Source organism: Pleurodeles waltl, chromosome 11 (genome assembly GCF_031143425.1).
Source record: "Pleurodeles waltl isolate 20211129_DDA chromosome 11, aPleWal1.hap1.20221129, whole genome shotgun sequence".
Taxonomy (NCBI): Eukaryota; Metazoa; Chordata; class Amphibia; order Caudata; family Salamandridae; genus Pleurodeles; species Pleurodeles waltl.
In genome coordinates this window covers 567,877,000-567,949,088 of record NC_090450.1, presented here as the reverse complement: position 1 = coordinate 567,949,088, position 72,089 = coordinate 567,877,000, and positions in this window count along the sequence as shown.

Genomic DNA, 72,089 nt, shown 5'->3' with positions numbered 1-72,089 from the left:
GTGTTTAAAATGAAATGATATATGACGTTTCCTTCCACAAGTAAATTTAAAGAGAACAGTAACAGACCAATGGGGCATTGGTAAAACTAGGACAAAGTGGGAAGAGCCCACTCTTCAATCAATTTTATTTCCCCCTACTTAGGTCTGATTGTTGATGCTGGACTTTATTACGACACCAGCTAGACAACCCAATGGACTACCTAGGAGCCTTCCCTTCCTTAAGATGTTCAAAAGCGGGTTATATGGATTTCGCTATTGTTTCCGCCCTCCCTCTGTCTTGGTTATTTCGAGAGGCTGTGGTTTTAAGAGTGAAAATTTCCAGAACTTTTACCAGCCTAATGTTCAATATTGTATTTTGAGGGTTAAAAGCTGCAATTAGTGCTTGTCTGCAGGATCTAATTCTTAAACCGTTAAATTCTTTTTTCAGTAAGAGTTTCCTTTCGGCCGCCAAGGCTGGATAAATGCAGACCACATGCATCAAGTTTTCTTCTGTTAGATGACAGAGACGGCACTCCTGGGAGCCTACTTGCCGCTCCTTCTTCCATTTTGGCATGAGGTCTAAAGTAGGGACTTCACCCAACCTTAGTCTGAGAAAGGATTGCTTGATTTTCCGTGAGTAGGAGCCAGCCATAAGTGGTGATTCTTTAAACGTTTTGTAGGAGTTAAGGATCAACCAACTATGCTCCCTTTTGGTCAATGAGATCTTATCTTCTAGCAAGCTCTGTAATTTACTCGCTTTATTCACTGCTTTATTGAAAATGGGAGTGGGAGTTCCATACCTCATCTAAGTTCAAAAGACTCTTACTTTCTTCTAGATATCTTATGTAGTTGGAGTTCCTTCTTTCTAGGATAATTTCCTGCCAGACTAGATTGGCTAAAGAACCTTTTGAAGCGCGGCTCAATTTGTAGCAGCATTTAATATATGCCACCGGTCGGGCTAACGACTGTTTGACCAGCATGAATTCCAGTCTGACCTGGGCTGGTGATGCACGCACAGGTAGCCGAAAAACTCGCTTATAGGTTTTTATCAGAAGCTTATCCAGAAGACCTACTTCCATCCCCCTCATTATTTCGGTCCCATAGGTGATAGTTGGAAGTAGCTTTGCTCTCATTACAGCTGTTAATGGGTTCAGAGCATGACCACAGATTGAATTCGCTAGCTTGCAAAAGGCGTAAGTAAGGGCCTGCGTCTTGTTTTTTATTGCTTCTTTTTGTGGCGTGTAATTACCTCTAGCATCCACCACCAATCCTAGGTATCTGTATGATGTTACTTCCTCTAGGGTTTTCCCATTCATATGCCATTTACATTGGGTGGTTGGCCTGCGGTTTAAGGTAATCATTTTAGATTTTTTATGATTAATTTCTAAATCATTAGAGCCTGAGTATTCTTCTAATGCCTTTAACAATTTCTGCATGCCTATTCTGGTATTACTGATTAGTAGTAGGTCGTCTGCATATAGTAGGTTGGAGACTTGTTGACCGCCCAGTGAGGGGGAATGGGATGAGTGACCATTTAACTTGGTGGGGAGATCTGCTATGTACATGTTGAAGAGTGTTGGTGCCAATACACAGCCTTGCTTCACCCACACTGTTGTTTTGACTGCCCTGGAAAGGTGAGAGCCTTCCCCCAGTTTCACCTTCACCCAGGTATCAGAGTATATTATTTTGATGGCATTAAAAATAGAATGCGGCAGCCCCCACTGTAGTAATTTGGCCCACATTTTGCCGCGGGAGACGCAGTCAAAAGCAGCTTTAAAGTCAACAAAACATAAATAGGTTGGAGTCCCCTTTGCTTTTGTTCTGTTTATGATATCAGGCCTGGCCCCATAAGATTTGTTAATGTTCCTTGGTGCTTGGTGAACCCGGTTTGATTAAAGGGTAGAATATTACTATCTGTAATCCAGGCTTCTAGATGTTGTAGCACACAGCAGGAAAAGTACTTGAGGTCAACATCCAAAAGAGCGATTAGTCTGTAGTTGCTTGGAGAAAGCACCCCCCCTTATATATGGGGTGGATTATTGAGCCTTTCCAGGATGCCGGGACGTTGCCTGTTGTGATCACGTCATTAAACATTGCTGCCAGAAAATTGGCCCATCTTTCCGTTTCTTGTTTGAATAGTGCTTGCGGTAAGCCATCGGGGCCAGGGGCGCAGTCCATTCGTGATTTTCCAATGATTTTTAATAGTTCTGGTGCCGTAAATTTCAAAGGTTCAGGGATGTTGGGATCCCCGCCAATCATATGCGACTGAATTCGAGGGCCTTCTTCGATAGTCAGTTCTTTTAGATGGGACTTTAAATGGGATACCCATACTGTTATGTTTGCGTTATTGCCTGCTTTTGCACCATTGTCTATAGTATTGATGATTTTCCAAAATCTTTTGGAGTCAGCTGTTTTGGTTGCAAAATGTAGTTTGGCCCACATGACCTCCTGCTGGCCTTTTTTAAAGGCCCATAGATCCCTTTTGTACAATTTCCTTTGTTCTCTCAGGGCGGTCAATATTGATCCATTATCTGGGCATTTATGCAATGACCTAAGTAATTTCCCTACTGCTGCTTTCCTTTTGCGCACTGGTAGCGGTAGAAGTGAACTTTAGCGGTGATTCAATTGCGCTCCCTTTCTCGTGTTACTTAAGGAATCTTTTTTTATGAGGTCGAGGGCAAAGTTCTCCCAGACTGTTGTCAGCTTTGCCCCACTTGTGGAAATTGATTCTAGCTTTCGGAGGGCCTCTTTTGCCTGACTTTCAATGGTGTCTGAGGACCATTTGAGTCGCTTTAGATTTTCGGAGGCTAGTGTCCCGTTTAGGGCTGCAACTTTCTCCAGTTTTTGCGGTGATGCACAAATCCCAAATACCTGTGGCTTATGGTCGCTTTCTGTGCGGTCCATGATGGTAAAGGTGTTTACTAACTTATATAAAGCAGGAGACACCAAAGTGTAGTCTAGATAGGAGACCGATTTCCCGGAGAATCTTGTCCATGCCGGTGGGATATCGGGGCACTTCCGTCCGTTTAGCGCGAAGAGGCCTACTAATTCACAGGTGGGTATGAAACTCTCCCCTATTTTGTCTTTCCTGAGTTTTTTTGGGAGGATTTGGCTGGGCATTCTTGCCACTGTTTGGATGTGGTCCTCACTGGGGTTGTGGAATAAGCCAAGATTGAAATCGCCCGATATTAACCAGAATGCTGATTTTACTGTACATTTTATTCTTAATAGGTGTGTTAAAAATTTGTTTGCTTCAATTTGTTTATTTTTAGGATTGATGTATGTGTTGACCAGAATCAATGGCTCCTGTGTGTTTCCCCCCCAATCGTCTAGCTGGAGAAATTGGAAAGGTTGGTCTTCCTCCTTATGCTCAGAGATTTTCACCAAATGGCTGGTGCTAACGTAAATGGCAAGGCCTCCCTTTGGCCTACCTGACCTATTTGGTTTCGTTGCTGGGTTAAGATATTCCATGAATCCGATTATCGGTATTGATTCCATTGCCCAGGATTCCTGTATGAGTAAGATGTCGAAGGTGCTGAAAATTTTTATTACTGCAGGATCCTCCAGTTTTGACCGTAGGCCACCGACGTTCCAGGAGCAAATGGATAATATGCTGTGTGCAGGTTGATCCTTGCCAATTCAATTGTTGCCCATTGGTCTTGGGGGTGAAACCGTCGCTACCCATTCCCTTTCTGAATACTTTTGTTGACCCAAGACCATTCTTTCCCTCCCTTCTTCTCTCCATACTTGGACTGTCAGCGGGTGCTTAGGTGGATTCTCCTCTCTGCACCTTTCTTGAATGGGTCTGCTGGCCTGATGTACTCCTTTCAGGACCGACCATGTGCCTTTGGGAGTTCCCAGGTGTTGTGAGGCTAGTAACGGGGTTGGATAGCGGTCTCCTTTGTAGGTGGCTACCTCAATGCCCCAGGCTTTCATAGGTCCTTTCTTTTCATGATCCGCTTTGGGATATCTGGTGCCGAGAAGATGGTGAGTGTTGGATCCGTGTGTTGGTTGCCTCTTGCTTGGATAAATGTTATAGCTGCGAGGTCCTACAAGGCTACAAACTGAAGATCTGGTAAGGCTTTTATGATTCTTAAGATAGAAGAGCGATTAAGAACATCTGTGGGGGACCTGGAGGTGAATTCTGGAATCCAGAGTAGCTGGAGGGTATTCATGTTTGTTATAAGTGACTGGTTTTGCTCTATGTGCCGGTCTTGCTCCTTATGGCCATCTTCACTCTGACTAATGGCAGACTTGCTGCCCACATTAACCAGTGTTAGTTAGGGGGGCAGCGCAGGCATAATGGGTTTTGGTTTTGTGCTCTGCTGGCCCCTTATGGGGTTAGGTCTTAAGTTTTTTAAAGTGCCAATTGCTACGGGTGGTCTCAGGGGGGACTTTGTTGAGTGGGTAATGTCTGCTGAGGCGAGGAGTGTTATTCCATCTACTATTGTGTTAGAGCTTGTACTTATGTGGGTAGTAATGTCTCTATTGTACCCTCCATTTGACGTCGCCTGGTCTTTAGGTGGATCCTTTGATGAGTTGAGTTGATGAGGTTGGGTGGACTTCCTTCCCTTTCTTGCCCGCTTTCGTTCTCTCTTTGAGAGGGTCCGGGTTGTGGGAAACTCAGGGTTCCCGAGCTTATTGATGTACTGTAGCGGTGGATGATTCACCATGGGTTCCATATGAGCAGTTGCTTGTTGGCGGCTGTCAGCCAGTGTTCTCTCCTCACTTATAATTGATGAAGCGGGCGCCGGGGAGGAAATGGGCTGCTGCTCTTTTTGTTTCTGCTCCTTCGGAGTAGATTTTAGCATGGTGGCGAGTGGTTTAGTACATGGATGTTCATCCTTCCGGGTGGAGCGGATTTCTTGAAGTATTCCCTCCCAGATTTGGGGCAGTTGAGATATCTTTTCTACTATCTCTTTACAGGAACAAATTGTATAGTCATTAGAGTGATTGACTTGCGCCCTTGTTATAAGCGTGTTTAATTTTTCCAACTTACTGTCAATCCCGGAGACAAATACTGCCAGGGTGTTTAGCAAGTCAACTTGAATGTCCATTTTATTTGAATGAAATTGCAGCGCAATGACCGTTGCTTGCATTGAATTTAGGATTGCAGCCCACATTTCTTCTGACCTGGCTTGTAACTTTAAGTCGGGTTCTTGGTTACCACTTGATACTACTTTGTTTATTGTTGTTTTATGAGGGACTTTCTGTGCGGCTGTCACTGTTTCTGTTTTTGCTGGTCCGTTTATGAAGGCCTGTTCTATACCCGAGAGGTCCTGTTCTTCTTTTTCACCGTTGTACATTGGGAATGAGTGAAGTTTTGGACTTTGACAAAAAGGGCCACCTTCCTGAGATTCTTGTTCTAGATGTTGTGCGATTGCTACCAGTTCTGAGTCCAGGATGGGTAGTTTTGCTGGACTTGATGTCCATTGATACTTAGTGGTGCCTAGGGAGTTACTGCATAGAGTTAAGTCTTGCCTAGGATTGTAGACGCATCCTGGTGTAGGAGTTGTTTGTACCGCCTTGTCCAGGACTATACTTGATGCGTCTACTTTCATAGGGTGATTTTTCCTGATCACTACTGTTGGCGATAGGGGGAGGGGAGGAGGTGAATTCATTCTGAGTTTCTTTTCGCTGCTTCCTAGCTGTTGCCGGTCTTGGCTGGGTGAGGTTATTTCCCCAAAACTTGTTTGGGTTGGAGCCAGGCAGTCGATCCTTTTCCTGGTGGCGTTGGTACCAGTAGTAGTAAAATAATTGGTTATCTTGTGATGCTTGGGAGAGGCTACGGACTCTGGAACCCCCTCCGGCGGGGTCGCCTCCTTCCAAAAGCTGGGTTTCCCCCCAGCTCGTTTCTTCCATGCTGGAATTTTGGTTGCCTCCCCCGCGTGTGCCATTTGTTAGGTTTTGCCTCCTGCATGGAAGGGGGAGGGGGAGATCCTGTTCGCTGCTTGCTCTCCTTTTTGGAGTTGCTTCATCCGGAGCCAGGTCTCCTTTCCTTTTTCTCTTTCCTTGTTTTGCTGGACGGTTAGTAATACTGCCTCATGCTTTGCCTGATCTCATGATCGGTAGGTTTTGCTGCCTTGGAGCGGGGTGATTTTGGGCGGGGTTTGGAGTGAGGGAGAGGGGCCTTGTTGAGCCTTTTTGTGCCTTTAAGTGTTTTAGTGTTTTGAGGCAGTGGTGCCGTCCTCCAAAAAGAAACTTTACCGGACGTTGATTTCTGTGTGTGATCACCCTCAAGGGAATTTGGAGCTTTTGAGGGCCTGGGTCTGGGTCCTGGGTCCTGGGGGGGTGCAGAGAGTCCAGAGTTGCTGGACGGTGCCAGTCCTTGTTGGGCCGTGTTGGTCCCTTCCGCTCCTGGTCCCAGCTACCCTGGGCAGGGTGCAATGGCGAGAGGGGGAGTAGGGCAAGGGGGGTTGAGGGCACGGACCGCCTGGTGGGGCTACCAGGGTGGGTCGGGTGGGGTGCTGCACGCCCTGGTGGTGGGACCAGCACCAGACCCTGTACCAGCTTCCCCCACCCTGTTGCCCTCCTTGCCGCCCCAGCCCCTTTACCCCTTTGCCCTCTGTTGCACACCTGTTCACTTGCCTCTTGCTGGGGGTCACGTCGCGGTCGGCACCCTGGGGCAGAGGGCCGGAGCTGATGTCTCGAAGCCTGGTGCCGTCCTTAAGGGGCCCCTCCTTTCTTGCCACCATAAAGTTTTGTAAAAGAAAATGGAGAAGAAAAATGGAAAAAATAAAATTGTTGTATCCCCTAAGCCCCCGCGCAAGCCGCACCCGCGATTGGGCCGCTTCCGCGGGGGTCCGCAGAGGGGGTGCGATCCTCTGTGCACTCTACGCTGTCAGGGTGCTACGAACTGGGCAGGGCTGCCCGTGCTGGGGGCTAGGAGCACTGGGAGCTCCGCTCCGCCCCGTGCCCTGCCGGTGTGGTTTTTGCAGGTGATTTCGCGGGTGGTTGCGGGCGACCTGCTCTCTGCTCCGGTCACGGTCCACGCTGACTCCGGTTTTTGGTATCTGTGAGAAGGTAGCCTCTTTCTAGCCTTGTTACCCCCACTTTTGGCCTGTTTGTGAGTGTATGTCAGGGTGTTTGTCACTGTTTTCACTGTCTCACTGGGATCCTGATAGCCAGGCCTCAGTGCTCATAGTGAAAACACCATGTTTTCAGTATGGTTGTTATGTGTCACTGGGATCCTGCTGGTCAGGACCCCAGTGCTCATAGGTTTGTGGCCTATATGTATGTGTCACTGGGACCCTGTCACACAGGGCCCCAGTGCTCATAGGTGTGCATGTGTATGTTCCCTGTGTGGTGCCTAACTGTCTCACTGAGGCTCTGCTAACCAGAACCTCAGTGGTTATGCTCTCTCATTACTTTTAAATTGTCACTAACAGGCTAGTGACCAATTTTTACCAATTTACATTGGCTTACTGGAACACCCTTATAATTCCCTAGTATATGGTACTGAGGTACCCAGGGTATTGGGGTTCCAGGAGATCCCTATGGGCTGCAGCATTTCTTTTGCCACCCATAGGGAGCTCTGACAATTCTTACACAGGCCTGCCACTGCAGCCTGAGTGAAATAACGTCCACGTTATTTCACAGCCATTTTACACTGCACTTAAGTAACTTATAAGTCACCTATATGTCTAACCTTTACCTGGTAAAGGTTAGGTGCAAAGTTACTTAGTGTGTGGGCACCCTGGCACTAGCCAAGGTGCCCCCACATTGTTCAGAGCCAATTCACTGAACTTTGTGAGTACGGGGACACCATTACACGCGTGCACTACATATAGGTCACTACCTATATGTAGCTTCACCATGGTAACTCCGAATATGGCCATGTAACATGTCTATGATCATGGAATTGCCCCCTCTATACCATCCTGGCATAGTTGGCACAATCCCATGATCCCAGTGGTCTGTAGCACAGACCCTGGTACTGCCAAACTGCCCTTCCTGGGGTTTCACTGCAGCTGCTGCTGCTGCCAACCCCTCAGACAGGCAGCTGCCCTCCTGGGGTTCAGCCAGGCCTGGCCCAGGATGGCAGAACAAAGAACTTCCTCTGAGAGAGGGTGTGACACCCTCTCCCTTTGGAAAATGGTGTGAAGGCAGGGGAGGAGTAGCCTCCCCCAGCCTCTGGAAATGCTTTGTTGGGCACAGAGGTGCCCAATTCTGCATAAGCCAGTCTACACCGGTTCAGGGACCCCTTAGCCCCTGCTCTGGCGTGAAACTGGACAAAGGAAAGGGGAGTGACCACTCCCCTGACCTGCACCTCCCCTGGGAGGTGTCCAGAGCTCCTCCAGTGTGCTCCAGACCTCTGCCATCTTGGAAACAGAGGTGCTGCTGGCACACTGGACTGCTCTGAGTGGCCAGTGCCACCAGGTGACGTCAGAGACTCCTGCTGATAGGCTCCTTCAGGTGTTAGTAGCCTTTCCTCTCTCCTAGGTAGCCAAACCCTCTTTTCTGGCTATTTAGGGTCTCTGTCTCTGGGGAAACTTTAGATAACGAATGCATGAGCTCAGCCGAGTTCCTCTGCATCTCCCTCTTCACCTTCTGATAAGGAATCGACCGCTGACCGCGCTGGAAGCCTGCAAACCTGCAACATAGTAGCAAAGACGACTACTGCAACTCTGTAACGCTGATCCTGACGCCTTCTCGACTGTTTTCCTGCTTGTGCATTCTGTGGGGGTAGTCTGCCTCCTCTCTGCACCAGAAGCTCCGAAGAAATCTCCCGTGGGTCGACGGAATCTTCCCCCTGCAACCGCAGGCACCAAAAAGCTGCATTACCGGTCCCTTGGGTCTCCTCTCAGCACAACGAGCGAGGTCCCTCGAATCCAGCGACACCGTCCAAGTGACCCCCACAGTCCAGTGACTCTTCAGCCCAAGTTTGGTGGAGGTAAGTCCTTGCCTCACCTCGCTGGGCTGCATTGCTGGGAACCGCGACTTTGCAGCTACTCCGGCCCCTGTGCACTTCCGGCGGAAATCCTTTGTGCACAGCCAAGCCTGGGTCCACGGCACTCTAACCTGCATTGCACGACTTTCTAAGTTGGTCTCCGGCGACGTGGGACTCCTTTGTGCAACTTCGGCGAGCACCGTTTCACGCATCCTCATAGTGCCTGTTTCTGGCACTTCTCCGGGTGCTACCTGCTTCAGTGAGGGCTCTTTGTCTTGCTCGACGTCCCGTCTCTCTGCAGGTCCAATTTGCGATCTCCTGGTCCCTCCTGGGCCCCAGCAGCGTCCAAAAACGCCAAACGCACGATTTGCGTGTAGCAAGGCTTGTTGGCGTCCTTCCGGCGGGAAAACACTTTTGCACGACTCTCCAAGGCGAGCGAGATCCGTCCACCAAAGGGGAAGTCTCTAGCCCTTTTTGTTCCTGCAGAAACCTCAGCTTCTTCTGTCCAGTCGAAGCTTCTTTGCACCCGCAGCTGGCATTTCCTGGGCATCTGCCCATCTCCGACTTGCTTGTGACTTTTGGACTTGGTCCCCTTGTTCCACAGGTACCCTAGATTGGAAATCCACAGTTGTTGCATTGCTGGTTTGTGTCTTTCCTGCATTATTCCTCTAACACGACTACTTTGTCCTTAGGGGAACTTTAGTGCACTTTGCACTCACTTTTCAGGGTCTTGGGGAGGGTTATTTTTCTAACTCTCACTATTTTCTAATAGTCCCAGCGACCCTCTACAAGGTCACATAGGTTTGGGGTCCATTCGTGGTTCGCATTCCACTTTTGGAGTATATGGTTTGTGTTGCCCCTATCCCTATGTTTCCCCATTGCATCCTATTGTAACTATACATTGTTTGCACTGTTTTCTAAGACTATACTGCATATTTTTGCTATTGTGTATATATATCTTGTGTATATTTCCTATCCTCTCACTGAGGGTACACTCTAAGATACTTTGGCATATTGTCATAAAAATAAAGTACCTTTATTTTTAGTAGAACTGTGTATTGTGTTTTCTTATGATATTGTGCATATGACACTAAGTGGTACTGTAGTAGCTTCACACGTCTCCTAGTTCAGCCTAAGCTGCTCTGCTAAGCTACCATTATCTATCAGCCTAAGCTGCTAGACACCCTATACACTAATAAGGGATAACTGGGCCTGGTGCAAGGTGCAAGTACCCCTTGGTACTCACTACAAGCCAGTCCAGCCTTCTACATTGGTTGTGCAGTGGTGGGATAAGTGCTTGAGACTACTTACCACTCTTGTCATTGTACTTTTCATAAGAGAAAAATATACAAAACAAGGTCAGTGTATATACACATAGCCAAAAAGTTTTGCATTTCCTCTTTTCACTCTTTTCTAAGTGCTGAAAAGTACTTCTAAACTTTCAAAAAGTTCTTAAAAGTTTAAAAAGTTTTTTCTGTCTTTCCAAAAAGTTCTGAAAACTTTTTTTTCTTTTTCTTTCACTTTAACTCTCTCTAAAAAATGTCTGGCACAGGAAAAAATGTTGAACTGTCCAAACTTGCATATGATCACCTTAGCTGGAAAGGAGCAAGGAGTCTCTGCATAGAGAGAGGTTTGAGTGTAGGGAAGAATCCTTCCTTAGAACTGTTAATTAATATGCTTAGAGTACAGGATAAGGCCATAAGTGCCCAATCTGTAGAAAAAGTAGCTAATGGTTCTCAATCTGATCCAGGGACTCCCCCAGGAAAAGGTTCAGGAAAGAAAATTCTCAGCCTGCCCATTACTAGACAGTCTAGCATAGTTGGTACAGAGGTTGAATCACATCATACTGATGATGTGCTCTCACATTATGCTGGTAGCCAAGCTGTTAGGGTGCCCCTTGTAAGGGACAGGTCTCCTTCTGTTCATTCCCATCATACCTCTGTATCTAGAAATGTCCCTCCCACCCACCCTGATGACAGATTGTTAGAAAGGGAGCTCAATAGATTGAGAGTGGAACAAACCAGACTGAAGCTCAAGAAGCAACAGCTGGATTTGGATAGACAGTCTTTAGAAATAGAGAGGGAAAGACAGAAGTTGGGTTTAGATACCCATGGTGGCAGCAGCAGTATTCCCCATAGTCATCCTGCAAAAGAGCATGATTCCAGGAATCTGCACAAGATAGTTCCCCCTTATAAGGAGGGGGATGACATTAACAAGTGGTTTGCTGCACTTGAGAGGGCCTGTGCTGTACAGGATGTCCCTCAAAAGCAGTGGGCTGCTATCCTATGGCTATCATTTAGTGGAAAGGGTAGGGATAGACTCCTTACTGTGAAAGAAAGTGATGCCAATAATTTTACAGTTCTTAAGAACGCACTCCTGGATGGTTATGGCTTAACCACTGAACAGTACAGGATAAAGTTCAGAGAGACCAAAAAGGAGTCTTCACAAGACTGGGTTGATTTCATTGACCAGGCAGTGAAGGCCTTGGAGGGGTGGTTACATGGCAGTAAAGTTACTGATTATGAAAGCCTGTATAACACAATCCTGAGAGAGCATATACTTAATAATTGTGTGTCTGATTTGTTGCACCAGTACCTGGTAGACTCTGATCTGACCTCTCCCCAAGAATTGGGAAAGAAGGCAGACAAATGGGTCAGAACAAGGGTGAACAGAAAAGTTCATACAGGGGGTGACAAAGATGGCAATAAGAAGAAAGATGGTGAAAAATCTCAAGATAAGCATGGGGATAAGGGTAAAACCAAAGATCCCACTTCAAATCTTAAACACTCTTCAGAGGGTGGGGATAAAACAAATTCTTCCTCTTCTTCCCAACCTGCACACGTTAAAAAGCCTTGGTGCTTTGTGTGTAAAAACAGAGGCCATAGGCCAGGGGATAAGTCCTGTCCAGGTAAACCCCCTGAGCCTACCACCACTAATACATCAAGCTCTAGTGCCCCTAGCAGTAGTGGTACTAGTGGTGGGACTGCTGGCAACAGTCAAGCAAAGGGTGTAGTTGGGTTCACTTATGGGTCCATAGTGGAAACTGATGTAATCAGTCCCAAGACAGTTTCTGTCACACCTAGTGGCATTGGCCTTGCCACACTGGCTGCTTGTCCCCTTACAATGGATAAGTACAGGCAGACAGTTTCAATAAATGGTGTTGAGGCCTTGGCCTACAGGGACACAGGTGCCAGTTTCACTTTGGTGACTGAAAACCTAGTGCCTCCTGAACAACACATCATTGGACAACAGTATAAGATTATTGATGTCCATAACTCAACTAAGTTTCTTCCCTTAGCTATAATTCAGTTTAGTTGGGGTGGAGTTACTGGCCCTAAGCAGGTGGTGGTATCACCTAGCTTACCTGTAGACTGTCTCTTAGGTAATGACCTAGAGGCCTCAGGTTGGGCTGATGTAGAGTTTTATGCCCATGCAGCCATGCTGGGCATCCCTGAGGAATTGTTCCCTCTCATTTCAAGTGAAATGAAAAAGCAAAGGAGAGAAGGCCTGAAAACTCAGGATCCCTCTCCATCAACCGGTAAAAAGGGTATCACAGTATCCCCTAACCACCCTACCATTCAGGATACTATTCCTGTGGTGGGAGAAACCTCTCCTGGGGTGGCACCTGTTCCAAGGGAATCATCAGCTGGCAAAGCTGGACTCCCTGAGGTGGAAGTACCTCTCTGTGGGATAACTAACATTGGTGAGAAAAACAGCACCATTTTAGTTAACATGGAGCATCCCTCCAACCCTCCCAGAGAAACTTTAGTGCAGAAACCCTGCACTACCTCACAACACTTAGGACAGCATCCCTGCCCTAGTGTGGAGCTCATAGGACAGCATCCCTGCCCTGCTCCAACTCAAGAGAAACAGCATCCCTGTTCTCTCTTCCAGCCAGATGGACAAAGTTTTTGCCCAGCTATGGCTTTATTGAGACAGCATCCCTGTCTGGCATTTCCATCACTACAAATAGGTTCAGTGGACAATTCCCACTGCTCTAAACTAAAACTTACTGATTGAAACTCTGAAAATACATCTTCACATTGTTGCTTAGCTAAAAAACTTCAAACAGGGTGGTTTACATCCCCACAGGGAAGTAACCATATAGTGGATGATAAAGGGAGTAACCAGTCTATTGCAGAGCTACTCTCTACTTATCACCACTTAGACAATAAAGTCTCAACTGGCCAAGGTTAGCCTTATTGTCCTTCGTTTGGGGGGGGGTTGTGTGAGAAGGTAGCCTCTTTCTAGCCTTGTTACCCCCACTTTTGGCCTGTTTGTGAGTGTATGTCAGGGTGTTTGTCACTGTTTTCACTGTCTCACTGGGATCCTGATAGCCAGGCCTCAGTGCTCATAGTGAAAACACCATGTTTTCAGTATGGTTGTTATGTGTCACTGGGATCCTGCTGGTCAGGACCCCAGTGCTCATAGGTTTGTGGCCTATATGTATGTGTCACTGGGACCCTGTCACACAGGGCCCCAGTGCTCATAGGTGTGCATGTGTATGTTCCCTGTGTGGTGCCTAACTGTCTCACTGAGGCTCTGCTAACCAGAACCTCAGTGGTTATGCTCTCTCATTACTTTTAAATTGTCACTAACAGGCTAGTGACCAATTTTTACCAATTTACATTGGCTTACTGGAACACCCTTATAATTCCCTAGTATATGGTACTGAGGTACCCAGGGTATTGGGGTTCCAGGAGATCCCTATGGGCTGCAGCATTTCTTTTGCCACCCATAGGGAGCTCTGACAATTCTTACACAGGCCTGCCACTGCAGCCTGAGTGAAATAACGTCCACGTTATTTCACAGCCATTTTACACTGCACTTAAGTAACTTATAAGTCACCTATATGTCTAACCTTTACCTGGTAAAGGTTAGGTGCAAAGTTACTTAGTGTGTGGGCACCCTGGCACTAGCCAAGGTGCCCCCACATTGTTCAGAGCCAATTCACTGAACTTTGTGAGTACGGGGACACCATTACACGCGTGCACTACATATAGGTCACTACCTATATGTAGCTTCACCATGGTAACTCCGAATATGGCCATGTAACATGTCTATGATCATGGAATTGCCCCCTCTATACCATCCTGGCATAGTTGGCACAATCCCATGATCCCAGTGGTCTGTAGCACAGACCCTGGTACTGCCAAACTGCCCTTCCTGGGGTTTCACTGCAGCTGCTGCTGCTGCCAACCCCTCAGACAGGCAGCTGCCCTCCTGGGGTCCAGCCAGGCCTGGCCCAGGATGGCAGAACAAAGAACTTCCTCTGAGAGAGGGTGTGACACCCTCTCCCTTTGGAAAATGGTGTGAAGGCAGGGGAGGAGTAGCCTCCCCCAGCCTCTGGAAATGCTTTGTTGGGCACAGAGGTGCCCAATTCTGCATAAGCCAGTCTACACCGGTTCAGGGACCCCTTAGCCCCTGCTCTGGCGCGAAACTGGACAAAGGAAAGGGGAGTGACCACTCCCCTGACCTGCACCTCCCCTGGGAGGTGTCCAGAGCTCCTCCAGTGTGCTCCAGACCTCTGCCATCTTGGAAACAGAGGTGCTGCTGGCACACTGGACTGCTCTGAGTGGCCAGTGCCACCAGGTGACGTCAGAGACTCCTGCTGATAGGCTCCTTCAGGTGTTAGTAGCCTTTCCTCTCTCCTAGGTAGCCAAACCCTCTTTTCTGGCTATTTAGGGTCTCTGTCTCTGGGGAAACTTTAGATAACGAATGCATGAGCTCAGCCGAGTTCCTCTGCATCTCCCTCTTCACCTTCTGATAAGGAATCGACCGCTGACCGCGCTGGAAGCCTGCAAACCTGCAACATAGTAGAAAAGACGACTACTGCAACTCTGTAACGCTGATCCTGACGCCTTCTCGACTGTTTTCCTGCTTGTGCATGCTGTGGGGGTAGTCTGCCTCCTCTCTGCACCAGAAGCTCCGAAGAAATCTCCCGTGGGTCGACGGAATCTTCCCCCTGCAACCGCAGGCACCAAAAAGCTGCATTACCGGTCCCTTGGGTCTCCTCTCAGCACGACGAGCGAGGTCCCTCGAATCCAGCGACACCGTCCAAGTGACCCCCACAGTCCAGTGACTCTTCAGCCCAAGTTTGGTGGAGGTAAGTCCTTGCCTCACCTCGCTGGGCTGCATTGCTGGGAACCGCGACTTTGCAGCTACTCCGGCCCCTGTGCACTTCCGGCGGAAATCCTTCGTGCACAGCCAAGCCTGGGTCCACGGCACTCTAACCTGCATTGCACGACTTTCTAAGTTGGTCTCCGGCGACGTGGGAGTCCTTTGTGCAACTTCGGCGAGCACCGTTTCACGCATCCTCGTAGTGCCTGTTTCTGGCACTTCTCCGGGTGCTACCTGCTTCAGTGAGGGCTCTTTGTCTTGCTCGACGTCCCGTCTCTCTGCGGGTCCAATTTGCGATCTCCTGGTCCCTCCTGGGCCCCAGCAGCGTCCAAAAACGTCAAACGCACGATTTGCGTGTAGCAAGGCTTGTTGGCGTCCTTCCGGCGGGAAAACACTTCTGCACGACTCTCCAAGGCGAGAGGGATCCGTCCACCAAAGGGGAAGTCTCTAGCCCTTTTTGTTCCTGCAGAAACCTCAGCTTCTTCTGTCCAGTCGAAGCTTCTTTGCACCCGCAGCTGGCATTTCCTGGGCATCTGCCCATCTCCGACTTGCTTGTGACTTTTGGACTTGGTCCCCTTGTTCCACAGGTACCCTAGATTGGAAATCCACAGTTGTTGCATTGCTGGTTTGTGTCTTTCCTGCATTATTCCTCTAACACGACTACTTTGTCCTTAGGGGAACTTTAGTGCACTTTGCACTCACTTTTCAGGGTCTTGGGGAGGGTTATTTTTCTAACTCTCACTATTTTCTAATAGTCCCAGCGACCCTCTACAAGGTCACATAGGTTTGGGGTCCATTCGTGGTTCGCATTCCACTTTTGGAGTATATGGTTTGTGTTGCCCCTATCCCTATGTTTCCCCATTGCATCCTATTGTAACTATACATTGTTTGCACTGTTTTCTAAGACTATACTGCATATTTTTGCTATTGTGTATATATATCTTGTGTATATTTCCTATCCTCTCACTGAGGGTACACTCTAAGATACTTTGGCATATTGTCATAAAAATAAAGTACCTTTATTTTTAGTATAACTGTGTATTGTGTTTTCTTATGATATTGTGCATATGACACTAAGTGGTACTGTAGTAGCTTCACACGTCTCCTAGTTCAGCCTAAGCTGCTCTGCTAAGCTACCATTATCTATCAGCCTAAGCTGCTAGACACCCTATACACTAATAAGGGATAACTGGGCCTGGTGCAAGGTGCAAGTACCCCTTGGTACTCACTACAAGCCAGTCCAGCCTCCTACAGTATCCCCTCTTAGCGCGCCATTTTTCCTCCTTGACGTTCCTTTGCCTTTTCGAAGTGATCATTGTTGGTAATAAGAATCTTTCCTGATGTTTCAAATGAGTGTCATATGATAGAGACTGGACAGCCAAACCTTCCGATTCGTGTGGTGTGGGTAATGAACAAATCATCTTTGACTTTGGACTTTAGTTTACCGTTCACTAGGTGCATTAGCAGCAGATCTAATTTGCAAATTGAACTCTTCCCTTAGACTTTGAGAGGGATAGACCTCATTGCCCTTGCCCCGCACCTTAATGCTGAAATGAGAGGACTTTGATTTTTTTTTACCTATGAGAAGACTTTTGACTGAGCTTCTGACATGCTGACACCTTTCCATTTTACTTACTTTTTTGCCAACTCTGGTTAGCTTTATTCTACACCAGATATTGTTTTCTCAAGTTCTTTTTGTCCCTTATGTGCTTTTTTCTCCATGTCTTCTAGCCCAACACTAGGAGAAATTGGACTTTGAACCTTTAAGGGACAAATTGGCTAACTGAGATTTATGCAATTGCTTAGAAGAACTGGTTAAACTTTATTCTCAGAACACCAGGTTCTGGTGCTTATGTTTTGTATAGCCTTGATAGAACTTTTAGGGTCAGATTTAGGAAAAGTGGTGCTACATTACATGTAGCACCACTTTTCTGCAGCACCTTGCGCCCCCCCAACCACCACCATGTGTGCGCAGTATTTCAAATACAAGGCACCATGGCGCAGGGTAGGGGGCAAGAGCATCAGAATTTCGGACGCTATTGATGTACTGTTCAGTGTTAGCACCAAAACTTTGGCCCTAACCCTGAACAGTACATAGGGGCCCATTGAAAACAGTGACTTGCCCCCTTTTAACACCTGCTCTGAGCAGGCATTAAAAATGCGAAAAAGAAAAATGACGCAAAGTAATCTTTTAGATTTCTTTGCACCATTGTTTTGGCCTTCCTAATGGCGGAATGCCCCCCTTGCATAAATTATGCCTGGCACAGGCATAATGTTGTGCAAGGGGTTGCAAAGTGGTGCAATGCATGCATTGGACTACTTTGTAAATATGATGCAGCGTTGTTGGCCATCTAACGCCACATTAGCGTGAAATAATGACGCTAATGTGTCGTTACATGGCGCTAGCCCCTCTTAAATCTGGGCCTTAGTCTTTTAGGTGTTACTTAAGCTTCAGTTGTTCCCAAGACTTGGACATCCGATGGTAATTCTGTATCTTTATAGCTTTGTCTTGAGAATTGTCCATATTAACTTGAGTTTGAGCTTGTAATAAAGCCCTTTAACTTTATTCCCGGCTTGGGTTTTCCTTGTGTGACCAAATTGGTCATACTGTAAAATGAAATGTTAGATTGTGTCTGTTGACTTTCTCTCCACCCGTTCTGCAAGAGTGAAAAGATCAGCTGATCTTGTTAAAAGCACACTTCAGATGCTCCATCACTACCATTGGTGCAGCAGGTGCAGTGGCACTAGCGCTCACAGTCCTGAGTGGTTCACTGAATCTTGACAATGATGGGCCATATTTATACTTTTCGACGCACAACTGCGCCAACGCAGTTGTGCGTCAAAAAATTTAACGCCGGCTAACGCCATTCTGAAGCGCCATGCGGGCGCCGTATTTATTCAATGACGTTAGCCGGCGTTAGCCGGCGGAGCTGCCTGGTGTGCGTCAAAATAAATGACTTACACCAGGCAGCGCCGGCGTAGGGGAATATGGAGCTTGGGCGTCAAAAAATGGGGCAACTCAGGCTGAGGCAAAATTTTCGCCTCAACCCGAATTGCGCCGTTTTTTTTTACTCCCAACCCCCATTGAAATGACTCCTGTCTTAGCAAAGACAGGAGTCATGCCCCCTTGCCCAATGGCCATGCCCAGGGGACTTATGTCCCCTGGGCATGGTCATTGGGCATAGTGGCATGTAGGGGGGCACAAATCAGGCCCCCCTATGCCACAAAAAATATTTTAAAAAAATACTTACTTGAACTTACCTTAAGTTCCCTGGGTTGGGTCCCTCCATCCTTGGGCGTCCTCCTGGGGTGGGCAAGGGTGGCAGGGGGTGTCCCTGGGGGCATGGGAGGGCACCTCTGGGCTCCTTCCGAGCCCACAGGTCCCTTAACGCCTGCCCTGAGCAGGCGTTAAAAAATGACGCTAACGAGGGTAGACGTCATTTTTTTTGACCCGCCCACTCCCGGACGTCATTTTTGTCCGGGAGTATAAATACGACGCACATGCCTCGGAGTCATTTTTTAGTAGGGAACGCCTCCCTTGCATATCATTAACGCAAGGAAGGTGTCCACGCTAAAAAATGATGCAAACTCCAAGATCTTTGGTGCTCGACGCGTCTAACGCCAAAGTATAAATATGGAGTTAGTTTTGCATCGGATTTGCGTTAAAAAAAACGACGCAAATCCGGCGCAAACAGAGTATAAATATGCCCCGATGTATTTTACTATCCCAACAGCAGCCAAATAGGCCATTTTTCTTGCTTGCGCCAGGGCCAAGGGAGGCACTTAACTGAAAAAAATATTTTTAATATGGAATAAAATTGAAAATTACAAATACGTCTACTGTTATAAATTTACCCTACCAAATCACATGCAGATTTTCATCAATGTATATATCTGCACGCATAGAGGCAGCGTTAAAGTTTGAGTGCACAGGCTTATGCTAGGAAATGTAGTCCCACAAGTGCACTTAAGGCTTTTGTAAATTATGAAAAAAATATAAATCTGTGCTGTGCTTAGACTTGGATCTATGCCTAAGAGGAAAGAGTTATTTATGACTTTATGATGACACTCATGCATTATACGTAATGCTCCAGTTTGCTATTTTCCCTTGTTTAAATTGGACTACAATCTGATTGTTAACTGATTGCTAAAGTGAAGCATTACAATTTTCCTGTCATCTCTGACGCACTTATATTGTTCTAAAACACATAGGGCCTGATTCTAACTTTGGAGGACGGTGTTAAACCGTCCCAAAAGTGGCGGATATACCACCTACCGTATTACGAGTCCATTATATCCTATGGAACTCGTAATACGGTAGGTGGTATATCCGCCACTTTTGGGACGGTTTAACACCGTCCTCCAAAGTTAGAATCAGGCCCATAATGCCCGATTCACAAGGCATAGGTAAACAATAATTGGCAAAGCTACCTGGCGGGCTTTGTATTTTAAGTCCTGACTAAAAATATAAATAAAGAGCCTCCAGTAATAAAACAAAATAGTAAAGTTGTTTTCTGTTATTGCATCTTTGAGACAAAAACATTATTGTATTGTGCTTTAGTGTTCTTTTGAAATGTAAAATAATCCCTCATGTGTGGCATGCAAGCGCTCCAGAGAAGGTGGATTATACACCAAAGAGCCAACACCATGTGGCGAGAAGGTTCTACTCCTCTGGATGAAGCCAAAGCTCTTACTTTGTAAATTTTAAAGAGTTACTAATACTAGGTAATCAACACTACTGTGCTGTCAAGCCAGACCAGAAAAGTTAGATACCTGCTGCGGAAGGTTTCCTCCCACAGTAAGGGTCAATTTCTATAGGACTTCATGAATTCCGTTACTGTGCAAGATTCGATGCAGTACTCAAATGCACAGTCTAAGCATGCAAGATTTTCTCATTTTTTACTTGTACATGAAGCACATGTATGTCATTTCCACATGTAACATGTTTCCTTGCGCAGGGAAAATGCTTTGCTTATGGAGAAACTCCTTCCCCTTAAATATGGCAGTTTTCCCTCTAATTTACCAAACTGGGAAGTTGTTTGCTGCTTTTAACAGGGTTACATTTGCACGCGTTTCCAGGGTGGAAAAGTCAGTGGCGGCTTTTTCACTGTGGCGGAGGAGCGTCACCCCCCGCCAGCAGCAGAAGCTGCAAAACCTTCACAATGAAGGGATAATAAAATATGTTTATTATCCCTTTGTTGTGAAAGGGGTGGGGCCATGGGATGACGAGCAGTGAGGGGAGTGTACTGTGCACTCCTTCACTGCGCTTGTATGTTTGGTCGGCTGTCTCGGACTGCCAAACACAGATGCGCAGTGTGCCCTCTCCAGCCCGGCACTGTATTGCCGGGCTGGAGTGAGCAGACACAGGCTTCCAGTCTGCCTGGCCAGCCACTCCTGATGCTGCTTTGAGCAGTGACAGGATTGGCCGCAGGGCAAGCTGGGAGCCTGTGCCTGCCCTGCAAGACGGAGGAGCGGCCGTGTGGTAGATCGGAGGTAGTTTAAAAAAAAGTTTCTTAAAATTCCTTACCCCCACTCCTATACCTCGCTGCTCACTGCCCTGACCTCTGTAACCCAGCGAGCCGCAACTGTGAAAAGTACCAAGAATATTCCGAGCATGTGGATGTTCTCATGAATATGTATTGTGGCCCATCAGAAATGCCCACACCTCCCCCTCTAACCATAAAAGTGAAAAACCTACTATTTAATATTTGGTGTGTTTCCACATTTTTAATTGCACTTTATGAATTTGAACTTCCACTAAAGTTAGGATGCAGATTTTATAGTCATAAATTGGTATTTTATTTGCATGATTCCCATTAAGTACACAAACATTGATAATCACGGCATGTATTTGAAAAAGCAGTGATTTCGCCACATAGGCCCTCATTCCGAGCCTGGCGGGCGGCGGAGGCCGCCCGCCAGGCTTCCCCCCTCCGAAATACCGCTCCGCGGTCGTAAGACCGCGGAGGGTATTCCGAGTTTTCCCCTGGGCTGGCGGGCGGTCTTCACAAGACCGCCCGCCAGCCCAGGGGAAAACTCCCTTCCCACGATGACGCCGGCTCGTAATAGAGCCGGCGGAGTGGGAAGGTGCGACGGGTGCAGTTGCACCCGTCGCGTATTTCAGTGTCTGCTTTGCAGACACTGAAATACTTTTAGGGGCCCTCTTACGGGGGCCCCTGCCGTGCCCATGCCATAGGCATGGGCACGGCAGGGGCCCCCAGGGGCCCCGCGACTCCCCCTCCCGCCATCCGGTTCCCGGCGGGAGAACCGCCAGGAACTGGATGGCGGGAGGGGGAGTCGGAATCCCCATGCCGGCGCAGCATGCTGCGCCGGCTTGGAGGATTCCTTTGGGGCAGCGGGAAACCGGCGGGAGACCGCCGGTTTCCCTTCTCTGACCGCGGCTGAGCCGCCGCGGTCAGAATGCCCCGCGGGGCACCGCCGGCCTGTCGGCGGTGCCACCGCGTCCCACGGCCCTGGCGGACTTGTTCCGCCAGGGTCGTAATGACCCCCATAGTGTTTTATAGAAAAACTCATTAGAAAATATTCACAAAGATTTCCTTGACACTGACCCGATGCATATGGGCTGGTTCAGATGGCAGCCTGAGCCTTAGGGGCACTGATGCACAGGCATCGGGCATGCTGTTTATTGCCTGGACCCAGTACAGGTTACACACAGTCAGAGAAGGCAGAAAATATAAGGCTTTGTACCAGTAATGCAGAACTACAGGAGGTTTAGACAGGCCAGAGAACAGAGGACTCTTTACAGCACAGAGGCTTGCATCTGCACAGCTGAGTTTCAGGGTCCTTAAACACCACAGGATATTTGTTTCCACTTGTTGAAACAATCAAGCGGCCTGAGAGCCTGCGGGTGACCCTTGGCTGTGAAGATAAGGAACGTTTCCTGTCATCACTACCTGATGCTTGACAATTCATGGAGAGGCATGGAACTCTTTCTACCTGCCTGTCAACAGCCCTTCCAACCCCAGAAACCGCCCACAGCACTTACAGATTCCTCTTCCCATTTAGCAACTGCTTGAAGCAGGTGCTAAATGGGAGTGGTATACTATTTGGCCTGGAGTAGGGATCCAGATGTTGTTTTGACCTAGTGAAACTGGATCAACATTTAAGACTCCCTTCGAGACAGAATACTTTGAAATATTTGATTTAGGTACGTGGTAGCTGAAAACTGCAGCTGCTTGCAATTTATTATGCTTGATTGGATTATGATGTTTTTTATGCAACAAGATTAAGTGGTTCATAGGAGGGACTCAGAGTTGGCAGGCCCCAACTTGCCCGTGAGATCACCCTACCTTGAGAGTGAATGCTAAGCAGGAAACACATATGTGATGACAGTTTGGGCAAAACATAATTTGGAAAGCTAACAAACTTTAACAGGCTGTTATTTTGAAATCTGCAAAGTTAGGGGACTTGCAAGACACTGTCCTTTTGGTACTGAAGGAGATTTGGGTCAGTGTCTGGCACCCTGGTCTGGAGTGGGGTCAGACCCAAGGAATTTATGTGGAGTTTACTGATCTCCCACTGTAGTATTGCCTGAGCTTGATGTACTAGGAGAGCATGAGATTACTTCCTCCATTTAGTGGCACGCTGCCCTGGGTAGAGCACGTGGCTCTTGTTAGAACCTTTAGCCTTAAGGCATTCACACAGGCTTCATGTTCCTCTTACTGGAGTTTCAGATTGTTATCATGCTGGAAGCAGCCGGTACCTGGAGCCCTGGCTCAGAGGACTAGACCCAGGCATTCATGAGGGCTTCACAGAGCCTCCACTGCAGTCTTGTCTGAGCGTGATGCCCCAGAGGAGCACCAGACTCCTCCCTCGTCTAGCAGCATCCTGTCACGGGTAGGAAAACCAGCTCTGGCAGGTACATGGTCCCTGGCCCAGGAGTGGTCCAGGCTACTGGAATTCACATAGGCTTCATGGACCTCTCACTGGGACTTGTTTGCGCCGGTTGTACCCTGTTCTCACCTTGGACTGCCAATCCAGGCTGTCCACCTTGGATGTCCAAGTGTGCTTGTTGCCTTCCTGTCCACTGCACTACACAGGAAGCCTAGCTTAAGCTAGCCACCAACCATATAGCCCAAGCCAGCTGATGACCAGAGAGCCCAGCCTCACTGGAACAGATGATCAGAAGGCCCAAGGCCCTAGATGCACTCACTAGCTTGCCTCCTGTGGCCTTTGTTAGAGACCAATTAATTATCAACAAGGAGCAACCCCTCACTAGCTGCAAAACATTGCTGAATCTCAGATAAAAAAGAAAAACACTGATACAACCCAAAGGACCTGGTAATTAATATGAATAATTGTTGCAGATAATATAAAAATATATATCTACAATGAATATGTCCTGATGAAGGTGGAGTAAACCAAGAGACCATCGAAACACCACGTCAACAGTTTTTTTATATAATTTGACACTTGTGAAGGTGGAGAGGGGGTCTCAGAGCCCCACGCACATCCCTACTCACAGGGGACTCCAAACCCCAATCTCCATCTAGCTTGGAGGAGCCAACAAAACAGCTGCTCAGGTGCTGATGGCAATCCTGCTACACTGGACACTTGCGAAGGCGGATGTCATTTTAACTATTGATATAAAATATTTTTATGTAAATGTTCATGAATTATCAAGAGTGAATTTTATATGGCGATGGGCAACACTTGGTGATATGTGTTTTAATAGTCAAATTTTAGGATGTTTTTTAATCAAGTTTTTGAGAAATTAAATACATTTGGTATGATATTTATATAATAGGGTTTTGTAGGCTTTTATTTTTGTGGTATGTAGGGGGAGTATTATTAGATAAGAAGTATATCGTTTATATCAGTTTTCTTATAGAGCCCACTCATGCCTTCTGTTCATTATTCTGACATGCAAATGGAGTGTGCTCCCACCATTCACTCAGCAGCGCACAGCTGCAGGGAGTGATCCATGTATCATTCAGCATGTGGAGGTGGTCTCCCTTAGGCAAGCGTCCCACCTCTGCCACCGGTAGTCAAGCACAGCATTCCCTCTTAGAATTCTCCCACCAAAATGTCCACATTAAAGCAACATATCTAAATAATAACTTCAATAATATAACACATACCACCCCTTCAAAAAAAAAAAAAAAAAAAAAAACCTAATTAGTCCTACAAAACATACACATATACAACTCATATTACTTAACAGAGTACTCCAACCACGTAGGACTTGCTCTTCTGTCTGAATACCACCTTGTTACACAATGAAGTGTCTCCACTCATGTCATTTTCATTATGCATATTTCCAGCAGAACAAGGAGCTAATCTTCACACAAGACACTTCTTGTTGCCTTTCAACATCACTGTGTTACCAAAAAACATGCCTATTTTCTAGACACTTGCAAATTTAGATTTACTTTTCTTTACAAAGGTACCCAACCTGACACACACACATCTCCTTCTTTAAATGGAAGCACACCTCTTTCAAATCTAGTATTCTGTCTCTGACAGAAACTTATCTGCCCTGCTTTCACCCTTTCTGCCACAACACTTGCATCATACCCACTTCCATCTCAACATTTCCTCCACAGTACACAAGCTATCTTGCAGGTTTCCTTCCTCTAAGAAGCATAAAGGATGATTCACCAGTAACTGAATGTGCTGTAAACCTATGATTCCACAACATGGTTCTTAATTTCTCCTTCCAGTTCAAACCACTTTTTGTGGCCAATTGCAGGCAATCTCCCAACGCGCTATTAAACCTTTCAACCAATCCATTTTCTCTACAATGGTACAATGCAGTTCTATGGTGTTGCATCCTATGAAATGTGAAGAAATTGGGCCTTTTCTGTGAAACAAACTATGAGCCATTATCCATTATGATCTCTTGTGGAATGCCTTCCCATGCAAACACATCCCTCCAAAAACCAATCAGTACTTCTCTTTCACCTCATCCACTATGCAAACCTCCGGCCTTTTAGAGAAATAACCAAGCATTATTATGGGAAATGTACTCCTCATTCCTTGATGACTAAATGAACCATAAATATCCATACCCAGTTTCTTACATGCACCATCGGGAAACGCAATGGATACTATAGATGATTCTCTGATCACACAAGACTTATCGCTATTCAGTCAATTCTCCCAATTCCCCACATATCTCTCTATGCCCTTCTCCATACCTGGCCACCATAAATCCATACATGCTTTACGTTTTACAGCTGATGTACCTCCATCCCCTTCATGCAGTAACTCCTTAAGCCTTTCCCAAATGCTTTCTGGCACCACCAATCCCTCACCTCTCACCATCAACCACTGACAAATCTTACCACAGCAACTTGTACTTTCCAAGCAGTTCATCATTTGTCCATTGTTTTTTCCGAACACTTGTTAACTTGTCTTTTACTTTTTTTCAATTCCTCATCGATACTTAGGACACCCTTCCACTCATCCTCACTGATAGTTCCTTCAAGCAACAACCCTACCATGGCCACCATCCAATTTCTGCGTCATTCTCCTCCACTCTTTCATCTCCCATTGACGTTTATTGGCAAAAGTGAAAGACAATCTACAATAACGTATCTCACACCCGGAACATATTTAATCTAAAATTAGGACTCTTAAAGTATAAATACCCTTTTTGCCATCTGAGGAGTAGCATTCATCTTCCTTAAGTTGTAAAAATATTCACCACTGGTTTGTGGTCTGTTCTTAATTCAAATCTTGTTCCTCTCAAATTTGTCCTGAAGTAATAGACACCACCCACCAACAAGCCAACACATCTTCTTAAACCGCTCAATAGCTTTTTTAGTCTCCATTAAAGTTATTGATGTGAATGTTATAATTATTTATTTCCCATAACATCAGTGTAATAATACCACATCTAGTTGATATGCACTTGCATCAGTTATTAAAACTGTTTTATATTCTGGATTATTTAACTTCAAGATAGGAGCTTTGACAATACACTCTTTGATGATAACAAACATTTCTCACACTCTTCAGATCAAATACATTATTTGCTTACTTTAGAAGTAATCTCATGGGTCCGGGTATATCAGAAAAATTACTAATTTTGCATGATACTATGCAAAACCAAGACATGTAATTAGTTGATCCTTATTCTTTGGACTAGGTGCATGTTCCATGGCTTATAAACGTTTTAACTGGGATTTGATGCCTTCTACACCAATAACATGACCCAGATACTCAACCTCAAGGCAAAAAATATACACTTCTCTCTTCCTATGGCCAAACCAACATTACACAGCCTTTCTAAAACCTGCCTGAAAATGAAGTCATGATCTTGTTTGTCTTTTCCATAAATCAAAATATCATCTTGGAACACAGTGACCTGATTAATTCCTATCAATAACTTCTGCCTTCATCTCTGAATAAATGCTGAGGCAAAAGCTAAACTGAATGGCATCTTTAGATACCTGAATGTCCCTTGTGGTGTCACAAATGAAGTCAAATGTCTACTGTCCGGGTGTAAAACAATCTGAGGATATGCTTTGATAAATCTAAAGTAGAAATATATTTGCCTTCTTCTGCAGTACTCAACATATGACTTATACTGGCCAACGGGTGGCTATACACCAAAATAGTCATTTAAATCACACAAATCAACACATATGTGAACCTTTCCATCTGGTTTGCATGCCAAAACAATTGTGCTCAACCACTCTGTTGATTCTTTGGGTTCAATCATTTTTTCTAAACATACTTTGTCCAGTTCAGTTGCTAATGCTTCTTTCATAAACAATGTAAGTCCCCTCACGTTGTGAACCTTGGAGATAAAGCCTTCCTTAAGACTTTTGTGCTGTGGAAAGCCTTTTCATCTACCCAGCTTATCTTGCAATACATCAGGAAATTCACCCTTCCATTTCTCCATTTCAGATATAGGCATAACCATCACCTGTTCAGGGTGATTTGGATTAAGTGTAATTTCTAACTTCCTTTGTTTCTGCCAACCCACAAGTAATCTACCCTTCTCTGCCATATATATTTCCCCAAGGCCACCTTGCATTCGAAGCTCATAGATGATTCAAAACAACCCAGTATGGATAGCTGTGTTCCACAATAATCAACAGAAGTCACATCTGTATCTTTTCCCGTAATTTCAGGTGTGTGTCCTTATTAATAAAAGTATATGGCAAACAAGAATGCACCCACATGTCTACACATACACCAGCTATCATCACTTTGCACTTAGGTGAGTTGTAAATGTCATCAATATTCAACAAAGATCTTGTATTACCTTGCTTTCTACGCAGCACCCACATACTCTTTATTCACACAGCATTAAAACCTCATCGTCAGACAAATCTTACTCACTCACTTGAACTGTTGCTTTACTCATCCTAAGTTCCCTCTTATGTTCATCAAGATTAGCTCTACACATTCTTGAATGATGATCTGATCTTTTACAACGATAACATTTTTCTTTCAAGGCAGGACAGCTATCAAAGTAGGTATGTGTTTAAAACGTCCACACCTAAAACATTGAGGGGCATATTTAGGAAAAGTACTGCTGCACTTAGTGCAGTGCCAATTTTCTTGCAACCTTAGCGCCCCTAACACCACCATGTGTGTGCCATATTTAATATACGGTGCACCATGGTGTTAGTTAGAGAACTAGCATCAGAATTTTTTATGCTGGTTTGGTGCTTTGCAGGATTAGCATAACATTCTGATCCTAATCCTGCAAAGCACCCAGAGGCCCATAAAAACCAATGGGATCCCCCTTTTACCACCTGCTCTGAGCAGGCATTCAAAATGCTGAAAACAATGAGGCAAAGAAATCTCTTAGATTTCTTTGTGCCAATTTTTGTCAACCCCCCCCAATGGGGCCGCCGCCCTTGTATATAGTATGCATGGTGCAGGCATAATGTAGCACCAAGGGTTACAAAGTGGCGCAATGCATGCATTGCACCACTTTGTAAATTTGGTGCTGCGACTTTGGCCTCGTTGGGCCACCTTAGCGTAAAAAAAATGATGCTAATGTTGTGCAAGGAGGCGCTAGGGGCTCTTAAATCTTCCCATGAGTTTTGCTTTTACAGTGGATCCAGCCAATGTTTTTTGCTTATATGAATTCCTTTAGCTTTTTATAGCATGTGTATCCTGCTTGTCAACATCACAACAATCTACTTGTTAAGTATTTTTGATTTTCTCAAAAATTCAACACCGATAAGTAAGAAGATGTGCTTTCCATTTTTTCCGCAATTGCAACAGCTTTCTCTAGCGTTGCTTAACTTACACTTAACAACTTTTCTGAATTTTGAGATTGCTAGTATGAATAATAATTGATCTTTTATCATTTCATCATGCAACTCTCTAAATTTGCAAGTAGCAGCTAAAACACATAAACATCCGACATATTGCTCAATAGTTTCCCTGGCAATTGACTTCTAGAAAAAAATTAATGTCATTCCACCGCAACATTCAGTTTCATAATATGGTGGTCCCCTAGTGCTTTATTAGGTTTCTCACATACATCATCCTCCTCTAACATCATATCGTCATTATAAACTCCTTGTCTGTCAGAGATGAGTAACTCCTTAGATTCTTTCTACCTTCTATACCCAAAATAAGCTTAAGTAAAGCTAATTTTCATTAAACAATGAAACCTTCTCTCCAAATGCTTCAAGATGTGTCTCAAAAACATTATTCCAGTCTTCCCACAACATAACTGTTGTCCAGATGCTGTAGGCGGTGCTGTTACAGAATCCACGGTAAGTATCAAATTAAACAATGTTAACCCCAAATTACCACAAAAAAGTAGTCACCATTGTCAGTGGAAAGTTCGGTGTTGCTGAAAAGATAGCACATGCTGTTTGTTTATGTAGTGCTTTGTTTCTTTATGCACTTCTTGAATGAGTCCTCTTTCTGTTTCTCCTAAAGGCCAACCAATTGTTTCCTGTGCTAGCAACCAATGCTGTGTCTTTTGAACATGTCATGAGCCACAGTAAATGGTTCACCCGGCTGCTGAATAAAGTACTTGGAAAAACAAGTAATTCCCTTACAGTATCCTCTTAGAGAATAAACAGTGAATTTACAATTCCGAATTTTCATTTTATTTTTCTTTGTGTCCTTTTATCCTGGAAAAGTCGCACCATCCATCACTAATCAATATGTGACTTAGAACGTATTCCAGCAACAATGGGGTCCCGTTGAATAGCCACTCATCACCAGTGAAGAAGCCACACGTGGAGTGATAAGTTGAATAATGTATTGAAGTCAGTAACAAGTGCTAAAGGTAAAACAGGACCCCCAAAATGCGACCCTCCAACTGCTATCTTCCAGCTCACCCACAGCATTCCTTCTTAGATTTCTCCCATCAACATTCGAACATTAAAGCAACATAGTTAAATACATTCATCAATAATATAACAACTACCATCCAGCAAAACATTTATGCCTAAAAATGCCTGGCAGTTCAAGATTATCCAGTAGTGGATTTCACAAATTGAGATCACAGATGTGTAAAAAATATTTGATCCTGTGCATATCTTCCTCATGCTGCCCAGCATCTTAAGTTTAACTTTCTAAAATACTTTTTGGTTGCCAAACTTTCAAACGTACCTGTAAATCATCTGGGACTGTCACTTATTAAATGACTGATCCAATATTCTGTTTACACATTGATAGAATACAGAAAACTAAAATTCTTTCCAACACACCCCTGATATGAAATTCTTCAGGCAGGAGAGTGCCAGACACCCCTGGCAATAGGAAGTTTAAGTTATTTGAAGGATCTTTGAAGGGTTTTGCCTCGCCAAAATATTTCTGAAATAATAGTGTCAAATTTCTTAAAATAGGCAGCAGGTGTATAGAGTGGTAATGCATGGAAAAACAGTTCTATGATTTCAAGGGTGTATCTTATTGTCGGTGAAAAAGTGGTGCATTTGTTGGTATGTATCATTATTGAGGTGGAAGGCTTTACATTGGGGATTGAAGGAAGTTGTGTTTGATGCTGCCTTATGTGTGGCTCCCTGTACAAAATGGGGGGAAATTAACATTCCTATTGGGTAATGCAGGAGATAACAAAGGCAGAGAACACACACTCCCTAATGTGAATACAAGCTTTGGGTGACTGAGACAGAGGCAAATCAAGAGTTTGGTGGACAGGGTACACTGTCATAAACAACAGAGTACCCGTCTGCCAAACTGGCTGAGCGACTGTCTCATTTTGAGTCAGATGGGATGTCAGCTTTCCATCAGCAGTGCCTCCGTTGGCTTCATCAATGGAAAGCTTTCTCAGGTGGTCCAACAGAGTGGGAGCCGTCAGAGGAAAGGCAATACACTGCCTTCCCTACTATAAAAGATGGTGTGATGTCCTTTCTTTTCTGTCTGTCCCCGCCAGGTAAAATCTGGTGGTTTGGGATATAAAAACACACATAATGGCTCCCACCTTCAGGAAAAAGCTTCCTGAGTCTGGGGGTCACTGGATATTTGTTTTTCAATGACAAAGTTCTACATTGGGGATTTGTTTTTGAAAAACAAAAAGTTTTATACATTTTGGTGAACAGCTGTCATGACAGTTTCTAGCAAGATACATAGTTCACCACTGGACCAGCAGTGATCTCTAAATTTGATGGGTAGTTGTCAGTCAGGCAGATGTAATGTCTATCGAATTGTAAATCTGGCCCAGAGTCAGAAATTATATACTAAGGTCCATGTGAATTTTAATAGTTTGGAGCACCTCCTACAAAAATTCCCAGGAGACTAGATCAAAGGCTTTTCCAGCATCTAGTTATGTGGTAGCCAGTGGCTATTGTACGGTTTCTACATAAACAATTAGTGACAAAGTTGCAATAGAGTGGGAAGTATTGTGCCTGCTTGATCTACACCAATGTTGAATACTTGATGTTAATGATGAAATAATGACATTCAGCTCCCTATTTTAGAAAACATTTTGAAATCTCATTTTAACAAGAATATTGGAAGGCAAGATTTGCAATCTGAGGGTCTTTAACATTTTTCTAAAAAATACCCTATTATGAGTGTATTTCATTAAGATTGTAGGTCATTTCTTTAATAGTGGTTTCATCTTTTATGTCACTTATATTATTAGACCTTTCAAGTTGTTTGCTGATAAAAGGGAACATCTTTCAAGATTTCTCACCCGGTTCAAAGGTTTTAAATGTAAAATGAAGACTTTTTTATTGGTTTTGGTAGTATACAAAGCACAATACTTCCCCAGAGAGCAGAGATGTTGAAATATGTTAAGCTAGAATTGGAAGAATTAACAGCAACCTGCCCTGTATGTATCTAACGTGATATAATTCGGTTCTTTAAATATCTTCTTCCACTTAATGTGGTGTTTAGATATGAGTTGAAAATGTTAGTGGGATGCTCCAAATATAAGCTTTCACACAGTTCCATACAACCCTAGGCGGTGGTGTAGCTATATTACAATTAATAAGCCAGAAACCTCCTTTTCTCATACCTAATAATTTATTTTCCATTTAAAACGTTATGCAAAAAATTTATAGTTTCTCACCATAGGTGATTTCTTTCTTTGCCATGTACAGGAGGTTACAAAGTGGACAGAGTACAGCACATTAAGAATTTCAGCTGTACATTTACCACTAATCATAGAACTAACGAAAAACATATCAAAACAGCAATTTTGATTATGGGGGTTGGAAAAAAAGTCTAGCCCCTGCTACCCAGATTGTGGTGTTGCCAGTTGTCAAAGGGACTAAGGGACATATTTATGGAAAGTGGTGCTGCACTGAGTGCAGCGCCACTTTCTCTGCACCCCCCTACTGCCACCATGTGTGTGCCGTATTTAAAATACGGCGCAGGTCAGGTGCTAAAAGCATCATTCAATGTGACACTATTGATGTACTCTGCAGGAATAACGGCAAAATGTTGGTGTTACACCTGCAGAGTACATAGGGGCCCATTCTAAATAATGGAAGCCCCCTTTTAACACCTGCACTGAGCAGGCGTTAAAAATGCCATTAAAAATGGTGCAAGGAAATCTTATATATTTCCGTCTGCCATTTTTCCGGCCCCCCTAACTGGGGAACGCCTCCTTTGCATACATCATGCCTGGCGCAGGCATAATGTAGTGCAAAGGGTTACAGAGTGGTGCAATGCATACATTGCCCCACTCTGTAAATACAGAGTGGGGATTTTGGCCTCGGGCCACAATAACGTAAAACAAATGACACTAATGTGGTGCAGGGTGGCGCTGGCGGCTCATAAATATGCCCCTAAGAATGCTCATCTTTCAGCAAATGCTGGTTGTAGATTGTCTCATTCGTGCAGTATAGCAGGATTAGAAGAACTGAGTAACCAAGATGCAGATGTGACCATTATTGGTAATAGGGCTGCTATAATTTCACAAATCAACATCGAGGCCAGTAATAACATTTAGGGCCCAATTTACAGGCTCTTAGTGCCACGGAAGAATCACTTTTAGTGACGCTCCACTGGCGCTATTCACTGCACCATATTTACGAGGAGGCGTTAAGCCACTTTTTGTGGCTTAACGCCTTCAGGTAAATATGGGCCCCTCCGATGCAGTTTTCTGTGGCAGAGGGGCGAGCATTGGGTGTTGCTGTGGGTGTTATATCGCTAAACCCATTGCTTTTGACGCTGCCCCAGGTTTATGAGAAATCTAAATCTGTGGCAGTGCCGAAAACTAACACCACCCAAGGGTGGCCTTACCATGGCACAACGAGGAGGAATAATTGTATTCCTCCTTGTTGTTGCTTTTTCTATGTGTGCTGCATTCTGCAGCACACATAGAAAGAGCAAAAGGCTGTGAATTATTGTTTATGTGCAGGAAGGTCTCCCTTCCTGCACATAAACATCATTAAAAAATGACGATTTGGTACTTTTATGTGTGCTGCATCTTGCAGCACACATAGAAGTCCCAAATCGCAAATGTAGATGGTTTATGTGCAGGAAGGGACACTTTCCTGCACATAAATAATCACACCCCTCAACGCAGACACCCTTGCACTATGGTGCAAGGATGCCTTTGTTGATGCTGGCAGCTAAATTAAGCTCTGGTGCAGGGGGAAACACAGGTGTGCGCCGTATTTTTGTAAATATGGTGCATCCCTGCATTTCAAAAGTGGTGCAGTGCGACACTACAAATTTTGTCGCTGTGCCACTTTTTTGGAAATCTGGGCCTTACTCTCATAATTGAGGGTGTAAGCAGAGGTGGGTAAAATACCTATCCTTTTGTGAAGCCTTCAACTGTGCCAAACCCACCAGTCTTCTTTATCTGCTATAAAAGGTTTTATCAAACAATTGACGTTCAGAATTAAGATGATGGCTGCTCTTATGCCCGCAGAAGATGCCCAACTCTTGGAGTCATTCATTTTGGGTATATTGTAATCTTTGCTGCATTTAATCAAAAAGATATTCTTTGTAAGATGCATAATATGTTTTGTCTCGAGTGCCAGGTTTCTGAAAGAATCCTATTTCTTTTAATTCAAATTCTTACATGTACGTAACAGCTAAGTATTTTAACCATTGTGTAAAATGTAATAGATTTTGTTGCGGTTTTTCCCCATCTCTCCTCCCCCCGACCCATCTACTCTGCAAGAGAGTAGGGAAAGGAAGATCCCTTTTCAGTGTATTAGGATACATTTCAGTTTTATGGGAGGAGAAAATCCCTATTTATCATCCCCCATATAGCAAATTTGGCTGGCCTGTAATGATCATTACTAGATATTATATGTCATTACAAAATGTCATCCCATCGAGTCATGCAGCTCTGATTGGTAAAGGTGTTCCGATAGGAATTGCTTGGCTTGCGAGGAATACATAAAGTTCAGAAAAGCACTGTGTTCGTTTATTTTAAGGAAGAGCTCCAGGTAGTAGATCAGAAGAGATAGAGAGAAAACTAGATACTTGGATTAGGGCTCTCATTTCCCATTCATGAGTTGTTATTTTGTAAGCTAGATCTGGAAAATGGAGAATGTGTATCCAATCTGAGTGGAGAACCAGTGGCTTTCCCTGGGAATGGTTAAAATCTTCTCCTTGATATTGAAGTCTTGGAAGAAGACAATCATTTTGTGAAGTTTCTTATCTGGTTTTGATAGACCGGTTGGAAACGTATGTGTCCTTAGCTATAGAGACTTTCTGATTTAATTATACCATAGGGTCGGAATTGTTGTCAAGAATGTATCAGTTAATGAGATTAGTAATCCGAGGACTCGTGTGGGTACTTGCTACCTCAGTTCCCTCATTAATGCCAGCATTCTGAAGTTTAGGTCGGCATGTGTGAGTCTGCAGCTCCTCGCTTTTGCGTTGCAGAGATTACATCTGCTGATTAATGCTTGCTTAATGATCTTTCATAGTAGTTGCATGTTGCATTAATGTTTTACCTCAACTTCTTTGCTTGTTTCACTAAAAGACTTAAATTTATTTTTTAAAGAGTGTACCTTTTGAGGCAAGGTTCTGAATTTAGTTACTTGTTCAGCCTGGTTTAAGTGGACTTCTTTCATAATTGTTCAAAACATACATTTTCTCTGAGAATGTTTAAGCCACATTCAAGAGATTGGATTAAAATGTAAAGAAGAGCTGGGAAGGTTTCTCCTGGATAGCAGCTTGCTATGTGCCCCATGATTCAGTGAGAGGGTCATAGAGGTTGGGCCCCCTATCCGTAACAGCAGCACCTCCGAGCCATTCTGAGCTCTTTGCTTCCTTGTGTTTCTTTGGAGTATTCAGCACTACAGTGTGCTTCTTTTATGTCTCTCAAAGTGGTCCAGAGATTGCACGCTCCACATAGGGGGGCAAGCAGTGCTTAATTAAAAAAAAAAAAAAATGCTGGGATCCAAGCCCACGGAAAGTGATATCAGAGGTCAGGATGTTGAATACTAAGGCTGCGTAGACTTGATTCCTCCTCTTGTCTCTTTAAACACCAATAGACACTCCATGCTACTTTAGCAAACTCTTGCAGATTCTACAGTTTTTTCAATTTCTATCTTCCTCTTTTTTCCCTCTTTTGTGTTTAACTCTTTTTTGTTCTGAATCAAAGTTTGCTGAGGAAATATAAGTGCAGGTCTCCAAACATGAGTGCCACAGGGCTCCACCTGCAACCACCAGCCCAAATTAAGCACTATGCACTGAGCACTAGGCCAAAGACATTGATGCAGAGCAGATACATGCATACAGTGATGTGAGCTGACTCCTTTCTTTCTACAAGTTGCAAGCACTTACAGGTACAATTGAGGCTCAGGAAGTGTGTGGGTGAGTTCATAGACCTCGCTGGTCTGAATTCTTAAGGAAAAGCAGAGAGTTGCTCTTGGCAGGGTCAGATGGCTCCAAGCCCTTTCTTTTTCCAGTTGACAGTAGCATCTTGAGAGTAGGCAGGGAGTTATTGTAAACTTCAAATATCCGATTCTCAGAATGAAATGTTGCTCTCACATATTTACTTAGTTACAGTCCCTATTAGGTAACAGCATGAGCCAGTGGAGAGAGGGGTCCTGTAAGAGCTCAGGCAGTGGTCTGTTCACTGGCTGGTCTGTCATCTGCCATATTGCTTAGATTTTGCATGTTCTCACCCAGCTTTCCTCATGATGCCTTTCTGCAGTTCCCTATTCTAATGTACAAAACTCTTCGAATCTGATTTTTGGCTATGAGGCATATAGAGCATTACACATCATGCTGATTTCAAGTGGCTAGCTCCATCATATCATTCTTCAAAAGAACTCCAAAGATTCCACCAATGCCCCCGCTGAAGGGCTAGTAGAGATTATGTAATGTTGGGAACATCGCTTTCTGCAATTTCTGAAGGTGAGTGAGATCTGGAAAATGAATTATTACTGTTTATGTTATTCCCCTCAATGGTAAAAATTGCATTTGGTTTATTAGTCCAGTGAGGGGCTGAGTTTTTGTGGAAAGAAGTAACCCCAACTTTCTAATGGGGTTTTATTTGTCCAGGAAATAACCATGTGGAAATATGCTTGTTCGTTTTTGCCATTTGTCTGTACTCATCTAGCATGTTCTGACCTATTTTGCCCTAGATGGTACACATTGTTGCATCCTTTTTGCTTGTTCCTTAATAGACTTTTCCTATGAAGGACTTGTCCTTCAAAGCATAGTTTCCACCAGGACCGTGTGAGGTAAGGGCCACTAAGACCAACCGGTGCGCAGGGGAATGGCCAGGCCCTGTGCCTGGGCTCTGTTTGGGAGGCAGCCTAGATGGGTCTTGTCCTGCCACTCTGGCTGCTCTGCTGTTAATGTTCCTTCTGCATATTCACCTACTAAAACCTTGCTATGACTTTTACTTCTTGTTGCTGGTGAAAGTTGATCATTTTCTTGGTGTTCAGCCAGGGCTGTTGAAGTCTAAGGACGTCACTAAATAATCCAATCTTAGGCGCAATAAGACCTCAGCACCCCCATGACTGAAGGTACGTTTTAATGAGATCTGAACAAGTGTTCTCCAGCTGTCCCTTCGCAGAGAAGTTTTTCTTAAATGTTATTATTATTAGTTCTATTAACTAACTGGTCTATGATTATTTCATCATTCAGTTGTTTAGACCTGCATGTGAAAGCTAGTGTCCTTAATACCACAACATATTATTCCATAGTCTCACCAGCAATTTGTTTGCAGGAAAAAAAACTTGTGACACTCCACAACAATATTAATGTTTACCTTATAATCATCCTTCAGTGCTCCCATGGCTTGCAAAAAATCATTGTTATCTTTCACAGTGACAATATCTTCTTCATCAATTAGTGGTTCATGTGATGGAACATGTCATTTTTAAGGTCTTTTCTGCATTTAACGCATAAATTATGTTTTAATATAGCCAAATTGTGTTTAGGTAAGATTAACTCTCCCTCAGGAGCTTCTCTGTAGGTTTTGAATGCATCACACCAGTCTTCCCATAACATTGCCAGATCACTAGGAGTAGGAAGGAATGGAAAGGGGGTTGTTATTATCTCCGAACTTGCCATAATTAATTTAAAAAATATTAAACTCAAAGTATGATATGCAAACTATACCAAGTAAGGTAAGTTTTGTTTTCAGCAGATATTTGTTTTATTTCCTATGGCCTTAGGCCTGATGACCTAGTTGAAAGTCTGGACATCTTGTCATACCATGCATTCCAATGGGAGATTATATTTAATTTGTGTTTGCTCTTATGAGGTAGGGTTGGCATGGAGGGACACCCCAAGCTAGTGACTGGAACATGTACACTGGAACCTAGGCCCCTGGGGCCAGCTTGAGTTTTGTCTCAGAGACTATAGCAGCTTGTCAATCCTGCTGTGCCTGTGAGCCCTGCCAGCCTTCTGGAACTCTGCAATGGGTGCAAGTCCCCCTGGTCGCAGAGATAGAGCCTGAGCTCAGGGTTTCTGCCATAGGCCAGCAGACAGGGCATCCCATAGTTCTCACTGGGGACTGTTTATTCTGCCTGTTGGAGCATTGGGCTCTTGCCAGGCCGGTAGAACCATCACTTAGGCACTCTGGAACATCACAGGCTGGCAAATGGAACTTTGGTCCACAAGCCCATGCCCCAACCCAGACAAGAGCTACGACTGTGACCTATCGTAGCTTTCAAAATGCAAGAGCCGAGGAGCTCTTTCAAAGTCTGCAGAAGCACATCCTAAACACTTTTTGACCCCAAGGGCTAGTGAGTGGAGCCCAGGCTTGAGGAATCGCACCTCGTGATTGTTGCAGCTTTGACTGGGACTCGGTCAGAGCTTCATGCCTTGCGGAGCATGGCAAGCCCTCACTGGTCCCACACACGTGTTCTGGCTCTTGGGGGACACAAGGAGTTTGTGTCTTGAGTCCAGGCCCTTGCCAGGATTTGTTGAGATTTCAACCCTGCAGGACCTCAAAAGCTGTCCCTGGGCTTGCAAACCCCAATCATGGACTACTCATGATACCACCAGCCCCCAGATGGAACCTAAGTCAAGATGTCCACACCCAGGCCAGATAATAGCTCTGGGACTTTATTTAACTCTTTTAGTTCCTTTAATTAATTATTTTTGCTTTACGTTTGGCTATACTGTTATTACTCAATTCATGGTACAACTAAGTGACACTTACTCTGACTTTACCCTTAAAGGTCAGGAATGTCTTGCTTCAGTCACTTGTTTGATGATCAAAAGCCTTTTGCAGTTGAGTGCAGATCAATTCGAGGTGTTTGTTCTTGGGAACCATCCTTTGACCTGGACTTCTGTTTGGTAATTACTAGCTCTTGATCCACTCCCATTCCTGCTGCTATGGCCAAAAATGTTGGTGCTACTGTCACTGTCCATCTGACCTTCTGCCTGCATGCCAACAAGATTGTGTGTACATGTTACTCTATTATGAAGAGCTTGACAAGCATTCTTCATTGCCTGTTAGTTGACAGAAGAAGATTGGAGATGCAGCAATCTTATCCTGTTTTGTTTATAGGAATGCAGGCTTGCTTGGCTTTTCTTGGCTCTTATCTGCCACTTTCAGATTGTGAAAAATGCCGTTGCCACATTTGTTACTTAATTTACCTCAGCCCTCTTCTGGTAAATCCCAGTTAGACTACCTCCAGGGGTTACGAGTGAATAAACCGATCTTCTTTACGACACTTAATATGGTGAGCAGGCACTTCTTGGTACTTGTACTGAGTATTTCAGCTGCAGCCCTACATGCCATCTCACATGATTTGTTCTTCTCTTGCAGGCTTGGCTGTGCCTATGTACTATCATACCAGAGCAGGTATACTTTCTTTATTGGCTCACATCTGTTCCCAGTACATCAAATGCAAAAGCCTCTGTCCATGTGAGTGCAGAATGAGTGGTGTGCCTATGAGAGTGCAGGGTGCAGCGCATCAAGGCCTGATCCATAGACTTTGCCAGTACTTGATTTACAAAGTAACATTTGTATGTTATCATATCTGCAGTGTAGTCCACTGTTTTGGTTCTTTGTGCCCTGTCTGTCCTGCAGATGAACCCATTCCATTCTTATTTCTACCCTAGCAAAGAGGGCACCTTGAACCAGGAATGTGGTGGCAAATGAGTCGGAAGCAGACTTGTTGCCCTGTTGGAAGGATCAATACAAATCAAATATTGCTAAAAACATAGGCCACATCTGCCCTTTCGAGAGCCAATATGCTCTGTGCACTTCTGGCCTTGACTGCTTTCTCCACGGGAAATCGCATACAAGAAGGAAACAGCTGAAGGTCACATCAGGCCATGAACACTTAAAATTAATAATGTAAGACCTTGTGTAATGATCGGACTTTACCAACCTCTCACTTAACATCTTTTAATCATTCATCAATTATGCATTAGTTCTGAATTATCAGATAAGTAGTCCTTTGCTAATGGCATGGGAGTTCATTCTTAGTATATTAAAGGACGATGTTCGGTCAAGTCCTCTCCCACCCCTGTATCTGTCATAGAAACACATTTCTTACCCGATATAATGACCAGTTTACTGTGTAAAACAGTGGGTGTGTCAGCAGTATACCACCGATTATCGCAGTTATTTTATTGCATGATAATTATTTTGAATCAACAACATTGTCATTCATCGCAAGGTTTGCATAATAGATGGCAGCAATAGTTAAGAGGATTAGGTATAAGATGTAAAAGCAAATATAGTCACAATATACTAATGATGACGATATAGTGGCAGGTGATGTAGGGGATGCAATATAACTGCAGGTAGATATTGCTGTCCTCAATATAGTGTGATGCAAAAGTGTGATCAGTTGATTTAGTGGGAGACAACAATTTGGTGTTAACCCGCCATGTAACTTCCAGGTGCTACCAAAACCAGACCCGAATCTGCTGGTTACTCTTTAGTTCCTCCCAGACTTTGAAGGAAGACTGTGGCTGCTTTCACCAGACGCACACTTTATGTGAAAAGCATTGGGTCAGCAGAACTACAGCGGAACTTGCAATTGCGATGGAGTTGGTAACTCTTGGTGCTGACCTTGCTGGAAGGCAAGTCATAATGAGGCCTTGGAGCCTCTGGTCCCAGTTGCATCAGAAGTGGCTAATATCATCAATGCTCTCCACCAGTGTACTGTGGCGTTGGTTCCTTATCCACTATATCAGCAGTGGAGCCAACCATCTCACCACCATCTGTCCGCTGAGGCACGCAAAGCCCTTTTTCTGTCCCTCCTCCGGGGGACTCTTTATTTTAATTTCCACTTCAGCAAACAGACCATCTTGAATTAGGAACGATGCGGCAACAGAATCAGAAGCAGGCTCAGTGCCGCAGAGAAGAAGGAATCAATACAAATCAAATAATGTTTAACAATTAGCTTGATCTGCCCTCTTGTGCGGCAGAAGCACATAAGGCACTCTGCACTTATGGCTGGCTGCTCTCTCCGCAAGGAATGGCGTACAAGAGGGCAACTGCTTAAGGTCAAAGCAGTCCAGCTTTCTTAACCTCTCTCATAACATAGTTTAATCCTTCATCAATGATGCTGTGGTACCTTTCTAATGATATTGTAGGTCCATCCCCGTAGGTTAAAAGAACTGGCTCGGTCAGGTCTATCTGCACCTCTTTATCATTCGCATAAGGTCATTTGTTCACAGGGTTAAGGCCCAGACTCCTATAGAAAGATAATTGATGTGGAAGTCTGAGCCTTGTGAGGATTGTAGCTACACCTTGGGGAAACACACTACGAGGGTGAAATGATCAGGTTGGATAAGAAGTATATTATCAAGAAATGTATTCTTATCAGCTTACTATGGATTTTTTCCTGGATTTTTTCCTGAGGGGAGTGACATGTCAAACATAGAACTTAGGAATGGTTGGGATATAGGGCATAGCTCTAGGTGGTGCGTGGAATGGCTGTATGGTTGTTAGATCAGTCAGTGGGAGTTTGAGCCGGATGCATTTTGGATCTTAACCCAGATATTGACTTGTATGAATTCATTCTTTTGATCTGGACCACGGGGGTTGTTAACTTGGATTTGTGTGTTTTGGAAGTCTGGTAACTGTGGCTTGTTCTGCTTAAAAATTTGAAGGTGATATTTCCGTGGGTGTTCAACAGCAATGTTTGGGTGCTCCCTTTGAGGAAAGTTGGAGTTTTAGCCCAGGGACGTCTGTCGCTACATCTTGGGGAAACATGTTTTTCATTCGGATGTAGAGGCCAGTATGAATGAGAAGGTTGTGACTGAGAGTTCTGAATTGTCAACTATATTTAGGAGAGTTTCCGGGTTCGGGGTGTCATATTAAGTTAGGTTTAAGAGAGGACGAGGAAGTCTGCAAAGGTGTGGTGATGATTTGGCCTATGCGCGATGACTGTACGGTTGCTGCGGTTGAGACTGAGAGAGAAAGTTTGATCCATGTAAAGTCTGTAGCTATAACTTCAGTGGTTTGGAATGTAATACTGATATTGTATCGTATAAATACCTTGAAGGACGGACTGGGTCAGAAAATAGGGGCCGGCACCAAAATTAAAGTAGCTCTCAGTTTTGAATTGGACAGCTAAAACAGTTGCCCTTATTTGCAAATTGGGGCAGTTTTGAACTTGTAAAGGCACGCTATATAAGTGATTTGTAATGTATGGAAATCTGCATGAATGGGAGCTTGTTAGGGGCAATGTGTTTTTTTTTCATACCAGGGAAATCAACAATAAAATGTAGCCCATAAGACCATGAAACAGGCCCACTAACAACCAAAAATTTGGCCGAAACACTGACCTGCCAGACCAGCCCTTTGGGCACTGTCTGATTGCCATATAGACCAGTCCAAACCTGAATACATTATTTCTTTCTGGACCATAGAGAATAAAACTTTGGTTTTTAAACAACATAAACTATGTTTATGCTTGGAAAGATTGGCACTTGTGGCATGCTTTGTGTTAAAGTGTGATTGTGATACTTTATCTGTTGATAATAGTGATGCCAAAGTGGCTAATGGGGGTTTATAATGCATTCTTTCAGAAACAATGTATCCCGAGGCACAGTAGGCAAGAACATTACACCAAGCAGAGTGATGTCACAGATGAGGGCTTGTACCGTTTAATGTCTGCTTCACATGACCTATTTCTGTGTTTGCTTAGTTTCTCTTGTTAGGGGTTTCAGTTTTTATCAGGAGGAAGGGAAGACATTGAAAAGTTGAGGGGGAATAGTTTGGTGTTCGTATTTTTTATCATATTCCCTGTGCATGCATGAGAAGCCATGCACTGTTAGTGTGCTGGTGAAGCTGTATTATATGTTTAGGAACAGCCATGAAGAGTTTTATGTGTAAGGGGTGTGTATCCTTGAGGTGCTGAGGGAATCGTCCTGTAATGTGCGTGCGGAGACCTGTGATGGTGGGTGCATGGGGGCCTCTGGAAAATAGTGCATTACCTTTGCGGGTTTATTTATATATGCACTTAAAATAATAGTGTCATTTAAAAATGTATAATATGTGTAACTGTGGTATAATGTATTGTAGTGTATTTTACCTGTATTGTATAAGACCATCGGTCAAATTAACTTGAAACTCAAATTGCACTTAATCAGGTGCACCATTTACAAAAAAACAATAAATGACTGCTCCTTCAATGCCAAACCAGCAGTGTCATGGCAGCAGAGTGTGCATGTTTCTGGCATTCAGTCCTGTCATTCTTAACTGAGATCGGAAGCTGACTGGCTAATCTCATGAAAGATCAATATGGAAGGGGAAGAGTCGGTCCCATGCCTGCAGTACCTGACACATCACTGTCTTTGACTTAGCTCCAGGAACAGAAAGGCAGCAGACATGGAGGCCTGAGGGGCGCAGTGAACACTGATCACTGCTGTATTTTACAACTCACTCAGAAATTAGGGAGCACAATGTCACTGTTTGCAGTAGGGCCCATGTCACATTTGCTACGCCGGTTCTCAACAGTACACTCCATAGAAGTTCCTGATTTTCGGAAAGACCACGCTTCCTCCGCGAGCTCGAGTGTGTCCATTACAACCAAAAGTAAAGCATCCACGCCTAGCTGGCACTGTGATTCCTGACTAAAATATTTTAAAAGCCTGTTGCAGTGAAGAGAACAAAGCAGAAAAACAATAGCTTTCTGTATACAATTCATCTCTGCCATAAACAATATAATGTGTGATGATTCATGCACCTTTTAGTTGCACAACAGTCCTCATGCATTGCAATGCTGGTACTCCGTAGACAGTGGTATGAGGTGAGAGCCAAAAATTAGTAACAGTATGTCTACCAGACAGCTGTGCTGTCGAGCCAGACTTAAAAACTGGACCCATGACCACGGGCAACTGCACTGAAACAAATCATGCGCACCAATGTATTTGGGATTGGCTAGTGAGCATCTGTGAAAGAGAAATCACCTACTCAGGGGCAGATTTATGGAAAGTGGTGCTGCACCGAGTGCAGCGCTACTTTCCCTGCGTCCCTTAGCACCCCCCAACGTGCCACCATGTGTGCGCCATATTTAAAATACGGTGCACCATGGTGCAGGGTAGGGGGCACTAGCATCATTTTTCATGACGCTATTGATGTACTCTGCAGGAGTACCCCCAAAATATTGGCGGTGTTCCTGCAGAGAACATAGGGGCCCATTATAAATAATGGAAGCCCCCTTTTAACGTCTGCTCTGAGCAGGCGTTAAAAGTGGCGTATAAAATGATGCAAGGAAATCTCTTAGTTTTCCATGCAAATTATTTTTACACCCCCCCCCCCCCCCCCCAAACAGGGGAACGCCTCCTTTGCATACACTATGGCTGGTGCAGGCATAATGTAGCGCAAAGATTTACAAAGTGGCACAATGCATGCACTGCGCCACTTTGTAAATATGACGTTAGGATTTTGGCCTCGTTGGACCACATTAACGTTTAAAAAAAAGGATGCTAATGTGGAAGATGGCGCTAGGGGCTTATAAATATGTCCCTCAGTGTTTAAACCAAGAAGTGAAATCTCAATTCAAGGCATACAAACAATAACATGTCAGAGACAATATGTTGTGTGTGTCACTATGACGCACGTGAGTGGCAATTAGAAGAGAGGGACTGATTTTACACTCTCCTCCACGCCCCTCCCACTCTCTTCATGCACGGGCCCTAAGGGTAGAAAACAGATATACTTTCAGCTTTTAATTAAAGCTGTAGCTGCTGTCAAAATGATTTAACTGCCAGCAAGGGAAGGGCGATCAGGTTTCCTATGATGCAAAAATGAGAGGATTCAGGAAAGAAAAAAAAATGTCAGTTTGTGGTTTTGTGCCATGGGTAACATATGAGCTTTCACCAATCCATAGACTGACAATATTTCCCAGAGCAGCCACGTTTATTGCTTCTTCTTGACAGGAAACGAGGCCGCTGGGACAACCGACCCCACTAACCCTCCAGGAAGAGGGAAATTAGAGAGAAATGAAGAACCACAATGCCACCAATAAAGCGAACAGCGGATGGTGGGGGGCGGCGAGGGAGCCCATGGGATTTGTTACATTTTTGCTCCTCAAGCACCAGGCATGTTTCATAAATATGTGTCGCAAAGACGCCTACAAAATTGAGTTCAGGAGCTGTAGCCAAGGCAACGCCATCTTTGAGGCCTGTATCTCTTTATCGGGTGTGCCTGGGGCGACAGCGAATCCATACTGCGGTGACAAAGAGGTCCCACCGCGGCTGCACCTGGGCTGGCGAAAGGGTGTCATGTTGCCAGGATTCTCTTTGTCCGCAGTCGGATGCAAACAAGCCGCTTCAGCCTGCTCTGGGACATGGTGGTATGCTCACATGAGCAGTAAGGTGGTGCTTGTTTTAGGTTTGTGAAGTTAGTGCTTCTTTGAGTTGCTGTGAGAGCAGTGGAATTGGAGTTGTGCTCTGCATGCTTCCTTCTGAAGTACAAGAAGGCTGAAGCTACGCCCCTGGCAATTTTTCCCTGACCAGGGATGGAGTTGGAAGAACCGAAGAGATCCAGTGTTCAAGTTTCAAATATGGGTTATAATTTTCGGTTCTTGAAGGAAAGTCGGAGATTCAGTATAAAGAGCCGAAGTAAAAACTCTTCTCTGGTCGCCATAGCAAACCCATTTGGTGTAAGTGGTCAGCGGCACTGGTTCTCCACACCGCTGAGCCAGTCTGCCATGGACCTCTGTTTCAGAGTCATCACTGAAAGAAGATGATCGAGAAACTGGTCGTAAATAAAAAAAAAAACACACACCTACCCATTGCAGACGTGTGTTAATAGTTTGGTATATTTTTATATTTGGTGATGTGTAGAAAATATCTAAGAGTATATTTGAAAATTTACAAAACTCCTAGGATTTCAGGAATCCTGTTGCTTCACCAGGACGATCTGCGGATGGTCATTCTGCAGGTTTAGGATTAGGTGAAAATGTGCCATTGCACCTGCACACTGCGCTCCTGCCAACTGGGCTTTTCTCCCGCGCACCTCTACCTTGCCTAGTTTGTGTCCCTTAACTACTGTCTTCGTTATTACCGCTGGGAAACTTATTCCAGCAGGCACAGCAAGCCACCCTGAAGTTTCGTAGCCACCTATTAGTGCCACTTTTCTTTAATTTTAATTACAATTCTGTTAAGTATTGTTAATGCAACTGCTTTGTACTTTTTTAGTGCACAACATATCGTGATTTTTAAGTGTCCTGGACCTTTTTCTCCATGGCTAGGTTTGTTGCTTCTATTCTAAAAACGTTTATTGTATCACAACTTTTTAAATGTGAGTATTTTACTGGGAGTCTCTGTGCTACTGCTGCCAATTTCTTGGCTGCTATTGCCATTAAGAGAAATATGGGGATATTGCTTAAAACAAGCAATGTGTTTCATTACATACCCCTCAGACTGCACCTGTATCAAACCAGGCATATCTATCTATCTATCTATCTATCTATCTATCTATCTATCTATCTATCTATCTATCTATCTATCTATCTATCTATCTATCTATCTATCTATCTATCTATCTATCTATCTACCTAGCCATCCTTCCATCCATCCAACACAGGTGATGGTAGAGCCTGTTGTAGGAGGCTGGCCTGGCTTGTAGTGGGTACCAAGGGGTACTTACACTCTGTACCAGGTCCAGTTATCCCTTATTAGTGTAGAAGAGGTGTTTCTAGCAGCTTAGGCTGATAGAAGGTAGCTATAGCAGAGCAGCTTAGGCTGAACTAGGAGACATGCAAAGCTCCTACTATACCACTGGTGTCAGATGCACAATATCATAAGAAAACACAATACACAGATATACTAAAAATAAAGGTACTTTATTTTTATGACAATATGCCAAAAGTATCTCAGTGAGTACCCTCAGTATGAGGATGCCAAATATACACAAGATATATGTACACAATACCAAAAATATGCAGTAATAGCAAAAGGAAGTAATGCAAGCAATGTAAAGTTACAGTAGATTGGAATCGGAGCACATAGGTATAGGGGCAACACAAACCATATACTCCAAAAGTGGAATGCGAACCACAAATGGACCCCAAACCTATGTGAGCTTGTAGAGGGTCGCTGGGACTGTAAGAAAACAGTGAGGGTTAGAAAAATAGCCCACCCCAAGACCCCGAAAAGTAGGTGTAAAGTGCACCTATATTCCCCAGAGAGCACAGAAGTCGTGATAGGGGAATTCTGCAAGGAAGAGCAACACCAGCAATGCAACCAAAGTGGATTTCCAGACGAGAGTACCTGTGGAACAAGGGGACCAAGTCCAAGAGTCGCGACAAAGTCGAGAATGGGCAGATGCCCAGGAAATGCCAGCTGAGGGTGCAAAGAAGCTGCCACCGGATGGTAGAAGCTGTGGATTCTGCAATAACGAAGAGGGCTAGAAACTTCCCCTTTGGAGGATGGATGTCCCATGTTGTGAAGAAGCTTGCAGAGGTGTTCCCACGCAGAAAGACCACAAACAAGCCTTGCTAGCTGCAAGGGTCGCGGTTAGGGTTTTTGGATGCTGCTGTGGCCCAGGAGGGACCAGGATATCGCCACTTGGATGAGGAGACAGAGGGGGCACCCAGCAAGTCAGGGAGCCCTCACAGAAGCAGGCAGCATCCGCAAAAGTACCAGAACAGGCACTTGGAAGAGGGGTGAACCTGAGCTCACCCGAAGACACAAAAGGGAGTCCCACGGCGCCGGAGGACAACTCAGGAAGTTGTGCACTGCAGGTTAGAGTGTCCGGGACCCAGGCTTGGCTGTGCACAAAGGAAATCCTGGAAGAGTGCACAGGAGCCGGAGCAGCTGCAAATCACGCGGTACCCAGCAATGCAGTCTAGCGTGGGGAGGCAAGGACTTACCTCCACCAAACTTGGACTGAAGAGTCACTGGACTGTGGGAGTCACTTGGACAGAGTTGCTGAGTTCCAGGGACCACGCTTGTCATGCTGAGAGGGGACCCAGAGGACCGGTGATGCAGTCTTTTGTTGCCTGCGGTTGCAGGGGGAAGATTCCCTCGACCCACGGGAGATTTCTTCAGAGCTCCTGGTGCAACAAGGAGGCAGGCTAACCCCAGAGCATGCACCACCAGGAAACAGGCGAGAAAGCGGCAGGATCAGCGATACAAGGTTGCAGTAGTCGTCTTTGCTACTTTGTTGCAGTTTTGCAGGAGTCCTGAGCAGTCAGTGGTCGATCCTTTGGCAGAAGGTGAAGAGAGAGATGCAGAGGAACTCTGATGAGCTCTTGCATTCGTTATCTAAAGAATTCCCCAAAGCAGAGACCCTAACTAGCCAGAAAAGGAGGTTTGGCTACTTAGGAAGGAGGATAGGCTAGCAACACAGGTAAGAGCCTATCAGGAGGAGTCTCTGACGTCACCTGCTGGCACTGGCAACTCAGAGCAGTCCAGTGTGCCAGCAGCACCTCTGTTTCCAAGATGGCAGAGGTCTGGAGCACACTGGAGGAGCTCTGGGCACCTCCCCTGGGAGGTGCAGGTCAGGGGAGTGGTCACTCCCCTTTCCTTTGTCCAGTTTCGCACCAGAGCAGGGCTGGGGGATCCCTGAACCGGTGTAGACTGGCTTATGCAGAGATGGGCACCATCTGTGCCCATCAAAGCATTTCCAGAGGCTGGGGGAGGCTACTCCTCCCCATCCCTGACACCTTTTTCCAAAGGGAGAGGGTGTAACACCCTCTCTCTGAGGAAGTCCTTTGTTCTGCCTTCCTGGGCCAAGCCTGGCTGGACCCCAGGAGGGCAGAAACCTGTCTGAGGGGTTGGCAGCAGCTGTAGTGAAACCCCGGGAAAGGCAGTTTGGCAGTACCCGGGTCTGTGCTAGAGACTCGGGGATCATGGAATTGTCACCCCAATGCCAGAATGGCATTGGGGTGACAATTCCATGATCTTATACATGTTACATGGCCATGTTCGGAGTTACCATTGTGAAGCTATACATAGGTAGTGACCTATGTATAGTGCACGCGTGTAATGATGTCCCCGCACTCACAAAGTCCGGGGAATTTGCCCTGAACGATGTGGGGGCACCCTGGCTAGTGCCAGGGTGCCCACACACTAAGTAACTTAGCACCCAACCTTTACCAGGTAAAGGTTAGACATATAGGTGACTTATAAGTTACTTAAGTGCAGTGGTAAATGGCTGTGAAATAACGTGGACGTTATTTCACTCAGGCTGCAGTGGCAGGCCTGTGTAAGAATTGACAGAGCTTCCTATGGGTGGCAAAAGAAATGCTGCAGCCCATAGGGATCTCCTGGAACCCCAATACCCTGGGTACCTCAGTACCATAAACTAGGGAATTATAAGGGTGTTCCAGTATGCCAATGTGAATTGGTGAGATTGGTCACTAGCCTGTTAGTGACATTTTTGAAAGCAGAGAGAGAATAACCACTGAGGTTCTGGTTAGCAGAGCCTCAGTGAGACAGTCAGTCATCACACAGGTAACACATACAGGGCACACTTATGAGCACTGGGGCCCTGGCTGGCAGGGTCTCAGTGACACATATACTAAAACAACATATATACAGTGAAATATGGGGGTAACATGCCAGGCAAGATTGTACTTTCCCACACAACCCCCCCCCCCCCCCAAACGAAGGACAATAAGACTAGCCATGACCTGATGAGTCTTCATTGTCTAAGTGGAAATATCTGGAGAGTCCATCTGCATTGGAGTGGGTACTCCCAGGTCTATGTTCCACTGTATAGTCCATTCCCTGTAGAGATATGGACCACCTCAACAATTTAGGGTTTTCACCTTTCATTTGTTTTAGCCAAAGTAGAGGTTTGTGGTCTGTCTGAACAATGAAGTGAGTGCCAAACAGGTATGGCCTCACCTTCTTCAGTGCCCAGACCACAGCAAAGGCCTCCCTCTCTATGGCAGACCAACACTTTTCTCTAGGGGTCAACCTCCTGCTGATAAAAGCAACAGGTTGATCCTGGCCCTCAGAATTGAGTTGTGATAAGACTGCCCCTACCCCTAATTCAAATGCATCAGTTTGAACAATGAATTTCTTGGAGTAACATGGGCTTTTTAGGACAGGTGCAGTGCACATGGCCTGTTTCAGCTCCTCAAAAGCTTTCTGACAGCTAGCTGTCCATAATACCTTTTTAGGCATTTTCTATGAAGTGAGGTCATTAAGAGGGGCTGCAATGGAGCCATAGTTCTTTATGAACCTCCTGTAATACCCAGTGAGGCCTAGGAATGCTCTCACCTGGGTCTGAGTGTAGGGGGAACCCAATCTATGATAGTTTGGATTTTCCCCTGAAGTGGTGCAATCTGTTCTCCACCTACAAGGTGTCCCAGATAAACCACCTTTCCCTGCCCTATCTGGCACTTTGAAGCCTTGATAGGGAGGCCTGCCTTTTGCAGGGCCTCCAAAACTTTCCACAGGTGGACCAGGTGATCATCCCAGCTGGAGCTAAAGACAGCTATATCATCTAGATATGCTGCACTAAAAGCCTCCAACCCTTGTAGGACTGTATTCACCACCAACCTCTGAAAAGTGGCAGGTGCATTTTTCAAACCAAAGGGCATTACTGTGAATTGGTAGTGCCCTCCAATAGTCGAAAATGCAGTTTTTGCTTTTGCATCCTCTGATAACTTGATCTGCCAATACCCTGCAGTCAAATCAAAGGTTCTTAGATACTTGGCAGATGCCAGTGTATCTATTAGCTCATCTGCCCTGGGTATAGGGTGAGCATCAGTTTTAGTTACCTGGTTGAGACCTCTGTAATCTACACAAAACCTCATTTCCCTTTTCCCATCTTTAGAGTGAGGCTTTGGTACAAGCACCACAGGAGAGGTCCATGGACTTTCAGAGTGCTCAACCACTCCCAGTTCAAGCATTTTCTGAACCTCTTGTTTAATGTAGTCCTTGACATGGTCAGGCTGCCTATAGATCTTACTTTTGACAGGCATGCTGTCTCCAGTATCTATAGTGTGCTCACACCAAGAAGTGGTGCCTGGCACCGTAGAAAAGAGTTCAGAAAACTGACCAAGGAGATTTATGCAGTGGTCTTTCTGCTCAGCAGTAAGACAATCTGCTAAAACTACACCTTCCACTAGAGCATCTTGTTCTGTGGAAGAGAAGAGATCAGGGAGAGGGTCACTCTCTTCTTCCTGTCCTTCATCTGTTGCCATGAGCAGGGTGAGATCAGCCCTGTCATAGTAGGGTTTTAGGCGATTGACATGGAGCACCCTAAGGGGACTCCTGGCAGTGCCCAAGTCAACCAAGTAGGTGACTTCTCCCTTCTTTTCAACAATAATGTGGGGTCCACTCCATTTGTCTTGGAGTGCTCTTGGGGCCACAAGCTCCAAGACCCACACCTTCTGTCCTGGTTGGTACTGTATCAGAACAGCCTCCTGGTCATGCCATTGCTTTTGGAGCTCTTGGCTGGACTGAAGGTTTTTACTGGCCTTTTTCATGTACTCAGCCATTCTGGATCTTAGGCCAAGTACATAGTCCACTATGTCTTGCTTAGGAGCTTTTAAAGGTTGTTCCTAACCCTCCTTCACAAGTGTTAGAGAACCTCTTACAGGGTGCCCAAATAGGAGTTCAAAGGGGCTGAAGCCCACTCCTTTCTGGGGTACCTCCCTGTAAGCAAAAAGGAGGCAAGGTAACAGGACATCCCATCTCCTCCTGAGTTTTTCAGGGAGTCCCATTATCATTCCTTTGAGAGTTTTGTTAAACCTCTCTACCAGTCCATTTGTTTGTGGATGATAAGGTGTAGTGAATTTGTATGTTACACCACATTCCTTCCACATGGCCTTCAAGTATGCAGACATAAAGTTTCTACCCCTGTCTGATACCACCTCTTTTGGGAAACCCACCCTGGAAAAGATTCCCAGGAGGGCTTTTGCCCCTGCAGGTGCTGTAGTGGTCCTTAGAGGAATTGCTTCAGGATATCTTGTGGCATGGTCCACTACCACCAGGATAAACCTATTGCCTGAAGCAGTAGGAGGGTCAAGGGGGCCGACTATGTTAACCCCTACCCTTTCAAAGGGAACCCCAACCACAGGCAGTGGAATAAGGGGAGCCTTTGGTGTGCCACCAGTCTTGCCACTGGCTTGGCAGGTCACACAAGACTTACAAAAGTCTTTTGTGTCTTCTGACATCCTAGGCCAATGAAACAGGGGGACAAGCCTTTCCCGTGTTTTAATTTGCCCTAGATGTCCAGCCAAGGGAATGTCGTGGGCTAGAGTTAGGAGGAACTCTCTGTATTGCAGGGGAATGACCAATCTCCTGGCTGCTCCAGGTTTTGGGTCCCTTGCCTCTGTATACAAGAGGTTGTCCTCCCAGTAAACTCTATGTGAGTCACTGACATCCCCATTTTGCTGTTTGACAGCTTGCTGTCTTAGACCCTCTAATGTGGGACAGGTTTGCTGTGCCACACTCAGCTCCTCCCTGGCAGGTCCCCCTCCACCCAAAAGCTCAGCAGTGTCTGCTTCCAGCTCCTCTGGTGAAGGTTCTGCACAGGGGGGAAATTCTTCTTCCTCAGAAGTTGAATCATCTGTAGAGGGAGGGATAGTGGGTAGGGATTTACCCTTACTAACCCTAGCTTTAGGGAGCACTTGGTCCATTGTTCCAGGATCCAAGTCACCCTGTCCTTTTTGCTTTTTGGCCTGAGCCCTGGTTAAAGCAAAAATATGCCCAGGAATGCCCAGCATTGCTGCATGAGCCTCCAACTCCACTTCTGCCCAAGCTGATGTCTCTAAATCGTTCCCTAGTAGAGACAGTCTACAGGTAAATCTGAGGCAACCACAACTTTCTTTGGACCAGTAACCCCCCTCCCCCCCCCAGTTGAGATTCACAACAGCCATGGGGTGGCTAAGAGTGTTGTTATGAGCATCAGTCACTTGGTACTGGTGACCAAGTAGGTGTTGTTCAGGGTGTACCAGTTTCTCTATTACCATGGTAACACTGGCACCTGTGTCCCTGTAGGCCTGAACCTCAACACCATTTATTAGGGGAAGTTGCTTGTACTTATCCATATTAAGGGGACAAGCAACCAAGGTGGCCAAATCAATGGCACCTTCAGAGACTAACACAGCCTCTGTGGTCTCCCTAACAAGACCAACCCCAACTAAATTACCAAAAGTGAGCCCAGCTACTCCCTTAGATTGGCTATTAGTAGGTTTGCTCCCACCACCACTGCTATTACTAGGGGCACTAGGTGTAGCCGTAGGGGTTGTGGTAGTGGGAGGTTTTGTGCTTTTTTTTGGACAACTGGCATCAGTTGTCCAATGGCCTTTTACTTTACATAAATAGCACCATGGTTTCTTTACTTGATTAGAAGAGGATTTGGACCCACCACCCCCACCAGAGGGTTTTTGTGGGCCTGGTGAAGACTCATTTTTAGATTTGTCCCCACCGTTGTCTGAAGACTTACCATCCTTCTTCTTGCCATCCTTGTCACCCCCTGTATGAACTTTTCTGTTCACTCTTGTTCTGACCCATTTGTCTGCCTTATTTCCCAATTCTTGGGGAGAGGTCAGATCTGAGTCCACTAGATATTGGTGTAACAAATCAGACACACAGTTATTTAGAATATGCTCTCTCAGGATCAGATTATACAGGCTTTCATAGTCAGAAACTTTACTGCCATGTAACCACCCCTCCAAGGCCTTCACTGAATAGTCAACAAAGTCTACCCAGTCTTGTAAGGACTCTTTTCTGGTTTCTCTGAACTTAATCCTGTATTGTTCAGTGGTTAAGCCAAATCCATCCAAGAGTGCATTCTTCAAAACTGTAAAATTATTGGCATCACTTTCCTTCACAGTAAGGAGCCTATCCCTACCATTTCCACTGAAAGATAGCCATAGGATAGCAGCCCACTGCCTTTGAGGGACCCCCTGTAGAACACAGGCCCTCTCAAGTGCAGCAAACCACTTGTTAATGTCACCCCCCTCCTTGTAAGGGGGAACTATCTTCTGCAGATTCCTGGAATCATGCTCTTTCACAGGATTACTATCTGGAATACTGCTGCTGCCACCATGGGGTCCAAACCCCAACCTCTGTCTTTCTTTTTCTAAGTCTAAAGATTCCCTGTCTAGAGCCAGCTGTTGCTGTTTAAGCTTCAGTCTGGACTCTTCCACTCTCAATCTATTGAGCTCCCTTTCTAACATTCTGTCATCAGGGTGGGTAGGCTGGGCATGCTTTGACACAGAAGAATGATGTGAATGGACAGAGGGAGACCTGTCCCTAACAGTTGGCACCCTAACAACCTGGCCTGCAGGAATGACATCCCTACTGTGATGAGAGCTCACATTAGTACCAGTTATGCTAGGTGGTCTGCTAAGGGGCAGGTTGGGAAGGATACCATCTAACATTCTACCTAAGGGTGCCCCAGAGTCAGAATGTGAACCATCTCCTAACTTCTCAATGGATGTGCCAGCTTCCAGGCTAAGGCCTTATCATTCTCAATAAGCATGTTAGATAACAATTCTCTAGAGGGATTCTTCCCTACCCCTAAACCTCTATCAATGCAGAGACTCCTCAAACCCTTCCAGTTAAGGTGGTCATAAGCTGAGCTGACCAGATCAAGAGAAGGTCCTACATCAGACATGATAGAAAAAGGTTTAGGGACAGATAAAAGAAAGAAAAAGTTTCAGGACTTTTTAGGGAAACAGAAAAAAACCTTTTCAACTTTTTAGAAACTTTTTGAAAGTTTAGAGGTACTTTTCAGCACTTAGCAAATAGAGTAAGAGAAGAAAAGCAAAACGTTTTTGTTAGGTGTACATACACTGAACTTGTTTTGTATATTATTCTCTTATGAAAAGTACAAAATGACAAAGTGGTAAGTAGTTGCAAGTACTTATCCCACCGCTGCACAACCAATGTAGGAGGCTGGCCTGGCTTGTAGTGGGTACCAAGGGGTACTTACACTCTGTACCAGGTCCAGTTATCCCTTATTAGTGTAGAAGAGGTGTTTCTAGCAGCTTAGGCTGATAGAAGGTAGCTATAGCAGAGCAGCTTAGGCTGAACTAGGAGACATGCAAAGCTCCTACTATACCACTGGTGTCAGATGCACAATATCATAAGAAAACACAATACACAGATATACTAAAAATAAAGGTACTTTATTTTTATGACAATATGCCAAAAGTATCTCAGTGAGTACCCTCAGTATGAGGATGCCAAATATACACAAGATATATGTACACAATACCAAAAATATGCAGTAATAGCAAAAGGAAGTAATGCAAGCAATGTAAAGTTACAGTAGATTGGAATCGGAGCACATAGGTATAGGGGCAACACAAACCATATACTCCAAAAGTGGAATGCGAACCACGAATGGACCCCAAACCTATGTGAGCTTGTAGAGGGTCGCTGGGACTGTAAGAAAACAGTGAGGGTTAGAAAAATAGCCCACCCCAAGACCCCGAAAAGTAGGTGTAAAGTGCACCTATATTCCCCAGAGAGCACAGAAGTCGTGATAGGGGAATTCTGCAAGGAAGAGCAACACCAGCAATGCAACCAAAGTGGATTTCCAGACGAGAGTACCTGTGGAACAAGGGGACCAAGTCCAAGAGTCGCGACAAAGTCGAGAATGGGCAGATGCCCAGGAAATGCCAGCTGAGGGTGCAAAGAAGCTGCCACCGGATGGTAGAAGCTGTGGATTCTGCAATAACGAAGAGGGCTAGAAACTTCCCCTTTGGAGGATGGATGTCCCATGTTGTGAAGAAGCTTGCAGAGGTGTTCCCACGCAGAAAGACCACAAACAAGCCTTGCTAGCTGCAAGGGTCGCGGTTAGGGTTTTTGGATGCTGCTGTGGCCCAGGAGGGACCAGGATATCACCACTTGGATGAGGAGACAGAGGGGGCACCCAGCAAGTCAGGGAGCCCTCACAGAAGCAGGCAGCATCCGCAAAAGTACCAGAACAGGCACTTGGAAGAGGGGTGAACCTGAGCTCACCCGAAGACACAAAAGGGAGTCCCACGGCGCCGGAGGACAACTCAGGAAGTTGTGCACTGCAGGTTAGAGTGTCCGGGACCCAGGCTTGGCTGTGCACAAAGGAAATCCTGGAAGAGTGCACAGGAGCCGGAGCAGCTGCAAATCACGCGGTACCCAGCAATGCAGTCTAGCGTGGGGAGGCAAGGACTTACCTCCACCAAACTTGGACTGAAGAGTCACTGGACTGTGGGAGTCACTTGGACAGAGTTGCTGAGTTCCAGGGACCACGCTTGTCATGCTGAGAGGGGACCCAGAGGACCGGTGATGCAGTCTTTTGTTGCCTGCGGTTGCAGGGGGAAGATTCCCTCGACCCACGGGAGATTTCTTCAGAGCTCCTGGTGCAACAAGGAGGCAGGCTAACCCCAGAGCATGCACCACCAGGAAACAGGCGAGAAAGCGGCAGGATCAGCGATACAAGGTTGCAGTAGTCGTCTTTGCTACTTTATTGCAGTTTTGCAGGAGTCCTGAGCAGTCAGTGGTCGATCCTTTGGCAGAAGGTGAAGAGAGAGATGCAGAGGAACTCTGATGAGCTCTTGCATTCGTTATCTAAAGAATTCCCCAAAGCAGAGACCCTAACTAGCCAGAAAAGGAGGTTTGGCTACTTAGGAAGGAGGATAGGCTAGCAACACAGGTAAGAGCCTATCAGGAGGAGTCTCTGACGTCACCTGCTGGCACTGGCAACTCAGAGCAGTCCAGTGTGCCAGCAGCACCTCTGTTTCCAAGATGGCAGAGGTCTGGAGCACACTGGAGGAGCTCTGGGCACCTCCCCTGGGAGGTGCAGGTCAGGGGAGTGGTCACTCCCCTTTCCTTTGTCCAGTTTCGCACCAGAGCAGGGCTGGGGGATCCCTGAACCGGTGTAGACTGGCTTATGCAGAGATGGGCACCATCTGTGCCCATCAAAGCATTTCCAGAGGCTGGGGGAGGCTACTCCTCCCCATCCCTGACACCTTTTTCCAAAGGGAGAGGGTGTAACACCCTCTCTCTGAGGAAGTCCTTTGTTCTGCCTTCCTGGGCCAAGCCTGGCTGGACCCCAGGAGGGCAGAAACCTGTCTGAGGGGTTGGCAGCAGCTGTAGTGAAACCCCGGGAAAGGCAGTTTGGCAGTACCCGGGTCTGTGCTAGAGACTCGGGGATCATGGAATTGTCACCCCAATGCCAGAATGGCATTGGGGTGACAATTCCATGATCTTATACATGTTACATGGCCATGTTCGGAGTTACCATTGTGAAGCTATACATAGGTAGTGACCTATGTATAGTGCACGCGTGTAATGATGTCCCCGCACTCACAAAGTCCGGGGAATTTGCCCTGAACGATGTGGGGGCACCCTGGCTAGTGCCAGGGTGCCCACACACTAAGTAACTTAGCACCCAACCTTTACCAGGTAAAGGTTAGACATATAGGTGACTTATAAGTTACTTAAGTGCAGTGGTAAATGGCTGTGAAATAACGTGGACGTTATTTCACTCAGGCTGCAGTGGCAGGCCTGTGTAAGAATTGACAGAGCTTCCTATGGGTGGCAAAAGAAATGCTGCAGCCCATAGGGATCTCCTGGAACCCCAATACCCTGGGTACCTCAGTACCATAAACTAGGGAATTATAAGGGTGTTCCAGTATGCCAATGTGAATTGGTGAGATTGGTCACTAGCCTGTTAGTGACATTTTTGAAAGCAGAGAGAGAATAACCACTGAGGTTCTGGTTAGCAGAGCCTCAGTGAGACAGTCAGTCATCACACAGGTAACACATACAGGGCACACTTATGAGCACTGGGGCCCTGGCTGGCAGGGTCTCAGTGACACATATACTAAAACAACATATATACAGTGAAATATGGGGGTAACATGCCAGGCAAGATTGTACTTTCCCACACAACCCCCCCCCCCAAACGAAGGACAATAAGACTAGCCATGACCTGATGAGTCTTCATTGTCTAAGTGGAAATATCTGGAGAGTCCATCTGCATTGGAGTGGGTACTCCCAGGTCTATGTTCCACTGTATAGTCCATTCCCTGTAGAGATATGGACCACCTCAACAATTTAGGGTTTTCACCTTTCATTTGTTTTAGCCAAAGTAGAGGTTTGTGGTCTGTCTGAACAATGAAGTGAGTGCCAAACAGGTATGGCCTCACCTTCTTCAGTGCCCAGACCACAGCAAAGGCCTCCCTCTCTATGGCAGACCAACACTTTTCTCTAGGGGTCAACCTCCTGCTGATAAAAGCAACAGGTTGATCCTGGCCCTCAGAATTGAGTTGTGATAAGACTGCCCCTACCCCTAATTCAAATGCATCAGTTTGAACAATGAATTTCTTGGAGTAACATGGGCTTTTTAGGACAGGTGCAGTGCACATGGCCTGTTTCAGCTCCTCAAAAGCTTTCTGACAGCTAGCTGTCCATAATACCTTTTTAGGCATTTTCTATGAAGTGAGGTCATTAAGAGGGGCTGCAATGGAGCCATAGTTCTTTATGAACCTCCTGTAATACCCAGTGAGGCCTAGGAATGCTCTCACCTGGGTCTGAGTGTAGGGGGAACCCAATCTATGATAGTTTGGATTTTCCCCTGAAGTGGTGCAATCTGTTCTCCACCTACAAGGTGTCCCAGATAAACCACCTTTCCCTGCCCTATCTGGCACTTTGAAGCCTTGATAGGGAGGCCTGCCTTTTGCAGGGCCTCCAAAACTTTCCACAGGTGGACCAGGTGATCACCCCAGCTGGAGCTAAAGACAGCTATATCATCTAGATATGCTGCACTAAAAGCCTCCAACCCTTGTAGGACTGTATTCACCACCAACCTCTGAAAAGTGGCAGGTGCATTTTTCAAACCAAAGGGCATTACTGTGAATTGGTAGTGCCCTCCAATAGTCGAAAATGCAGTTTTTGCTTTTGCATCCTCTGATAACTTGATCTGCCAATACCCTGCAGTCAAATCAAAGGTTCTTAGATACTTGGCAGATGCCAGTGTATCTATTAGCTCATCTGCCCTGGGTATAGGGTGAGCATCAGTTTTAGTTACCTGGTTGAGACCTCTGTAATCTACACAAAACCTCATTTCCCTTTTCCCATCTTTAGAGTGAGGCTTTGGTACAAGCACCACAGGAGAGGTCCATGGACTTTCAGAGTGCTCAACCACTCCCAGTTCAAGCATTTTCTGAACCTCTTGTTTAATGTAGTCCTTGACATGGTCAGGCTGCCTATAGATCTTACTTTTGACAGGCATGCTGTCTCCAGTATCTATAGTGTGCTCACACCAAGAAGTGGTGCCTGGCACCGTAGAAAAGAGTTCAGAAAACTGACCAAGGAGATTTATGCAGTGGTCTTTCTGCTCAGCAGTAAGACAATCTGCTAAAACTACACCTTCCACTAGAGCATCTTGTTCTGTGGAAGAGAAGAGATCAGGGAGAGGGTCACTCTCTTCTTCCTGTCCTTCATCTGTTGCCATGAGCAGGGTGAGATCAGCCCTGTCATAGTAGGGTTTTAGGCGATTGACATGGAGCACCCTAAGGGGACTCCTGGCAGTGCCCAAGTCAACCAAGTAGGTGACTTCTCCCTTCTTTTCAACAATAATGTGGGGTCCACTCCATTTGTCTTGGAGTGCTCTTGGGGCCACAAGCTCCAAGACCCACACCTTCTGTCCTGGTTGGTACTGTATCAGAACAGCCTCCTGGTCATGCCATTGCTTTTGGAGCTCTTGGCTGGACTGAAGGTTTTTACTGGCCTTTTTCATGTACTCAGCCATTCTGGATCTTAGGCCAAGTACATAGTCCACTATGTCTTGCTTAGGAGCTTTTAAAGGTTGTTCCTAACCCTCCTTCACAAGTGTTAGAGAACCTCTTACAGGGTGCCCAAATAGGAGTTCAAAGGGGCTGAAGCCCACTCCTTTCTGGGGTACCTCCCTGTAAGCAAAAAGGAGGCAAGGTAACAGGACATCCCATCTCCTCCTGAGTTTTTCAGGGAGTCCCATTATCATTCCTTTGAGAGTTTTGTTAAACCTCTCTACCAGTCCATTTGTTTGTGGATGATAAGGTGTAGTGAATTTGTATGTTACACCACATTCCTTCCACATGGCCTTCAAGTATGCAGACATAAAGTTTCTACCCCTGTCTGATACCACCTCTTTTGGGAAACCCACCCTGGAAAAGATTCCCAGGAGGGCTTTTGCCCCTGCAGGTGCTGTAGTGGTCCTTAGAGGAATTGCTTCAGGATATCTTGTGGCATGGTCCACTACCACCAGGATAAACCTATTGCCTGAAGCAGTAGGAGGGTCAAGGGGGCCGACTATGTTAACCCCTACCCTTTCAAAGGGAACCCCAACCACAGGCAGTGGAATAAGGGGAGCCTTTGGTGTGCCACCAGTCTTGCCACTGGCTTGGCAGGTCACACAAGACTTACAAAAGTCTTTTGTGTCTTCTGACATCCTAGGCCAATGAAACAGGGGGACAAGCCTTTCCCGTGTTTTAATTTGCCCTAGATGTCCAGCCAAGGGAATGTCGTGGGCTAGAGTTAGGAGGAACTCTCTGTATTGCAGGGGAATGACCAATCTCCTGGCTGCTCCAGGTTTTGGGTCCCTTGCCTCTGTATACAAGAGGTTGTCCTCCCAGTAAACTCTATGTGAGTCACTGACATCCCCATTTTGCTGTTTGACAGCTTGCTGTCTTAGACCCTCTAATGTGGGACAGGTTTGCTGTGCCACACTCAGCTCCTCCCTGGCAGGTCCCCCTCCACCCAAAAGCTCAGCAGTGTCTGCTTCCAGCTCCTCTGGTGAAGGTTCTGCACAGGGGGGAAATTCTTCTTCCTCAGAAGTTGAATCATCTGTAGAGGGAGGGATAGTGGGTAGGGATTTACCCTTACTAACCCTAGCTTTAGGGAGCACTTGGTCCATTGTTCCAGGATCCAAGTCACCCTGTCCTTTTTGCTTTTTGGCCTGAGCCCTGGTTAAAGCAAAAATATGCCCAGGAATGCCCAGCATTGCTGCATGAGCCTCCAACTCCACTTCTGCCCAAGCTGATGTCTCTAAATCGTTCCCTAGTAGAGACAGTCTACAGGTAAATCTGAGGCAACCACAACTTTCTTTGGACCAGTAACCCCCCTCCCCCCCCCCAGTTGAGATTCACAACAGCCATGGGGTGGCTAAGAGTGTTGTTATGAGCATCAGTCACTTGGTACTGGTGACCAAGTAGGTGTTGTTCAGGGTGTACCAGTTTCTCTATTACCATGGTAACACTGGCACCTGTGTCCCTGTAGGCCTGAACCTCAACACCATTTATTAGGGGAAGTTGCTTGTACTTATCCATATTAAGGGGACAAGCAACCAAGGTGGCCAAATCAATGGCACCTTCAGAGACTAACACAGCCTCTGTGGTCTCCCTAACAAGACCAACCCCAACTAAATTACCAAAAGTGAGCCCAGCTACTCCCTTAGATTGGCTATTAGTAGGTTTGCTCCCACCACCACTGCTATTACTAGGGGCACTAGGTGTAGCCGTAGGGGTTGTGGTAGTGGGAGGTTTTGTGCTTTTTTTTGGACAACTGGCATCAGTTGTCCAATGGCCTTTTACTTTACATAAATAGCACCATGGTTTCTTTACTTGATTAGAAGAGGATTTGGACCCACCACCCCCACCAGAGGGTTTTTGTGGGCCTGGTGAAGACTCATTTTTAGATTTGTCCCCACCGTTGTCTGAAGACTTACCATCCTTCTTCTTGCCATCCTTGTCACCCCCTGTATGAACTTTTCTGTTCACTCTTGTTCTGACCCATTTGTCTGCCTTATTTCCCAATTCTTGGGGAGAGGTCAGATCTGAGTCCACTAGATATTGGTGTAACAAATCAGACACACAGTTATTTAGAATATGCTCTCTCAGGATCAGATTATACAGGCTTTCATAGTCAGAAACTTTACTGCCATGTAACCACCCCTCCAAGGCCTTCACTGAATAGTCAACAAAGTCTACCCAGTCTTGTAAGGACTCTTTTCTGGTTTCTCTGAACTTAATCCTGTATTGTTCAGTGGTTAAGCCAAATCCATCCAAGAGTGCATTCTTCAAAACTGTAAAATTATTGGCATCACTTTCCTTCACAGTAAGGAGCCTATCCCTACCATTTCCACTGAAAGATAGCCATAGGATAGCAGCCCACTGCCTTTGAGGGACCCCCTGTAGAACACAGGCCCTCTCAAGTGCAGCAAACCACTTGTTAATGTCACCCCCCTCCTTGTAAGGGGGAACTATCTTCTGCAGATTCCTGGAATCATGCTCTTTCACAGGATTACTATCTGGAATACTGCTGCTGCCACCATGGGGTCCAAACCCCAACCTCTGTCTTTCTTTTTCTAAGTCTAAAGATTCCCTGTCTAGAGCCAGCTGTTGCTGTTTAAGCTTCAGTCTGGACTCTTCCACTCTCAATCTATTGAGCTCCCTTTCTAACATTCTGTCATCAGGGTGGGTAGGCTGGGCATGCTTTGACACAGAAGAATGATGTGAATGGACAGAGGGAGACCTGTCCCTAACAGTTGGCACCCTAACAACCTGGCCTGCAGGAATGACATCCCTACTGTGATGAGAGCTCACATTAGTACCAGTTATGCTAGGTGGTCTGCTAAGGGGCAGGTTGGGAAGGATACCATCTAACATTCTACCTAAGGGTGCCCCAGAGTCAGAATGTGAACCATCTCCTAACTTCTCAATGGATGTGCCAGCTAAGGCCTTATCATTCTCAATAAGCATGTTAGATAACAATTCTCTAGAGGGATTCTTCCCTACCCCTAAACCTCTATCAATGCAGAGACTCCTCAAACCCTTCCAGTTAAGGTGGTCATAAGCTGAGCTGACCAGATCAAGAGAAGGTCCTACATCAGACATGATAGAAAAAGGTTTAGGGACAGATAAAAGAAAGAAAAAGTTTCAGGACTTTTTAGGGAAACAGAAAAAAACCTTTTCAACTTTTTAGAAACTTTTTGAAAGTTTAGAGGTACTTTTCAGCACTTAGCAAATAGAGTAAGAGAAGAAAAGCAAAACGTTTTTGTTAGGTGTACATACACTGAACTTGTTTTGTATATTATTCTCTTATGAAAAGTACAAAATGACAAAGTGGTAAGTAGTTGCAAGTACTTATCCCACCGCTGCACAACCAATGTAGGAGGCTGGCCTGGCTTGTAGTGGGTACCAAGGGGTACTTACACTCTGTACCAGGTCCAGTTATCCCTTATTAGTGTAGAAGAGGTGTTTCTAGCAGCTTAGGCTGATAGAAGGTAGCTATAGCAGAGCAGCTTAGGCTGAACTAGGAGACATGCAAAGCTCCTACTATACCACTGGTGTCAGATGCACAATATCATAAGAAAACACAATACACAGATATACTAAAAATAAAGGTACTTTATTTTTATGACAATATGCCAAAAGTATCTCAGTGAGTACCCTCAGTATGAGGATGCCAAATATACACAAGATATATGTACACAATACCAAAAATATGCAGTAATAGCAAAAGGAAGTAATGCAAGCAATGTAAAGTTACAGTAGATTGGAATAGGAGCACATAGGTATAGGGGCAACGCAAACCATATACTCCAAAAGTGGAATGCAAACCACGAATGGACCCCAAACCTATGTGAGCTTGTAGAGGGTCGCTGGGACTGTAAGAAAACAGTGAGGGTTAGAAAAATAGCCCACCCCAAGACCCTGAAAAGTACGTTTAAAGTGCACCTATATTCCCCAGAGAGCACAGAAGTCGTGATAGGGGAATTCTGCAAGGAAGACCAACACCAGCAATGCAACCAAAGTGGATTTCCGGACAAGAGTACCTGTGGAACAAGGGGATCAAGTCCAGGAGTCGCGACAAAGTCGAGAATGGGCAGATGCCCAGGAAATGCCAGCTGAGGGTGCATAGAAGCTGCCACCGGATGGTAGAAGCTGTGGATTCTGCAAGAACGAAGAGGGCTAGAAACTTCCCCTTTGGAGGATGGATGTCCCACGTCGTGAAGAAGCTTGCAGAGGTATTCCCACGCAGAAAGACCACAAACAAGCCTTGCTAGATGCAAGGGTCGCGGTTAGGGTTTTTGGATGCTGCTGTGGCCCAGGAGGGACCAGGATATCGCCACTTGGATGAGGAGACAGAGGGGGCACCCAGCAAGTCAGGGAGCCCTCACAGAAGTAGGCAGCACCCGCAGAAGTACCGGAACAGGCACTTGGAAGAGGGGTGAACCGGAGCTCACCTGAAGACACAAAAGGGAGTCCCACAACGCCGGAGGACAACTCAGGAGGTTGTGCACTGCAGGTTAGAGTGTCTGGGACCCAGGCTTGGCTGTGCACAAAGGAAATCCTGGAAGAGTGCACAGGAGCCGGAGCAGCTGCAAATCACGCGGTACCCAGCAATGCAGTCTAGCGTGGGGAGGCAAGGACTTACCTCCACCAAACTTGGACTGAAGAGTCACTGGACTGTGGGAGTCACTTGGACAGAGTTGCTGAGTTCCAGGGACCACGCTCGTCGTGCTGAGAGGGGACCCAGAGGACCGGTGATGCAGTCTTTTGTTGCCTGCGGTTGCAGGGGGAAGATTCCGTCGACCCACGGGAGATTTCTTCAGAGCTCCTGGTGCAAGAATGAGGCAGGCTACCCCCAGAGCATGCACCACCAGGAAACAGGCGAGAAAGCGGCAGGATCAGCGATACAAGGTTGCAGTAGTCGTCTTTGCTACTTTGTTGCGGTTTTGCAGGCGTCCTGAGCAGTCAGCGGTCGATCCTTTGGCAGAAGGTGAAGAGAGAGATGCAGAGGAACTCTGATGAGCTCTTGCATTCGTTATCTAAAGAATCCCCCAAAGCAGAGACCCTAAATAGCCAGAAAAGGTGGTTTGGCTACCTAGGAAGGAGGATAGGCTAGCAACACAGGTAAGAGCCTATCAGAAGGAGTCTCTGACATCACCTGCTGGCGCTGGCCACTCAGAGCAGTCCAGTGTGCCAGCAGCACCTCTGTTTCCAAGATGGCAGAGGTCTGGAGCACACTGGAGGAGCTCTGGGCACCTCCCCTGGGAGGTGCAGGTCAGGGGAGTGGTCACTCCCCTTTCCTTTGTCCAGTTTCGCACCAGAGCAGGGCTGGGGGATCCCTGAACCGGTGTAGACTGGCTTATGCAGAGATGGGCACCATCTGTGCCCATCAAAGCATTTCCAGAGGCTGGGGGAGGCTACTCCTCCCCATCCCTGACACCTTTTTCCAAAGGGAGAGGGTGTAACACCCTCTCTCTGAGGAAGTCCTTTGTTCTGCCTTCCTGGGCCAAGCCTGGCTGGACCCCAGGAGGGCAGAAACCTGTCTGAGGGGTTGGCAGCAGCAGCAGCTGCAGTGAAACCCCGGGAAAGGCAGTTTGGCAGTACCCGGGTCTGTGCTAGAGACTCGGGGGATCATGGAATTGTCTCCCCAATGCCAGAATGTCATTGGGGTGACAATTCCATGATCTTAGACATGTTACATGGCCATGTTCGGAGTTACCATTGTGACGCTATACATAGGTAGTGACCTATGTATAGTGGACGCGTGTAACGGTGTCCCCGCACTCACAAAGTCCGGGGAATTTGCCCTGAACGATGTGGGGGCACCTTGGCTAGTGCCAGGGTGCCCACACACTAAGTGACTTAGCACCCAACCTTTACCAGGTAAAGGTTAGACATATAGGTGACTTATAAGTTACTTAAGTGCAGTGGTAAATGGCTGTGAAATAACGTGGACGTTATTTCACTCAGGCTGCAGTGGCAGGCCTGTGTAAGAATTGTCAGAGCTCCCTATGGGTGGCAAAAGAAATACTGGAGCCCATGGGGATCTCCTGGAACCCCAATACCCTGGGTACCTCAGTACCATATACTAGGGAATTATAAGGGTGTTCAAGTATGCCAATGTGAATTGGTGAAATTGGTCACTAGCCTGTTAGTGACAATTTGAAAAGCAGAGAGAGCATAACCACTGAGGTTCTGGTTAGCAGAGCCTCAGTGAGACAGTTAGTCATCACACAGAGAACACATACAGGGCACACTTATGAGCACTGGGGCCCTGGCTGGCAGGGTCTCAGTGACACATATACTAAAACAACATATATACAGTGAAATATGGGGGTAACATGCCAGGCAAGATGGTACTTTCCTACACCTGTGTAGTTATGATTAGGTCAGAGTTTCCTTTGAAAATTGATGTACATTTTTCTTAAAAGTATGGTGCTATTCGATGAATATCCACGAAACTTAAAAAAAAAAAGATCATCCTCTTTGGGCTTGGTACAACACATTTTGTGCAGATCTGTCAAATGGGTGTGAAACAAAAGAAGGGGTCAAAAAGTGACTTTCCCCATTTCAATTCCTGCAGGATTATTTTTCTCTGATAGAGAAAAATACGAAATGGAATTACACCAAACTTGTCATGAAAGTAGAAGTTTGCTAAAGGAAGAACCGTTTCTTGGTTTGAAGTAAATCCGTTCTGTAATTTTTAGAGAAATTAGCATATAACACCTTTTGGATGGGATTGATAAAGAAAGCTGTACTGTTAAAACTCAGAAGTCCGTGAATCTGGATGTGTTTATTACTGAGGACCTAAAATTTAAGAAGTACTGACATTTGATGAGATGAGAGAGATTTTTCTCCCATTATCCATTTCAGTTCAATAAACTCCAAATTGGGCCTATGGAAGCAATGTTCTCTGATTAGTGGGCTGCAACATCAGGAAAGATGTTGTGGGTGCCATTACAGGACACAGGGACTGGATCCCAGTGTCCTGGAAAAACAATTGAAAAAACAATTAAGGTGGAAGGTGGAGTACAAGCTGATCACCAGGCACATGTGTGCAGGAACAAGGGAGGCTTTGCTGAATAACTATTACAAAATGCAAATTTTGCTGCTGGATTTTGTTTCTTGCCCCCAGAGTGACACCCTAAGACCTGCAAATTCTGGCAAGGGGCTGTTAATCCAACATACATTTCATTGGCAGAGCCTGCAGCGTCACCTGCACCCTAACTACCAAGCACCGCAACAGACCCGCCAACAACCACCTCAGCTGCATTCTCCTCAACACCCGCTCCGTCCACAAACACGCAACCAATCTCTGGGACCTACTGACCTCATCATCACCTGACATCGCATTCCTCACTGAAACCTGGATGAACTCGGCCTCGGAACCCGACATAGCCATCCCTGAAGGATACAAAATCACAAGAAGAGACCGCACCAACAAACCAGGAGGAGGAATCGCCATAATCCACAAAAGCACCATCAGAGTCTCAACCAGCACCCACGACACCCTCAACCCTGCTGAGCACCTCCATTTCAAAATTCACGTCAACACCAACACCACCCTCAGAGGAACATTGGTCTACAGACCCCCGGGCCCCTGTCCTCACTTCTGCGACGCCATTGCCGACATCATCAGCACCCAAGCCCTCGCCTCAACAGACTACGTCCTCCTCGGCGACCTGATCTTTCACTTAGAAAACACCTACGATATCAACACCACCAACCTGCTCGCCAACCTCGCCAACCTCGGCCTTAAACAACTTGTCTCGTCACCCACTCACACTGCAGGCCACACACTCGACCCCATCTTCTCAGCCAGCAGCCACATCTCCTTCAGCCACACCACTGAACTCCACTGGACCGACCATCGCTGCATCCATTTCTCCTTCCAGAAGCCAGTAACTCACCACCACCCTACACAACCCCCCCACCGCTACTGGAGCAAAATCTCGATAGAACAGCTGGTCTCCACCCTTGCACAGGCCCCACCTCCTGGGACCCCGGACCCCAACACAGCCGCCGCCATCCTGCATCAATGGATAGACGACTGCGCCAACACCCTCTCGCCGCTCAAACAACCCTTAGACACCCACTACAGCACCAAAGCTAGCTGGTTCACCCCGACCTACAGGCCTCCAAACGGGAATGCCGAAGAATGGAGAAAACCTGGCGCCACAAACCTACCGAATCCAACCACATCACCCTCAAGACTGCCATCCGCAAACATCACCTGCTGATCCGCACCACCAAAAGAACCTACTACCTAAGCTGCATAAACACCAATGCTCACAACAGCAAAGAGCTGTTCGGCATCATCAAAGAGCTCTCCAACCCCAAGCCCTGCTCCAACGAACCCCCGCCACCTCAGGAGCTCTGCAACTCCCTCGCCACCTATTTCTGTCGAAAGATCAAAGACATCCACAACAGCTTCAACCCCCACCAGCCAACCACAGACACCCACGACCCCAACGCACCAAGCAACACCAACCTCCTATGCACCTGGACCCACGTCAACAATGAAGACACCGTCAACACCATGGCCTCCATCCACTCCGGCTGCCCCTCGGTCCTTTGCCCACACCATATCTTCAATAGAGCCAGCAATATCATCGCCCCCCACCTCCACGCCATCATCAACAGCTCCTATGAGACAGCCACCTTCCCGGAGAGCTGGAAACACGCCGATGTCAACGCCCTGTTGAAGAAACCCAAGGCGGACCCAGGTGACCCCAAGAATTACCGGCCCATCTCCCTCCTCCCCTTCCCAGCAACTGGTCATCGAGAAAATTGTGAACAGCCAACTATCCCGCTTCCTGGAAGACAACAAGGCGCTCAACACCTCACAATCCGGATTCCCCAAGAACCACAGCACTGAGACCGCACTCATCGCTGCTACGGATGACGTCAGGACCATGCTCGACGAAGATGAAACCGCAGCGCTCATCCTCCTGAACCTCTCCGCAGCCTTCGACACCGTTTGTCACCACACCCTTCGCACACGCCTCCACAATTCCCAGATCCGCGGCAAGGCTCTCGACTGGATCTTTTCATTCCTCTCCGGCAGAACCCAGAGAGTCCGCCTTCCGCCTTTTCTGTCCGAAGCCTCCAAGACCATCTGTGGCATCCCCCAAGGATCCTCCCTCAGCCCAACGCTTTTCAACGTCTACATGGCCCCACTCGCCAGCATCGCACGAACCCACCACATCAACATAGTATCCTACGCAGACGACACCCAGCTGATCCTCTCCCTCACGAAAGACCCTACAACTGCAAAAAATAGCCTCCACAATAGACTTCACGCCATCGCCAACTGGATGGAATCAAGCCGCCTCAAGTTAAACACTGACAAAACTGAGATCCTCATCTTCGACACCGACCACTCAGCTTGGAACGACTCCTGGTGGCCACCCTCCCTAGGAGACGCACCCACACCCACCACTCAAGCACACAACCTAGGATTCATCCTGGACTCAGCACTCAGCAGGACTCAGCAGGTCAACGCAATCTCCTCTTTCTGCTACAACAGCCTTTGCATGCTCCGCAAGATTTTCAAATAGATTCCCGTCGAAATCAGAAAAACAGTCACTCACGCTCTTGTCAGCAGCCGATTGAACTACGGAAACGCACTCTATGCGGGAACTACGGCCAAACTCCAAACGAAAATGCAACAAATCCAAAACGCATCCGCCCGCTTCATTCTCGACATCCCATGCTGCGACCACATCTCAGCCCATCTCAGAGACCTACACTGGCTACCCGTAAGGAAGAGGATCACCTTCAAACTCCTCACCCACGCACAAAAAGCCCTCCACAACACTGGTCCGGCCTACCTCAATGACAGACTCACCTTCCACACTCCCACCCGCCATCTCCGCTAGCCTCCCCCTTGACTCCGTCCACCAGATCCGCTGCACCACTGCCAGAGAACGATCCTTCTCTCACCTCGCCGCCAAGTCCTGGAACTCCCTACTGCTACACCTACGCCAGACCCAAGACCTCCTGACATTCAGGAAACGCCTCAAAACATGGCTATTCGATCAGTAGCCCCCCCCAGCGCCTTGAGACCCTGACAGGTGAGTAGAGTGCTTTATGAATCTCTTGATTGATTGATTGATGGGCTGGAACAGTGAACCCCTGTAAGGAAATGCCTTCTTGGCATGGTTACCCCCTGACTTTTTGCCTTTGCTGATGCTAAGTTTTGATTTGAAAGTGTGCTGAGGCCTGCTAACCAGGCCCCAGCACCAGTGTTCTTTCCCTAACCTGTACTTTTGTTTTCACAATTGGCACACCCTGGCATCCAGGTAAGTCCCTTGTAACTGGTACCCCTGGTACCAAGGGCCCTGATGCCAGGGGAGGTCTCTAAGGGATGCAGCATGTCTTATGCCACTCTGAGGACCCCTCACTCAGCACAGACACACTGCTTGCCAGCTTGTGTGTGCTGGTGAGGACAAAACGAGTAAGTCGACATGGCACTCCCCTCAGGGTGCCATGCCAACCTCACACTGCCTATGCAGTATAGATAAGTCACTCCTCTAGCAGGCCTTACAGCCCTAAGGCAGGGTGCACTATACCATAGGTGAGGGCACAAGTGCATGAGCACTGTGCCCCTACAGTGTCTAAGCAAAACCTTAGACATTGTAAGTGCAGGGTAGCCATAAGAGTATATGGTCTGGGAGTCTGTCAAACACGAACTCCACAGCACCATATTTGCTACACTGAAAACTGGGAAGTTTGGTATCAAACTTCTCAGCACAATAAATGCACACTGATTCCAGTGTACATTTTATTGTAACATACACCCCAGAGGGCACCTTAGAGGTGCCCCCTGAAACCTTAACCAACTACCCTTGTAGGCTGACTGGTTTTAGCAGCCTGCCACACTCGAGGCATGTTGCTGGCCACATGGGGAGAGTGCCTTTGTCACTCTGTGGCTAGTAACAAAGCCTGTACTGGGTGGAGGTGCTTCACACCTCCCCCTGCAGGAACTGTAACACCTGGCGGTGAGCCTCAAAGGCTCACCCCCTTTGTTACAGCACCACAGGGCACTCCAGCTAGTGGAGTTGCCCGCCCCCTCTGGCCACGGCCCCACATTTGGCGGCAAGGCCGGAGGAGATAATGAGAATAACAAGGAGGAGTCACTGGCCAGTCAGGACAGCCCCTAAGGTGTCCTGAGCTGAGGTGACTCTGACTTTTAGAAATCCTCCATCTTGCAGATGGAGGATTCCCCCAATAGGGATAGGAATGTGACCCCCTCCCCTTGGGAGGAGGCACAAAGAGGGTGTACCCACCCTCAGGGCTAGTAGCCATTGGCTACTAACCCCCCAGACCTAAACACGCCCTTAAATTGAGTATTTTAGGGCTCCCCAGAACCTAGGAACTCAGATTCCTGCAACCTAAGAAAAAGAGGACTGCTAAGCTGAAAAACCCTGCAGAGAAGACGGAGACACCAACTGCTTTGGCCCCAGCTCTACCGGCCTGTCTCCCTCCCTTCTAAAGACACTGCTCCAGCGACGCTTTCCCCAGGGACCAGCGACCTCTGAATCCTCAGAGGACTGCCCTGCTCTAGAAGGACCAAGAAACTCCAGAGGACAGCGGCCCTGTTCACCCAAGACTGCAACTTTGTTTCCAAAGGAGCAACTTTAAAACAACTGCATCTCCCGCCGGAAGCGTGAGACTTGCTACTCTGCACCCGACGCCCCGGCTCGACTTGTGGAGAAACAACACTTCAGGGAGGACTCCCCGGCGACTGCGAGACCGTGAGTAGCCAGAGTTGCCCCCCCTGAGCCCCCACAGCGACGCCTGCAGAGGGAATTCCGAGGCTCCCCCTGACCGCGACTGCCTGACTCTCAGATCCCGATGCCTGGTAAAAACTCTGCACCCGCAGCCCCCAGGACCTGAAAGATCAGAACTCCAGTGCAGGAGTGACACCCAGGAGGCCCTCTCCCTTGCCCAGGTGGTGGCTACCCCGAGGAGCCCCCCCCCCCTTGCCTGCCTGCATCGCTGAAGAGACACCTTGGTCTCCCATTGATTTACATTGGAAACCCGACGCGTGTTTGCACACTGCACCCGGCCGCCCCCGTGCTGCTGAGGGTGTACTTTCTGTGCTAACTTGTGTCCCCCCCGGTGCCCTACAAAACCCCCCTGGTCTGCCCTCCGAAGACGCGGGTACTTACCTGCTGGCAGACTGGAACCGGGGCACCCCCTTCTCCATTGAAGCCTATGCGTTTTTGGCACCACTTTGACCTCTGCACCTGACCGGCCCTGAGCTGCTGGTGTGGTAACTTTGGGGTTGCTCTAAACCCCCAACGGTGGGCTACCTTGGACCCAAACTTGAACCCTGTAGGTGGTTTACTTACCTGCAAAAACTAACTTACTCTTACTCCCCCTAGGAACTGTGAAAATTGCAGTGTCTAGTTTTAAAATAGCTTTATGTGATTTATGTGAAGACTGTATATGCTATTTTGATTATTCAAAGTTCCTAAAGTACCTACCTGCAATACCTTTCATTTAAAGTATTACATGTAAAATTTGAACCTGTGGTTCTTAAAATAAACTAAGAAAATATATTTTTCTATACAAAAACCTATTGGCCTGGAATTGTCTCTGAGTGTGTGTTCCTCATTTAATGCTTGTGTGTGTACAACAAATGCTTACCACTACTCCTTGGATAAGCCTACTGCTCGACCACACTACCACAAAATAGAGCATTAGTATTATCTCTTTTTGCCACTATCTTACCTCTAAGGGGAACCCTTGGACTCTGTGCATACTATTCCTTACTTTGAAATAGTGCATACAGAGCCAACTTCCTACAACCCCTTGCTAGCTTCAAAGGAGCTATGCGTATCCTTTCTCAGGTTCCACACATCTTGCACCAGGTCCACAGACCCTATAGGAAAGCAAACATAGGCTCATAAAATGTGCAACTTGTTCTCGGATCATGGCTATGAAGCTTGCTGCTGGCTGGCAAACTATAAGGCCCACAGACCCTAAAAAACTACAAGCAGTAGAAAACAGGGCCCAGCCAAAGGGGAATGGCCACCTGTGGCGGGTTGGAAAAAAACGCTGGAAGTGGTATATGTTTGAAAAGCACAAAATAACAC